This window comes from Arachis hypogaea, chromosome 17 (assembly GCF_003086295.3).
Source record: "Arachis hypogaea cultivar Tifrunner chromosome 17, arahy.Tifrunner.gnm2.J5K5, whole genome shotgun sequence".
NCBI lineage: Eukaryota > Viridiplantae > Streptophyta > Magnoliopsida > Fabales > Fabaceae > Arachis > Arachis hypogaea.
Genome location: NC_092052.1, coordinates 73,354,542 through 73,426,630, shown reverse-complemented (window position 1 = coordinate 73,426,630; position 72,089 = coordinate 73,354,542). Strand labels below are relative to the sequence as shown.

Below are 72,089 nucleotides of genomic sequence, written 5' to 3'. Positions count from 1 at the left end.
TCTTCGACAACCAACATAAAAATATAGTCGAACCCCCATGACATGAATCAAAGGCATTAAAGAGAAATAAAAGAACAAAAGTGCATCAACATAAAAGTAAAGGATTACAAAAATTAAATGTAAAACTAGAGAGAGGAGAAGTAGAAGAAGAAGAATTGATAAAGGAAAAGTAAATCTAAGCATGAAATTAACCTAGATCTAAGAATTCCTAATCTAGATCTAACCTACTCCTAATTCTAGAGAGAAGAGAGAGCTTCTCTCTCTAGAAACTAACTAAAGCATGATAAAACTAAAATAAAACTCACTAACTAACTAGATGCCTCATCCCTCCTCAATCCTTGGGTTAAATAGCATCAGAAATGAGTTGGATTGGGACCAAAATGCCTTAGAATTCGCTGGCCATGAGTTGCATTAAGTGAATCATGTGCAACCATTAGTGTGTATGCGTACCATGCACGTGTGTGCCCCTATGCGTGGTGAAACTATGGCAAATCTTATATCATTTCGAAGCCCGGATGTTAGCTTTCCAACGCAACTAGAACCGCATCATTTGGACCTCTGTAGCTCAAGTTATGGTCGATTAAGTGCGAAGAGGTCGGCTTGACAGCTTTTGGGATTCCTTCATTTCTTCATGAGTTCTCCATTTTTACATGCTTTTCCTTCATTCCCTTGATCCAATCTTTGCCTCCTAAACCTGAAATTACTTAACAAACATATCAAGGCATCTAATGGAATCAAGGTTAATTAAATTTAGCTATTCTAAGTCCTAAAAAGCATGTTTTCACTCTTAAGCACAATTAAAGGAGAAGTTATAAAACCATGCTATTTTATTGAATAAATGTGGAGAAAGATGATAAAACTCTCTAAATTTAACACAAGATAAACCCAACAAATGGGGTTTATCACTGCTCCATGTCGTCAACAAGTAATTGAAAACTTCACCCTCCTGAACACAAAGTTCAGCACAAATCAAGCATGTTAGACCCTTGCACATTTATATTGAACCGTAATTCGAAATTCAAAGTAAATAAATAAATGAAATGTAGTTAATCAGATACTGATAAAATCGTGATCTGGATCTGATTTTATTGAAGAAAATAAGATTGAAGTGGAGGAAGAAGACTCAGAGAAAGTGAATTTTTCATATGAACAAATACAAAACCTAAAATTGAAAGAAAAACCACAGAGTACAAGAGAGTACATATTGTTATCCACTATTTATAGCTATTAGAAAATTAACCTTACTAAAACCTAACTCATGGTAAATAAATTAACTATGGTTATGAGGTAATTACTATTGCTAGCTTTAACCTATAATCAAAGTAAACTTTTCTATCATTCTAACTAAAGAATTATTCAACCATAATCAGTTATAGCTTTATTTTGTGAGCCATTAGATACCAGCTTAATATCATCTCCAACATCCTCCCTCAAGTTGAAACTGATTGAATTAGTTGCAAGTTCAGCAACATTATTATCATCCTCCCTTGAATTAAGACTTGTTGAAACCTTTAATCTCTTATCATCCATAGAATATCCTCCCTCAAGTGGGGCGTGTAAGTCAAGCATGCCCAACTTGAAAAGTAAAGGTTCAAAGACACCCGGTGATAACGCTTTAGTAAGTAAATCAGCCATTTGATGAGCTGATTTAATAGGTAGCAATTTCAGCACCCCTGTTTGAGACTTTTCACGAACAATGTGACAATCTACTTCAATGTGCTTGGTTCTTTCGTGAAAGACCGGATTAGCTATAATATACAGCGTAGATTGATTGTCACAATAGAGATTGATTGGCTGAGGATGAGATAGATGGCAGTCATTAAGAAGTTAAAGAAGCCATTGACCTTCCCAAGTTGCTTGTGCCATGGCACGATATTCAGCTTTTGAGGAAGAACATGCTACAGTTGTTTGCTTCTTACTCTTCCAAGACACTAATGAAGAACCTAGAAAAAAACAATACCCAGTTATTGATCGACGAGTATCGGAACAAGTTGCCCAATCCGAATCAACATAACCAGTCAATTTGAGATCATTATTTGAAGAGAAGAAAAGACCCTTAGAAGGAGATTTCTTGATGTATCGAAGAACATGTAGTGCTGCCTTGTAATGGTCATCAGTTGCACAATCTAAAAATTGGCTGAGCTTTCCAACTGCAAAAATAATGTCTGGACGAGTATTGGTGAGATATAGGAGTCATCCGAGCAGTCTTCTATATTATAATGGATCTGGTAATCTTGTGCCACTCTCCTTAGAAAGTTTCCCATTATACAGCATAGGAACTAAAGCAGGTTTAGCTTCCAACATACTATATTCCTCAAGCAAATCAAGAGTGTACTTACGTTGATACAAGGTAATTCCTTTGGAACTACGAGCAACTTCCATTCCAAGAAAGTATTTCAACCGGCCTAAGTCCTTAATACTAAATTCAGTATCAAGAGCCCTTTTAATAGCTTCGATTTTAAATAAATTATCTCCAGATAAAACAAGATCATCAACATAAACAATAATAATAGCCAAGCCAAGCTTAGTGTGCTTGATGAACAAAGAATGATCATGAGGAGACTTGATAAAACCATGTTGTTGAAGAAAACCACTTAATCTTAACTTCCCTTGACAGCTTGCCTGTTTCAAGCCATATAAAGAACGATTCAACTTACAAATAGCACCATTTGGAACATCAAGACCTTGGGGAGGTTGCATATAAACCTCTTCTTGCAACTCACCATGCAAGAATGCTGAAGAACGATTCAACTTACAAACAGCACCATTTGGAACATCAAGACCTTGGGGAAGTTGCATATAGACCTCTTCTTGCAACTCACCATGCAAGAATGCTGTATTAACATCTAATTGGTGAAGTTTCCAGCCATGGACAGCAGCAAGAGTAAGAATCAGTCGTAAAGTGGTGATTTTTACAATTGGACTGAATGTATCAAAGTAATCATAGCCAACTCGTTGACGAAAATCTTGAGCCACCAGACGTGCTTTGTGGCGTTCAACACTACCATCTGGATTAAACTTCACTTTAAAAACCCACTTGCATCTAATGATGCGCTTTCCAATAGGCAAAGAAGTAATAGACCAAGTCTTATTCTTCTCAAGAGCGAGCAATTCCGCACTAATTGCATTTCTCCAGTATTCGTGCCGCACAGCTTGTTCATAAGTCTTTGGCTCAACTGTTGTGGTTATTGCTAAGGAAAAGGCTCTATGGACAGGGGACAGCTTCCTATAATCCACCATATGAGATAGACTGTACCGCTTGGAACATGATTGGTTACTAGAGCTTCCTATTCTAAGTAACATACAATGATAATCTTGAAGATAAGAAGGTGGTTTATGTGTACGAGTTGATCGTCTAAGATCCTGATTATGCATGTTATCATTTGAATGGGAATTAGATGATGCACTATTTGGTGGACTAGTAGAAGCTACATGTGAATCAGTGAGTGATGTATGGTCACTAGGCTCATGAAAAGAATCAGTAGTTGCATGAGATTGATGAAATGCATTTAAGGAATCATAAGTAAAAAGATCAAATCCATTAAAATTAGAATCAGCAATAGGTAGAGAAGAGGCATTTATGGATTCTATAAGCATGTCATCATGAAAAGATTTATAAGGAAAATAGTGTTCATAAAAATCCACATTTTGAGACAAAAATAGTTCTCTAGTGTGAATATCAAACAGAATATATCCTTTTGTGCCAGCTGGGTAGCCAAGAAAAATACTCTTTCTTGCTCGTTTATCAAATTTTTTTCTTCCATGAGTTAACGTTGAAGCAAAAGCCAAGCATCCAAACACTTTAAGGTGACTAATGTCCGCATCCTTACCAAATAAGGTAGCATAAGGGGTTTTATTTTTTAAAACTGGAGTTGGAAGTTTATTAATTAAATGAACAGCTAAACCAATAGCGAAATTCCAAAAAGTTTTTGGCAAGGATGATTGAAACATTAATACTCTTGCAATGTTAAGAATATGTTGGTGTTTCCGCTCAACAATACCATTTTGTTGAGGTGTCTCAACACATGATGTTTGATGCACTATACCATGTGAATTATAAAAAATATCAAGTTTAAACTCAGGACCATTGTCAGTTCGAATAATCTTTACTTGAGAATTAAAATGTGTTTTCACATAGGCAACAAAATTTTGGACCAAACTGCTGGCTTCTGACTTTAATTTCATGAAATAAATCCATACAAATCTGGTTTTATCATCTACTACAGTTAAAAAATATTTATAACCTTGTAGAGAAATGAGTGACATTGGCCCCCATATATCAAAATGTATTGAATCAAAACTGTTTAAACTTGTTATTTCACTAAGGGTATATGGTAACCGTTTTTACTTCGCATAATGGCAAAATCACATGGTAAGTAGATACAGGAAACTGCACACAAGGATATATTTGTTTGAAAATTGATGAGCGAATAATTTATACGCTTTTTGGCATTGTTTTTAGGTAGTTTTTAGTATGTTTTAGTTACTTTTTATTATATTTTTATTAGTTTTTAAATAAAAATCACATTTCTAGACTTTACTATGAGTTTGTGTATTTTTCTGTGATTTCAGGTATTTTCTGGCTGAAATTGAGGGACCTGAGCAAAAATCTGATTCAGAGGCTGAAAAAGGACTGCAGATGCTGTTGGATTCTGTCCTTCCTGCACTCAAAATGGATTTTCTGGAGCTACAGAAGCCCAATTGGCACGCTCTCAATTGCGTTGGAAAGTAGATATCCTGGGCTTTCCAGAAATATATAATAGTCCATACTTTGCCCGAGTTTTGATAACACAAACTGGCGTTTAAACGCCAACTTTCTACCCTATTCTGGTATTAAACGCCAGAACTGGCATAAAAGCTGGAGTTAAACGCCCAAACTGGCACCAAAGCTGGCGTTTAACTCCAAGAAAAGTCTCTACATGTGAAAGCTTCAATGCTCAGCCCAAGCACACACCAAGTGGGCCCGGAAGTGGATTTCTACATCATTTACTCATTTCTGTAAATCCTAGGTTACTAGTTCATTATAAATAGGACCTTTTACTATTGTATTTTCATCTTGGTTATTCTGGTTCTCCCTCTGGGGCCAAAGCCAATGACCACCATTATCACTTATGTATTTTCAACGGTGGAGTTTCTACACCCCATAGATTAAGATGTGGAGCTCTGCTGTTCTTCATGAATCAATGTAAAGTACTACTATTTTTCTATTCAATTCATGCTTATTCTTATTCTAAGATATTCATTCGCACACAAGAACATGATGAATGTGATGATTATGTGACACTCATCACTATTCTCACTTATGAACGCGTGCCTGACAACCACTTCTGTTCTACATGATAATAAGCTTGAATGTGTATCTCTTGGGTTTCTAATCTAATATTAAAACCTTCGTGGTATAGGCTAGAATTATTGGCGGCCATTCTTGAGATCTGGAAAGTCTAAACCTTGTCTGTGGTATTCCGAGTAGGATCTGGGATGGGATGACTGTGACGAGTTTCAAACTCGCGAGTGTTGGGCATAGTGACAGATGCAAAAGGATCAATAGATCCTATTCCAACATGAGTGAGAACTGACAGATGATTAGCCATGCGATGACAGTGCATTTGGACCATTTTCACTGAGAGGACGGCCGGTAGCCATTGACAACGGTGATCCCCAACATATAGCTTGCCATGGAAAGGAGTATGAATGATTGAATGAAGACAGTAGGAAAGCAGAGATTCAGAAGCAACAAGCATCTCCATATGCTTATCTGAAATCCCACCAATGAATTACATAAGTATTTCTATCTTATTTTATATTTTATTTATATTTTAATTCTCAAAACCTCATAACCATTTGAATATGCTTGACTGAGATTTACAAGATGACCATAGCTTGCTTCAAGCCGACAATCTCCGTGGGATCGACCCTTACTCACGTAAGCTTTATTACTTGGACGACCCAGTGCACTTGCTGGTTAGTTGTGCGAAGTTGTGAAAAAAGAAGTGAGATTACAATTGTGCATACCAAGTTGTTGGCGCCATTGAGATCACAATTTCGTGCACCAAGTTTTTGGCGCCGTTGTCGGGGATTGTTCGAGTTTGGACAACTGATGGTTCATCTTGTTGCTCAGATTAGGTAATTTTATTTTATTTTTAAAGCTTTTTTATTTTCAAAAAATTTTCAAAAAAAAATATAAATTATTCTATGTTCTTCAGAATTTTTAAGAACGAATTCTAGAGTTTCATGATGATCTGTTGAAGTCTGGCTGGTTGTGAAGCCATGTCTAATCTTTTGGACCGAGGTTTCAACTTATCATCACAAGAGCTTGTTGATTTCTATCAATCTTGCTGTTGAATGTAATGATCTGCTAAAGCTTGGTTGGCCATTGGTCCTGTCTATTGTCTAGTGTTTTGGACCGAAGCTTTCATTGAAAGCTTGGGTGGCTAGTAAGCCATGTCTAATTCCTGGACCGGAGTTTTAGACTAACATTGCATGATTCCTGGAATTCTCATTAAGAATTTTGAATTCCTTATTTTCTTTTTCCAATTAATTTTTGAAAAATACAAAAAAAAATTTATAAAACCATAAAATCAAAAAAAATAATTTGTGTTTCTGGTTTGAATCTAGTGTCACATTTTAAGTTTGGTGTCTTACATATTTTTATTCTCTTGCATTTTTTGAATATATGCATTATGTTCTTCATTAATCTTCAAGTTGTTCTTGATGATTTACTTGGGTCTGATCTTTAAATTCTCTTGTTTTGTGTCTTTTGTTGTTTCTCATGTGTATTCTCAAGTCGTTAGTGTCTCTAATATGAAAATTTTCTAAGTTTGGTGTCTTGCATGCATTGTTTATCTGATCTTAGTTTTCCATGATTAGTTTCATTTTGTTATTTTTCATCATTAAAAATTCAAAAAAAATTTCAAAATTTTGTCTTTTCAAGTCAATAATACAGAGAATTGAAGATTCAGAACACTCAGCAGAGGAATTACAGAGAAAAGCTGGGCATTCAAAACGCCCAGTGATGAAGGAAAACTGGCGTTTAAACGCCAGCCAGGGTACCTGGCTGGGCGTTAAACGCCCAAAGGGTAGTATTTTGGGCGTTAAACGCCAGAATGGATACCATTCTAGGCATTTAACGCCAGGATAACACAAGGGAGGTAGTTAGTTTTTAATTCAAATCTTTTCCAAATCATGTTTTTTCTATCATATCTTTTTCAAAATCAAATCCTTTCCATTTTTCTCTCACTATTTTCAAAAATCCTTGCTACCAATTAATGATTTGATTCAAAAATTTTAAGTTTGTTACTTCATTGTTAAGAAAGGTTCAATATTTGAATTTTAGAATCATATCTTTTAAATTTCTTGTTAGCCAAGTTATTAATTTTAAAAAAAATCAAATCTTTTTAAATTATTTTTCAATCATATCCTCTCAATCATATATTCTCAATCACCTCTTTTTCAAAATAATTTTCAATCATATCTTTTTTATTGCCAATTTCAAAATCTTTTTCAAAATCACTTAACCACTTTCTCACTTCTAATTTTCGAAAACCATCAACCACTTTTTCAAAATTTTTTTTAATTATTTTAAAAATTTTTAGTTTTATTTAAAAATTTGTTTTCGAATATTTTTCCCCCTTCTCACTATTTTCTACTTAAGAGTAACACTTCTCCTCTATAGCAATTCGAACACTCCCTCTCTATAAGTTCAAATTCTCCTCTCTACCTTATTCTTCTATTCTTCTTTTCCTCTGACACATTAAGGAATCTCTATACTGTGACATAGAGGATTCCATACTTTCTTGTTCTCTTCTCTTTCATATGAGTAGGAACAAGGATAAAGGCATTCTTGTTAAAGCTGATCCTGAACCTGAAAGGACCTTGAAGAGAAAAGCTAAGAGAAGCTAAAGCACAACTCTCTGGAGAGGACCTAACAGAAATTTTTGAAAAGGAAGCAGACAAAACAAAAATGGCCGAACCCAACAACAATGGTGGAGATGCAAGGAAGATGCTTGGTGACTTTATTGCACCCTCTTCTGACTTCTGTGGAAGGAGCATCTCAATTCCTGCAATTGGAGCAAACAACTTTGAGCTTAAGCCTCAATTAGTTTCTCTAATGCAGTAGAATTGCAAGTATCATGGACTTCCATTGGAAGATCCTCATCAGTTTTTAGCTGAGTTCTTCCAAATCTGTGATACTGTTAAGACTCATGGGGTTGACCCTGAGGTCTATAAACTTATGCTTTTCTCTTTTGCTGTAAGAGACAGAGCTAGGATATGGTTGGACTCACAACCTAAGGATAGCCTGAACTCTTGGGAAAAGCTGGTCAATGCCTTCTTGGCAAAGTTCTTTCCACCTCAAAAATTGAGTATGCTTAGAGTGGAAGTCCAAACCTTCGGACAGAAGAAAGGCAAATCCCTCTATGAAGCTTGGGAAAGATATAAGCAATTGATCAGAAGATGTCCTTCTGGCATGCTTTCAGAATGGAGCATCATATGTATATTCTATGTTGGTCTGTCTGAACTGTCCAAGATGTCATTGGACAACTCTACAGGTGGATCTCTTCATCTGAAGAAGATGCCTGAAGAAGCTCAGGAACTCATTAAAATGGTTGCAAATAACCAGTTCATGTACACTTCTGAAAGGAATCCTATGAATAATGGGACAACTCAGAAGAAAGGAGTTCTTGAGATTGACACTCTGAATGCCATATTGGCTCAGAACAAAATATTGACTCAGCAAGTCAATATGATTTCTTAGAGTCTGAATGGATTGCAAGTTGCATCCAACAGTACTAAAGAAGCATCTTCTGAAGAAGAAGCTTATGATCCTGAGAACTCTGTAATGGCAGAGGTGAATTATATGGGAAAACCCTATGGAAACACCTATAATCCTTCATAGAGGAATCATCCTAATCTCTCATGGAAGGATCAACATAAGCCTAATCAAGGCTTCAATAATAACAATGGTGGAAGAAACAGGTTTGGCAATAGCAAACCTTTTCCATCATCTTCTTAGCAACAGACAGAGAATTCTGAACAGAGCCATTCTGGCCTGGCAACCATAGTCTCTGATCTATCCAAGACCACACTAAGTTTCATGAATGAAACAAGGTCCTCCATTAGAAATTTGGAGGCACAGGTGGGTCAGCTGAGTAAGAAGATTACTGAAACTCCTCCCAGTACTCTCCCAAGCAATACAGAAGAAAATCTCAAGAGAGAGTGCAAGGCCAAAACCATGACCAACATGGTCAAACCTGGAGAGAGTGAGGAGGACGTGAGTCCCAGTGAGAAAAGCCTCATGGGACGTCCTCTGGACAGAAAGGAGTTTTCCTTTGAAGAACCAAAGGAATCTGATGCTCATACAGAGACCATAGAGATTCCATTGAACTTCCTTCTGCCATTCATGAGCTCTGATGAATATTCTTCCTCTGAAGAGGATAAAGACATCACTGAAGAGTAAGTTGCTAAATATCGAGGAGCAATCATGAAGCTGAATGCTAAGTTATTTAGTACTGAGACTTGGGAGGATGAACCCCCCTTGTTCACCAATGAACTGAATGCATTAATGAGGAAGACATTACATCAGAAGAAATCGGATCTCGGAAAATTTTTTATACCTTCTACCATAGGCACCATGACCTTTGAGAAGGCTCTATGTGACCTGGGGTTAGGGATAAACTTTATGCCACTCTCTGTAATGGAGAAATTGGGAATCTTTGACGTACAAGCTGCAAGAATCTCACTAGAGATGGCAGACAAATCAATGAAATAGGCTTATGGACTAGTAGAGGACATGCTAGTGAAGGTTGAAGGCCTTTACACCCCTGTTGATTTCATAATCCTAGACACTGGAAAGGATGAGGATGAATCCATCATCCTTGGCAGACCCTTCCTAGCCACAGCAAAAGCTGTGATTGATGTTGACAGAGGAGAGTTAGTCCTTAAGTTGAATAATGACTACCTTGTATTCAAGACTCAAGGTTCTTCTTCTGTAACCATGGAGAGGAAGCATGAAAAGCTTCTCTCAATACATAGTCAAACAAAACCTCCACATTCAAACTCTAAGTTTGGTGTTTGGAGGCCACAACCAAACTCTAAGTTTGGTGTTGAGAGGCCACAACCAAACTCTATGTTTGGTGTTGAGAGGCCCCAACCCTGCTCTGATTATCTATGAGGCTCTATGAGAGCTTACTGTCAAGCTATTGACATTAAAGAAGCACTTATTGAGAGGCAACCCAATATTATTTAATTATATCTAATTATTTTCCATTGTTATTTTATGTTTTCTTTAGGTTGATGATCATGTGAAGTCACAAAAATAACTGAAAAATCAAAAACAGAATGAAAAACAACATTAAAATCAGCTCACCCTGGAGGAAGAGCTTACTGGCGTTTAAACCCAGTAAGAGTAGCAGAATGGGCGTTAAACGCCCAATCTGGCACCATTTTGGGCGTTTAACGCCATAAATGGGCACCAGACTGGCGTTTAACGCCAGAAATAGGCACCAGACTGGCGTTTAACGCCAGAACAGGGCACCAAGTTGGCGTTAAACACCAAGAAAGGGAGAAAAGCTGGTGTTAAACGCTAGAAACAAGCAGCAATCTGGCGTTTAATGCCAGAATTGTACTCTAAGGGCGTCTTGCATGCCTAAATGGAACAGGGATGTTAAAGTCCTTGACCCCTCAGGATCTGTGGACCCACAGGATCCCCACCTACCCCACCTCTTCTTCTCTCCTCTTCACACCTTTCCATAACACTTCCCCAAATACCCTTCACCTATCAAATCCTACCCTCTCTCCCATATACCCCTCATCACTCCTTCAATTTCACACATCCCAAACACCTTATACCCCCTTGGCCGAACTCACCCTCACCCTCCATCTCCTCCATTTTCTTCTTCTTCTCCTTCATTCTTTCTTCTTTGCTCGAGGACGAGCAAACACTTTAAGTTTGGTGTGGTAAAAGTATTTCTTTTTGTTTTTCCATAACCATTTATGGCACCTAAGGCCGGAGAAACCTCTAGAAAGAGGAAAGAGAAGGCAAAAGCTTCCACCTCCGAGTCATGGGAGATGGAGAAATTCATCTCAAAGGTCCATCAAGACCATTTCTATGAAGTTGTGGCCAAGAAGAAGGTGATCCCTGAGGTCCCTTTCAAGCTCAAAAGGAGTGACTATCCAGAGATCCTCCATGAGATTAGAGAAGATCAAAGAGCTATGAGGGAGGAGAAATAAAGGGGAAGGAAGAGACATAGAGGAGCTCAAGCACTCCATAAGATCTTCAAGAGGAAGAACTAGCTGCCATCACTAAGGTGGACCCGTTCTTTAATTCCTTGTTCTTTATTTTCTATTTTTTGTTTCCTATGCTTTATGTTCTATCTATGTTTGTGTCTTTATTACATGATCATTAGTGTCTAGTGTCTATACCTTAAAGTTATGAATGTCCTATGAATCCATCACCTTTCTTAAATGAAAAATGTTTTAATTACAAAAGAACAAGAAGTACATGGTTTTGAATTCTATCTTGAAATTAGTTTAATTATTTTGATGTGGTGACAATACCTTTTGTTTTCTGAATGAATGCGTGAACAGTGCATATTTTTGAATTTATTGTTTATGAATGTTAAAAGTGTTGGCTCTTGAAAGAGTGATGAAAAAGGAGAAATGTTATTTGATAATCTGAAGAATCATATAATTGATTCTTGAAGCAAGAAAAAGCAGTGAAAATCTTGTAGAAAAAAATGCAAAAAAAAGAAAAAAAAAAGAGAAAGAAAGAAAAAAAAGCAAGCAGAAAAAGCCAATAGCCCTTTAAACCAAAAGGCAAGGGTAAAATAAAAAGGATCCAAGGCTTTGAGCATTAATGGATAGGAGGGCCCAACGGAATAAAATCCTGGCCTAAACGGCTAAACCAAGTTGTCCCTAACCATGTGCTTATGGCGGGAAGGTGTCAAGTGAAAAGCTTGAGACTGAGCGGTTAAAGTCGTGATCCAAAGCAAAAAGAGTGTGCTTAAGAACCCTGGACACCTCTAATTAGGGACTCTAGCAAAGCTGAGTCACAATCTGAAAAGGTTCACCCAGTTATGTGTCTGTGTCATTTATGTATCTGATGGAAATACTGGAAAACAAAGTGCTTAAGGCCACGGCCAAGACTCATAAAGTAGCTGTGTTCAAGAATCAACATACTAAACTAGGAGAATCAATAAAACTATCTAAATTCTGAGTTCCTATAGATACCAATCATTCTGAACTTCAAAGGATAAAGTGAGATGCAAAAACTGTTCAGAGGCAAAAAGCTATTAGTCCCGCTCATCTAATTGGAGCTAAGTTTCATTGATATTTTGGAATTTATAGTACATTCTCTTCTTTTTATCCTATTTGATTTTCAGTTGCTTGGGGATAAGCAACAATATAAGTTTGGTGTTGTGATGAGCGGATAATTTATACGCTTTTTGGCATTATTTTTAGGTAGTTTTTAGTATGTTTTAGTTACTTTTTATTATATTTTTATTAGTTTTTAAATAAAAATTACATTTCTGGACTTTACTATAAGTTTGTGTGTTTTTCTATGATTTCAGGTATTTTCTGGCTGAAATTGAGGGACCTGAGCAAAAATCTGATTCAGAGGCTGAAAAAGGACTGTAGATGCTGTTGGATTCTGACCTCTCTGTACTCGAAATGGATTTTCTAGAGCTACAGAAGCCCAATTGGCGCGCTCTCAATCGCTTTGGAAAGTAAAGATCCTGGGCTTTCCAGCAATATATAATAGTCCATACTTTTCCCGAGTTTCGCAAACTGGTGTTTAAACGCCAACTTTCTACCATATTCTGGCGTTAAACGCCAGAACTGGCATAAAAGCTGGAGTTAAACGCCCAAACTGGCACCAAAGATGGTGTTTAACTCCAAGAAAAGTCTCTACATATGAAAGCTTCAATGCTCAGCCCAAGCACACACCAAGTGGGCCCAGAAGTGGATTTCTGCATCATTTACTCATTTCTGTAAACCCTAGGTTACTAGTTCATTATAAATAGGACCTTTTACTATTGTATTTTCATCTTGGTTATTCTGGTTCCCCCTCTGGGGCCGAAGCCAATGACCACCATTATCACTTATGTATTTTCAACGGTGAAGTTTCTACACCCCATAGATTAAGGTGTGGAACTCTGCTGTTCTTCATGAATCAATACAAAGTAGTACTATTTTTCTATTCAATTCATGCTTATTCTTATTCTAAGATATTCATTCTCACACAAGAACATGATGAATGTGATGATTATGTGACACTCATTACCATTCTCACTTATGAACGCGTCCCTGACAACCACTTCTGTTCTACATGAAAATAAGCTTGTATGTGTATCTCTTAGGTTTCCAATCTAAGATTAAAACCTTCGTGGTATAGACTAGAATTATTGGCAGCCATTCCTGAGATCCGGAAAGTCTAAACCTTGTCTGTGATATTCCGAGTAGGATTTGGGATGGGATGACTGTGACGAGCTTCAAACTCGCGAGTGTTGGGCGTAGTGACAGACGCAAAAGGATCAATGGATCCTATTCCAATATGAGTGAGAACCGACAGATGATTAGTCGTGCGGTGAGCGCATTTGGACCATTTTCACTGAGAGAATGGACGGTAGCCATTGACAAACGTGATCCCCTAACATATAGCTTGCCATGGAAAGGAGTGTGAATGATTAAATGAAGATAGTAGGAAAGCAGATATTCAGAAGCAACAAGCATCTCCATACGCTTATCTGAAATCCCACCAATGAATTACATAAGTATTTCTATCTTATTTTATATTTTTTTATATTTTAATTCTCAAAACCTCATAACCATTTGAATCTACTTGACTGAGATTTACAAGATAACCATAGCTTGCTTCAAGCCGACAATCTCCGTGGGATCGAACCTTACTCACGTAAGGTTTATTACTTGGATAACCCAGTGCACTTGCTGGTTAGTTGTGCGAGGTTGTGAAAAAAGAAGTGAGATTACAATTGTGCGTACCAAGTTGTTGGCGCCATTGAGATCACAATTTCGTGCACCAATAATGTCAAATTTGCTTTGAGGTACATGACCCAATCTAAAATGCCATAAATTCTCAATAGAAAAGTTTGAAGTTTGTGTAACTAAATTTGCTGTCCTAATATTAGAAGGAAGTAAAATCTTGTCAATATAATTTTGCATGTCTAGAATCCTAGTACTCCTATTATATGTTGTATTTTCTATGTTGTCTTTTTGTGCTAACTCTAATGCAAGAAAATCTAGCATGTATAATCCATGTTTTGCTCTAGCTGTGCCAATCATCTTCAAAGAGGTCCGATTCTGTATCTCACAAATTTTGTCAGTAAAAACACATTTGCAATGCAGGCCTTCTGTATGTTTGGAAATAGATAAAAGATTGAAGTTAAAACTTAGTATGTACAGCACATCCGTGAGATAGAATGTAGCTGAAAATACCACAATTTCACTTATAGTTGCAGCTGTGTGTGTTCCATCTGGTAATTTACCAGAATTGGTCTAATATGTCTAAAATGTGTAAAAAATGCAATGAGTGTGATACATGATCAGTAGCTCCTGTATCAAGCAGCCAAGAATTTGAGAAAAAACTTTTTACTGACAAAAATCATGCAATATGAGAGCTCTTGCAAAGTTTATAAGTCTCTAAAGGTATACCTCCACTCCCTGCATTTGATTGACTGACATCTCTCATGTTTGCTCCTTGAAAAAATTGTGCACACTCCTGCCGAAGAAAGGTAAGCAGTGCATCTCTCAAACTCTGATTGAATTGGGATTGACCATCAGGTTCCTTGTCCTGCTTGACATTGTGGGTGCTGCTCTTTTCAATTCCAACAGCAATATGATTAGCCATAACTCCGTTGCTAGTCTCTCGTGGCCATTTCCGCCTTTGTAGATGGGTTGGAAATCCATGTTTGTGGTAACAAGTATCCACAAGATGCGCTGCCTTGTGACAATAAGAACAGGTCTTAGATGCTGAATTTCTTCCACCTCTACTTCCATGAGTTCCTCGTCCTCTTTCTCTAGAAATATTGCTTGGATTATTGTTGAAATTATGAACTGAATTTCCCAAACCTGGGTGTAGGAAGTAAACACTTGCTGGATCTGCAAGTAAATTGGTACTCGATTGTGGCTGCAAACTCGATAGTTGGCTTATAATGCGAGCTAGATTTCGAAGCTGAAAGCTCTCATGTGAGCCGTTCCTCAACATTAGGTCAGAAGGAGTGTTGGCTATTGATGCTAATTCAATGCTCTATTTGTATCCAAAAGCTTCACCTCTTTCACGATCCTCCACGCTCACCGCACCATGATAAAATCGTGATCTGGATCTGATTTTATTGAAGAAAATAAGATTGAAGTGGAGGAAGAAGACTCAGAGAAAGTGAATTTTTCATATGAACAAATACAAAACCTAAAATTGAAAGAAAAACCACAGAGTACAAGAGAGTACATATTGTTATCCACTATTTATAGCTATTAGAAAATTAACCTTACTAAAACCTAACTCATGGTAAATAAATTAACTATGGTTATAAGGTAATTACTATTGCTAGCTTTAACCTCTAATCAAATCAAACTTTTCTATCATTCTAACTAAAGAATTATTCAACCATAATCAGTTACAGCTTGCTTTTGTGAGCCATTAGATACCAGCTTAATATCATCTCCAACAGATACAAAAATGGCAGTTATAATTATTGATAAGGAATAATATACTACCAGCTTAGGTTACTCAATAACCTCGACGGATCATAATTTGCAATAAAGACAGTTCTCTCTTCTTATTTTCATACATGTAACTAGTTTCTTGAACTTTGGTGCCTGAACTTGAAACTGTTATCCCCCTTAACCTAATAGCTACTTGTATGTGGAACTGCTGCTGCATACTGAGTGTCTATAACATCAATCACCCTGTTGGCTATAGCGCTGGCATAGACTGAAGAACCTTCTATTATCTGCCTCAGTGAAACAGGCCATAGTTAAATACAGAAGTATAACAATGTGATTCAAAAGATTTATGATTGCCCTTGTTAGTTTCATGTCAAAAAGAAATATCAACCTTGCTATTGAACAAGAAACTGTAATATTCACCAACATGTCCACCTTAAATAATATAAAAAGAGAACATGGAAACTCTTTTCATTAATATTTAGTTATCATATTCCCTTCAAGATAATATAATTCTATTAGAGTTCAATCCAACAACAAAGCCGCATTTTCATCCACAACTTAAGATATAGTTTTAGGATGTCAGTTTGGTGAATACTTAATATTATATCTAAAGTTTACATCCATCTTGCAGTTGAATTATTTGACAACTGAAATGACAGAAAAAAACGGTTTAAGAGAAAACTCACCTGAAGTTGTAAAATTAGTAGAACCTTTTTTGTCCCCTTCGTGATTATCTTTAGTACTTTTCCCAGATGCAGAAGATTTGCGACCTACATCTTTAGCTGGTTGAGAACCAGATGACGTGTCCACGCCTTCACGTTTCTGCCTGGCTTGCTCGGCCATAGGTTGCCACTTTGAGAGCATGTCGTCTCCCCCAACAGCAGCACTAGCAGCAACATTTGCTACATTTGTCCTCATCTTGTCATCCTCTTCCTTGTTCACCTGCAGCTTACTAAATATTAATGAAAAGAGTTTCCATGTAGATAATGGAAAAATATAAGAATGGGATAATAAAAACCTTTGATGATTTATTACGACCCTCATCATTGTCCATGTCACCATCAGCTCATGCATTACCATCCATCTATATTTTAAAATGGACTGAAATTAAGAAATAGGCACAAGTATCAAATGCCAATAAGTGCAAAATACCCACGTCATTTGTTTTTGAAGCTTCTCTGCTTCTGCCTGTCTGTTCCGAGGGTTACCTGAAACTGAAGGTCGATCTCGGAGGAGATCTGCTGTTGTGGTTGGAGCTGTTTGCGTCTGACTTGCTGATCCTTGAGATGTTGCTGATCCTTGATCACCAGAGGGTGGTGGTACCTGCAAGAGACTCCAATGCTTAAGTTAGCACGGGCTTTGAGTAGGTTTTCTGTGTAGAATCGGAGTATGAGTTATACATAGGTGCTCTAGTGTATTTATAGTAGTGTGGAGTGACCTCCCTTGAGATAAGTTTGTTATCTTATCTTATCTTTTGTGGGTGAGTCCCCTTATCTTTAACCAGCCGCCTTTTAAGTGGGCTGTTATCTTCTACTTTGGGCCTATTTGGGCCCTTATAGCAATTTGGTCGAGCTCTTTAGGAAGAGGTCGGTGTCGACCAACCTTTATAAGAGGTCGGTCGTTTTTGTCTTCGTTCAAACCGGTTCGCCTAGCTCAACCTAGGGTATGAACAGTGCCCCTGCTTGAGCTCGATCTTCCCCTTGAGGTTGTGTTTTCAAAACTTTGACCCCTTTGAGGAAGTCGTGCTCGAGCATCTTTTGACTTTGGTTGATATTGAGTAGTTTCTCCTCGTGCGAGTCTGGTATCACCTTTTTGAATGCAAGGCGTTTTCAACTTCTTTTAATTGCGGCGTGCCTCGTGCGTTTTAATTTTCCTTGGGAACGCGCGATTGTTTTTAAAGCTCATTGATTAGGTTTTTAACCCTTTTACCGTTTCATTTTCCCTCTTTGTTTCGAAAAGAGAAGAATTTAAATTTAGCCGTTTTCTCCTACCCCTTTCTGTTTTGATTTGTTCTTCGCCCTTGCCTTCCAACCTGCTTTTTTCGTGCATTTCTTTTGTTCAGTAAAGAAGAGCTTCTTTTCCTCAAGGTTGCTCCTTTCTTGGATTTTTGAAGCTTTGTTGGTGAAGATTGCTCGTGGCTTACTGCTTGTTTTAGCTTCTTCCTCAGGTTAGTATTTTACTTTATACCTTTCTTTTTTACATGCTTTATTTGTCGTCGTTCTCATCGCTTTTACCCTTGCATGCTTTTCCTTCGTACAAAGTTTTGATCTTTGTTGAACTTCTCTTGAAAAAGGTTGAAACATGCAAACGTGATTCTCGTGTGCTCTTATTTTTTTTATAGTTACAGTCTTTTTATCTTTGCTGTTTGTATGAAGAAATGCTGGTACTTAGGTTAAAACTCCTTGTATTCTCTTTCTGTTTGAGAGGGTTAGGGCTCTGACTTTTTGCATCATTTTCTTTTCTGAGTTTTGCTCTGTTGTTGCCTCCAAAGGGTGCCCCTGGGCTTTTGGTGTTGATCCTCTATTTTTTGCGAGTCCTGGGGTTCCCTTTTGCTGCCATATCTAACACTTGTTGATTGTTTCTTTATCGTTCTCTTATTGTCCCAGTTGTTTGGTAGTGACCTTTTTTCTTTTTTCTTACTGTAGGTGTAGTTGCTATATGTCTACCCGTAGGAATATTGTCGAGATGTCCACCAAAATCCTTGCTGGCATGGCTGACTCGCTAGACTCTATAGTCCTGATGTGTGTTACTGTGGCCGATCCGGAGTACTGTGTGAGGCTTAGGAGGTTCCATAGGATCTATAGCAATAGGGATAATGAAAAGAATTATGAACTGTTGTCGCCCGATCCTGAGGAGAGGGTTAGTTTCCCTCCCTTAACTCAGGGAGAACGCCCCTTCTTTTATGCTTATGACTATTTCTTTAGTCAGCTGAATATCACCATCCCTTTTACTGCTTTTGAGACCGACCTCTTATGGACTTGTAATATGGCCCCTTCCCAGCTTCATCTGAACTCTTGGGCCTTCATTAAGATTTTTCAGCTGTTGTGTCAAGAATTAGGTGTCTGACCTACCATATCACTTTTTCTTTACCTTTTTGTATTGACAAAACCTGGAGTGGCCAAAAAGAAAGCTTCTTGGATTTCCTTCCGAGCTACCCAGGGGAGGAAATTATTTTCAATGTTTGACGAGTCCTTTTGGGATTTTAAAAACTATTACTTCAAGGTCCGAGCTGTTGAGGATGCTCGCCCTTTCTTTTTGGATGAGAATGATGATCCCACCTTCCCTTTATGGTGGTAAAAAGATATAGTAGCTCCCAAATATTCCTGGGAGAGTCTAGATGAAGTAGAACAAGCTTTTGTGGGTGTTCCAGAGGAGCACTGGGGGGAACCTCCTCATCTGGACACAAAGAGGTTTTTGGGAGATCCTTCCCTCCTTCGTGCTGAGCTAGGTAGTGTCCGACTTCTTTCTTTGTAGAAATGCTTTTCTGTTTGCTATTCGTGGTTTGTCTTTCGAATTCTACTATATAACTATTTTCTTGGCTTCTTTTTTAGAAATGGTGAAATATTCAGACTCCATGAGGGCTTTCCGAAAGGCCAAGAAGGCGACAGCTGCCCAAAACTTAACGGCGAAGACATTGGGGGAAGGATCTTCTCAGGTGCCCCCGAAGAAGCCGACTTCTGACTCTCAAGGCCTGAGAAAGATCATCCCAACCCCTAGAGTTCGAACAATTCCATCTGATCTATTTCAGGCGACTTCTGGTCCTGCCTCCTCTCCTAATGCTGCTAGCCTACCTCCCAAGTGCCAAAAGACTGTTGGGACTTATAATCTTGATGACAAAGAATTTGATGGTGTGGCCTTTGCCACAGAATTGACTGCTCCACATGGTAAAGTCCCTCTGGACGACGTCTCGATCCTTCATCACCTTGACTTCATAACGAGCAATAGTATTCAGATGGCCAATGTTGGCGCGGCCTTGTCTCGGGTTGTTAAGGAGTCCCCTGTCCGTGCTACCAAGGCCTTTCTAGAGGATGCCCGGGCTGAATTTGATAGGGTGAAAGGTCTAAAGGATGAGCTCGATGCCAGGGTTGCCAAGTTGGAAATTGATGTGGAGAAAGAGAAGGAGCGTGCTACTAGGGCGGAGGCAGCTGCTAACTTGACTGAAGAGGCTGCAAAAAAGTATAAGGAGAGCTATACTCGGACCTACGGCGAGTTGCTAGAGACTAAGGAGAGGCTTCAATCTGCCCAATATGATTATGCCGAGCTTCAAGGTCATATGGTGAGTAGTATGACTGACATATATGAGATTTTGAAGGCTTAGGTCCGAGTTCTTGCTCACGAGGCCGATCTCTCCTTGTTTAGTATGGATAACATGGTGGAGGATGGCAAGATTTTACCTGCCCCTGATGATGAGGATGAGGGTCCTCTTCCTGCGCCACCAGCCAAAGCTTCGGCAGCTTCAGCTTCTTCCATTCCTTCAGAGGTTGACCCTCCTGAGCCTGACGTGGAGATTCTAAACGGGCCGGATGGAGTTGTCAATGCTACTCCGATCTCGACCATGCCTCCTTCTCCTCCTGCCAAGGATGTTGCCACTAGGGCAAATTTGGATCCCCTATAACTTTTTATGCTTGTGTACTGTAATAGTCCGACTTGTGGACTTTGAACTTGTTTATGTTTTTGTAACTCTCTTATAGTTGACTCTTCTGACATTTGGTTGCTTCTTAGCAACCTTTGTTTAGTTTAAACAAACACTTTAAACTCTTGGGCTTCCATTTAGGTGGATGATAAACCACTATTTTATGGTTTATCTTGTGCTCAATTGAGTAGTTTTTATCAACTCTTTACCCACTTATTCATACTATTTGTATGGTTTTACATTTGCCTTCCTAATTATGTGCTTTGATTGAAAACATGCTTCTTTGGCCTTAAGTTCCCTATGTTTAATCCTCTCTTATTACCATTAGATGCCTTGATATGTGTGTTAAGTGATTTTAGAGATTACAGGACAGGAATGGCTCAGAGGATGGAAAGGAAGCATGCAAAAGTGGAAGGAATACAAGAAGTTGGAGAAATTGTTAAGCTGTCCAGACTGACCTCTTCGCACTCAAACGGCTATAACATTAGCTACAGAGATTCAAATGACGCGGTTTCAGTTGCGTCGGAAAGCTAACGTCCAGGGCTTCGATTTGATATATAATATGCCATAGTTTCCTTGACTCTAGGCAACGCGAACGCGTGCTCCACACGGATACATCGCAGTGACGAAAATCAGCGTGACAGATTTCTTCTCCAGCGATTTCTGGGCTGTTTTCGACCCAGTTTTCGGCCCAGAAAACACAGATTAGAGGCTATAAAATGGAAGAACACATTCATTTATAATCATCAGCTAATAATTCATAGTTTTAGGTTTTAGATGTAGTTCTTAGAGAGAGAGGTTCTCTCCTCTCTCTTAGGATTAGGATTTAGGATTTCTTTGCTTTTAGGATTGTTTCTTTTTATCAGCTTCAATTTTTCTTTTATTTATTTTCCCAATTTAATTTATGAATATCCATGTTAGATTTGATTTCCTTTATTAATGCAATTTGAGGTATTTTCAGATTTAATTTTGCTTTGCTTTATTTTTATGGATGCTGTTAATTTAATTTAGAATTTTCCCTTTTGGCTTTGGTTGAGTCATTGGAGACACTTGAGTTATCAAACTCATTGTTGATTGAAAATTGGAATTCTTCAAGAATTAATTCGAGTTCCAATAACTCTAGCCTTTCCCAAGGAAAGACTAGGACCTGAGGAATCAAAATTAATTCATCCACTTAACTTACTTTCATAGTTAGAGGTTAACAAAGTGGGAGAAAAATCCAATTCTCATCACAATTGATAAGGATAATTAGGATAGGACTTCCAGTTCTTATACCTTGCCAAGAGTTTTATTTTATAGTTATTTATTTATTTTACTTGTCATACTGCTTCCTTACTTTCAAAACCCCCAATTTACAAGACTCATAACCAATAATAAGAACACCTCCCTGCAGTTCCTTGAGAAGATGACCCGAGGTTAAATACTTCAGTTATCAATTTCAAAGGGGTTTGTTACTTGTGACAATCAAAATGTTTGTATGAAAGAACTTTTGTTGGTTTAGAAGCTATACCTGCAATGAGGCTTTATCTGCGAATTTCTAGACGACGCAAAAGTTCTCTCTTCAAAATGGCGCCGTTGCCAGGGAATTGTAAACGTGTACCTTATTATTGGTTATTGTAAATATTTAAAAAAAATTTATCTTATCTTATCTTAGTTTTAAATTTCAAAAATCAAAAAAATTTTTTTTTTCAAAAATCATATCTTTTTCACAATATTTTCTTTTTATTAGTTTTTGTTTTTATTTTCTCCTACTACTATGAACTCTCACCCCTTTGGCTATGAGTCTGGTTACAATTATGTTGTAGGAAGAGGAGATTATAATGACAACATGCACCATGGTTGGAACAATCAAAGATGGGAGGAGCCACAAGGATTTGATCAACCCTCATGGCAACAACTACCTCCAATGTACTATCAACAACCATTCTGTGATGCATATCAAGGCAATGGCTATGGTGAGCAATCTTTTGATTATCAACAACCACCACCATATGCCTATGAACCCCCTCCTCAACATGACTTTGGACCACTATACTCACAAGCCCCTTTCCACCATTCACCTCCATATGACCCTAACTCGTATCCACCACACCAACCACCTTATGAGACATATGAACCATATATAGAACCACCCCAATTCCAACCCAATTACTCCTAAGAACCACCACCTTAATATTTGCCATCTCCATATCCATCAATCCAAGAGCACTATGATCCTACTTATGATAGCCGAGCGCAATAAGAATCAAGGGATCGTCTCACGGAAACAGTAAAAAAATTTCACGCAACCCTTCACCAATTGAATCAAGCAATAAATCAATTATCCTCTCGACGTTCGGACACTCAAGGAACCCCCATGGCTTCATGTGGACAATCTAATGTAGAACATAGCATGAAGGAGATACTAAAAACTCCAGTGGACAGTACGGAGTATGACTTTGTACCGGAACAAGTGGAGGAAGCTGTAATTATTGAAGAGGAAGAAGTGGTTGAAGACTTAGGAGATGCTGAACCCCCATGGGAAAGTCAAGTTATAAAGCCTCTTTCAAAGATGTTTGAAATTGATGTTGAGGAGGGTGTACAATCTCCAAGGCACACCCTGGTTGAAGACTTAGAAGAGGTTGATCAAGAGATGGAGATTCAAGAAAAGAAGGCACAACCTCCCATGCCCTTGGTGAGTAATGAAGAAGAGATTAAATTGGAAGAAAGCTACCAAGAGGAAGAGGTTGAAATTGAAGAAGCTTACAAGGAGGTGAAAGCTATTAGAGAAGAGCACAAGGGAGTGGAGCTTGCAAGTTCATTAGAAACACCTCTCCCAATGCCATTACCGTCCAACACAACGTTCAAGTGGGTGAAATTTCTATCCTTGACCTTTACTTTCCCACTTGAATATGGGATACTAGAGACGGATGGTCAACTTAGAGCTCTTTGTGGCATTAAGAGTAAGAGGAAGATGGTCAGTGGTAAGAATTGTCCTGCAAGGTTCATTATGGTTGGAAGCTTTAAGTTTAAACACAAAGGTTGGTGTAGAGCTCAATTGAATGGGTCTGGGAAGTTGTTTGGACGCTTCAGTGAGAATTTTAAGGCTGAGCCACCCAGATGGAATCATGATAATCAACTTGAAGACGGGTGTAGAAACAAGATTTGGGATTCAGGAATATATGAGGATCAACTTTGGGAGCTCAAAGCTTGTGAAGAACCCCATCAAGGCTTGAGGAATTCACTTAGTATTGATAGAGCTTATTGAAAGTCCAAGCATTGGTGGAAGTTTCAGGATGAGTTCAAGCACAAGCCGCCATGACAAGGAGCTCACCAAATGTCCAACTTAAGGACTTTAACTAAAAGTGTTAGGTGGGAGACAACCCACCATGGTATGATCGTTTCTTTTTCAGTTTTAATTCTAGTCTGTTTTGTTTGTTTTTATTTTATTTTATTGAACCTGAAATTATAAATAACTTTTGCATCAGCATCTGCATATTGCATTCTGCATTTTGCATAAAAAAAGGGGCACGCGACGCGACAGCGTAGCCAATGCGTCCGTGTCATATGTGCGTTGGGAAGAAAACAAGATTGAACAGAGAGTCATGCGAGAGCGTGGCTGGAGGCGTGCCTTTGGCACAAATTGATCCACGCGACCGCGTCGCTGACGCGTTCGCGTCATTTGCGAAAAATGCCTCCCATGCGTCCACGTCACCCACGCGAACGCGTGGCTCTGTAAAATCGACGTAAAGAGGTGTATGACAGTATGTTGGGCTGGAATGAGGCTGGAACCATGCTAGAAGAACAAGCCCTACCACCCGAACGCGTGCCCTATGCGTCTGCGTCATTTTTAAAAGACAGACCATCCACGCGATCACGTCAACCACGCGACCGCGTCACCAAAAAATTTGGCAAAAAGAGTTTCGAACAGAGAGTTGCACAAACGCGAGGCTGCACTCGCGCCAATCGCACAAATCAGGTCACGCGATCACGTGACCCACGCATCCGCGTCACCTGACCTTATCGCGCACCACGCGATCGCATCACTCACGCGTCCGCGTCGCCTGCGTCGCACAACTTATCCAAATCAGCGCCAATTATCCTATCTTTTCTTTTCTAACCCTAATTTCTTCTATCTTTTCTTTTTTTTCCTCTTTCTTTCTTACTTTATCTCTTTCACTTCTCATTCTTTTTCACCTTCATTCTATTTTACTTCATTTATTTGCATACTTTCATTCATTGTATTTTAATTTTGTGCATATTTTTACTTTTTTTTCTAAATTTATTACTTTTCTATTGGTGTTGAATTTTCTTATTTAACTGTTGCATCTTCTCTTGTATTATTTTGAGTGCTTAGTGACTTGTTTTATTCTGGTTAGATAATATTATCAATGCCAATCTTTTATACCTGTATTTCTTTTGCATTGACATGAATTTATATTATCTCTCCTTACCCACACTCTCTTCCCTATTGTTGCAAATTTTTGCACTCTTGATTTGCCAGGTACTTCTACTGTTTTCTCACTTGCATGTTGTAGCTACCATGTAATTGAGACCCTCATTTGGCATTAACCCAACCAAATTTTATTTGTCTTCTTATCTTTATTTCTGGGTTACTGTTATTATTTTTCTCTTCTTTCAGGCTGGCCACCGAAGATGGAAAAAGGGAGAAACTTCTAAAAGGGGAGACAAACAAGTCCATCTGCACAATCCTTGAAGAAAAGCATCAGTTGGAACAACCCATCCACCTGCACATCTCAGCATGCACCGAGGACGGTGCAATCTTTAAGTGTGGAGAGGTCGATACCGATCTCCGTGGGTTAGTACCTTCCTGTCTCAACACCAATGTTTAAATTATCTTTGTTAAATTAGTTGTTGTATTTGCATGTTTAATTGCATGTTTGTTTGATTTTATGCATTTAGTCACTACTTGGTTAAAGTAATAAATTTCTTTTTAGGACTCTATTTTTGAAAAATTTTACTAATTTAAATTGAAAAATTTTTTTAAATGTTAAAACTTGTTTGAAGTTGTATTTGGAACATGGTTTTTGAGCCAAAGAACACACAACCTGTGAGATTTTGAGCTTATTTACATGGTTACATTATTTAACCATAAATTTTTATTCTTGTGTGTTTTCTTCTCTATAATTGCAATCTTTGCTTTGTTCCATTCTATATGTCCATTATTTAGTGTATTTACATGCTTGCATATGATTGAGGCCATTATTTGTTATTAGTTCACTTATCTCAAATAAGCCTATCTTTTATATCACACTTGTTAGCCACTTTGAACTTTTTAACCCCCTTCTAATTCATAACCACATTACTAGCCTTAAGCAGAAAAACAAAATAAAAATCCCAAGTTGAATCCTTGGTTAGTTTAAGATAGATATTGTGTATAATTTAAGTATGGGGAATTTTATAGGAACATGGGATGGTATGAAAAAGTAGGGAATTAAATTGAATAAGTTATTTGAAAATTTGGGAAGCATGCTCATATGAAATCAAAATAATTAAATTACCATGTGCATTGAAAAAAAATATTAAGTAATTAAATAAGGGGATACAAAAAAAAGAGAAGAAAAGAAAAGAGAAGAAAAATAATATTACCCCAAATGCAAAATAAATCAATGCACATGGGACAAAATTCAAAAATAAGTTTGATACTTAAGCATGAAATGCAAAAGTGAAAAAAAAATTTTGGGTAGCCAGGTAAAGTATTTTAAATTATATAAAGTATGTATATGTTAGGTGAGATCTTAGACTAATCAAGGATTCACTTTATAAAGCTCACTTAGCTATATATATACCCTCACCCTTACCTTAGCCCCATTACAACCTTGAAAAGACCTCATGATGTTTGCATTGGTACACTAAATATTTGTTGATTGGTTAGATGAAGAACAAGGTTGAGAAAGCATGACTAGAGAAGAGTAGAGTGAATTACCCTATACAATTGAGAGACTAGAGTGACATACACTACCAGTGAGGGTTCAATGCTTGATTCTATGTTCCTTGCTTTCATGAGCTATCTTCTCACAAGTTTACTTGTCTTTTATTATATGATTTGAATTAATGAAATTTGATTTATGTTTGTCTTGAAGAGCTTATTTACTTTTAACCAAGTAGGTAGAAATATTTTGCATGTAGTTGCATTCATACAGATAGGTTGCATTTCATACATTCTATCATTCCTCTTCACTCCTTTATAGCTTCTCTTGAGTTTAGCATGAGGACATGCTAATGTTTAAGTGTGGGGAGGTTGATAAACCACTATTTTATGGTTTATCTTGTGCTCAATTGAGTGATTTTTATCAACTCTTTACCCACTTATTCATACTATTTGCATGGTTTTACATTTGCCTTCCTAATTATGTGCTTTGATTGAAAACATGCTTCTTTGGCCTTAAGTTCCCTATGTTTAATACTCTCTTATTAACATTAGATGCCTTGATATGTGTGTTAAGTGATTTCAGAGATTACAGGGCAGGAATGACTCAGAGGATAGAAAGGAAGCATGCAAAAGTGGAAGGAATATAAGAAGTTGGAGAAATTGCTAAGCTGTCCAGCCTGACCTCTTCTCACTCAAACGGCTATAACTTTAGCTACAGAGATCCAAATGACGCGGTTCTAGTTGCGTTGGAAAGCTAACTTCCGGGGCTTCGATTTGATATATAACATGCCATAGTTTCCTTGATGCTAGATGATGCGAACGCGCGCTCCATGCGGACGCATCGCAGTGACAAAAATCAGCGTGGCAGATTTCTTCTCCAGCAATTTCTGGGCTGTTTTCGACCCAGTTTTCGGCCCAGAAAACATAGATTAGAGGCTATAAAGTGGGAGAACACATTTATTCATAATCATCAGCTAATAATTCACAGTTTTAGGTTTTAGATGTAGTTCTTAGAGAGAGAGGTTCTCTCCTCTCTCTTAGGATTAGGATTTAGGATTTCTTTGCTTTTAGGATTGTTTCTTTTTATCAGGTTCAATTTTTCTTTTATTTATTTTTCCAATTTAATTTATGAATATCCATGTTAGATTTGATTTCCTTTATTAATGCAATTTGAGGTATTTTCAGATTTAATTTTGCTTTGCTTTATTTATATGGATGCTGTTAATTTAATTTAGAATTTTCTCTTTTGGCTTTGGTTGAGTCATTGGAGACACTTGAGTTATCAAACTCATTGTTGATTGAAAATTGGAATTCTTCAAGAATTAATTCGAGTTCCAATAACTCTAGCCTTTCCCAAGGAAAGACTAGGACCTGAGGAATCAAAATTAATTCATCCACTTAACATACCTTCATAGTTAGAGGTTAACAAAGTGGGAGAAAAATCCAATTCTCATCACAATTGATAAGGATAACTAGGATAGGACTTCCAGTTCTTATACCTTGCCAAGAGTTTTATTCTATAGTTATTTATTTATTTTACTTGTCATACTGCTTCCTTACTTTCAAAACCCCCAATTTACAAGACTCATAACCAATAATAAGAACACCTCTCTGTAGTTCCTTGAGAAGACGACCCGAGGTTAAATACTTCGGTTATCAATTTCAAAGGGGTTTATTACTTGTGACAACCAAAACGTTTGTATGAAAGGACTTTTGTTGGTTTAGAAGCTATACCTGCAACGAGGCTTTATTTGCGAATTTCTAGACCACGCAAAAGTTCTCTCTTCAGTGGACTTTGAGTTTTTAATATTTTACTTTGATGGACGCGTTTTGCTGAACGTGTGGAAGTTTACTTTTTGCAACCCTTTGCGAATTAGGTATTTCCCAGTCCGACCTCCTTTGAGTGGGTTTTCTACCCTTGCCTTTAGGATCATGCCTTGCTTTGAGTTGGTACTTGTCAACCCTTTGCTTTTGGCAAAATTATCCTTACGGCATGGTGTCCGGGCTTTTAGTGACTTGTCCGATAATTATTTAGTGTTCTTTATATAGAACCTTTTTTGTTTCGGATGACTTTTGTAGCCATGAGATCCATCCTTCTTTGAGCGGAGTTGTATCCCTTTTGGCTAAGCACTTTTGAGCCTCAAGTTGTTTCTCAACCTTTTGGCTTTTTCTTTTTCGAGATCGTACTTGCGCCACTTCTTAGCTAACGTCGACCTGTACGACTTTGCTACCCGGGCTTTTTAGTCACATTCCAAGAACTTTTTAGGTAGTGTTCTGATAAGGAACCTTTTCTTTATAGTTTGTCTGGATGACTTTTTAGCGCCGTTTCAACTTGTGCCTTTGCCTTTTATGTAGTGTCCTTTTTGCAAGACTTGTACTTTTATAGCTAGGCACTTCTGTCTTGGCTTTTTAGCATTTCTTTTGCCTTTGTGAGATGTCTTTGTCCCTTTTTAGTGATCTTTTCATTGGTCTAACTTCTCTGTCAGACCTTCTTAAGTTATTTTTAGTAATCCATTTTTAGTCAGACCTCGCCAGGTCGCTTTCTATGGGTTACTTTTTATAACTTCTTGCATTAACTTGCTTCTATCACTTCACCTTGCCGACCTCTTTGTAATCGGGCGATGAACTTTGCGCTTTATAAGCTTAGATTAATGCGTCTTGGTAGGAAACTTTTTAGGGAATTGACGACTTTAATTCAAATAATAATGAGATAAAAACATGAATAAGAATGTACATGAGAGTGCTTACCCTGCTAGGTCGGGCAGTTTCTTAGATCTCGGCCTGGCGCCTCATTAAAAAACCTTTTTAGGGAAAAGAGTGCGCCTTGACTTGAGATCTTTACTATTTTTTAGCTATAGTACCTTCTGAGGTTACAGGCATGCCATGACCTTGGTAGCTCTCGCCCTTCAAGGTCGGACACCTTGTAGTAACCTTTCCTTAGTACTTCTGCAATTCGGTATGGTCCTTTCCAGTTGGCTGCTAGCTTCCTTTCTCCTGATCGACCTGCTCCGATATCATTTCGGATTAAAATGAGGTCGTTGGTGGCGAAGCTTTGTTGGACTACCTTCTGATTGTCCCTTAAAGCCATTCGACGCTTTAGTGCTTCCTCTCTAATCTGAGCTCTTTCTCGGACTTCTGGAAGTAGGTCGAGCTCTTCCCTTTGAGTTTGGGAGTTGGTTTCTTTATTGTAGAGGATCATTCTGGGAGATCCTTCTTCTATTTCCATGGGAATCATTCCCTCTATTCCATAAGCAAGTCGAAAGGGTGATTCTCCAGTGGTGGAATGTGGTGTTGTCCGATATGCCCATAGGACTTGTGGGAGCTCATCAGCCTAAGCTCCCTTTGCGTCCTGTAACCTTCGCTTTAACCCGGCCAATATGACTTTGTTGGTGGCTTTTGCCTGTCCGTTGGCCTGTGGGTGTTCTACAGAAGTGAATTGGTGCTTTATTTTCAGGTCAGCTACCAAGTTCCTAAAACCAGTGTCAGTAAACTGGGTGCCATTATCTGTGGTGATGGAGTAAGGAACCCCAAACCTTGTTATAATGTTTTTATATAGAAATTTCCAACTTCTTTGGGCGGTGGTAGTGGCCAATGGCTCTGCTTCAATCCATTTTGTGAAATAGTCTATGCCTACAATGAGAAACTTAACTTGCCCTGATCCTTGGGGGAAGGGTCCGACGAGGTCGAGCCCCCATTTTGCAAATGGCCAAGGTAAAGTAACACAAATGAGCTCTTCGGGTGGAGCTATGTGGAAGTTGGCATGTTTCTGGTATGGTGGGCATGTTTTGACAAACTCTGTTGCTTCCTTTTACAAGGTCAGCCAGTAAAAACCAGCTCGGAGTACCTTTTTGGCAAGAGCTCTTGCCCCAAGGTGGATGCCAGACATGCTTCCGTGGACTTCCTCCAGGACGTCCCTTGTAGCAGAGGTCGGGATACATTTAAGGAGGGGTGTTGAGATCCCTCTCCTATATAGGAGGTCGTTCACTATGGTGTAGTATTGTGCTTCGCGTACTAACCTTTTCGCCTCTTTTTTGTCTGTGGGGAGCATTTTAGACTTGAGATAGTTGATTATGGGGGTCATCCATCCTTGATCTTATCTTGATATGGCTAAGATCTTCTTTTCCTCCAAGATTGATGGACTTTGCAGTATTTCTTGGATGAGACTTCTATTATTGCCCCCTGGTTTGGTGCTGGCTAGTTTCGAAAGTGCATGAGCTCGGGCATTTTGTTCTTTGGGTATATGTCGGATCTCATATCCCATGAATTGTCTGAGCTATTTTCTGGTCTTGTCTAAGTATTTCCTCGTAGTGGGATCCTTGGACTGGTAGCTCCCTTCTATTTGTGATGTGACTACCTATGAATTGTTGAAAATGGTAAGCTTCTGAGCTCCTACCTCCCTAGCCAGCTTCAAACCGGCCCGTAGGACTTCGTATTCAGCTTGGTTATTTGAAGCGGAAAATTTGAACTATAATGAGAGCTCAATTTGGGTTCCTTGATCACTCTCTAAAATGACGCCTACGCCACTCCCGATTTTGTATAAGGAGCCATCCACATAAAGACTCCACTCTGTGGAGGTGCCCAGGGTGTCAGTGTATTCTGCGATGAAGTCGGCCAGGTACTGAGATTTGATAGCTGTCCGGGCTTCATACTTGAGGTCGAATTCGGATAACTCGACTGCCCATTGTAGGATTCTTCCAGCTAAGTCTGTTTTCTGTAAAATACCTTTTATGGGCTGGTTAGTCCGTACCCTGATGGTGTGAGCTTGGAAGTATGGGCAGAGTCGTCGAGAAGTGAGTATGAGGGCGTAGGCAAACTTTTTTATTTTTTGATAGTTTAGTTCAGCCCCTTGTAGAGCCTTACTGATGAAGTAGATGGGTTGTTGCCTACTTTCGTCTTCTCTGACTAGTGCTGAAGCTATTGCCCGACTTCCTACGGTGAGGTATAGTATAAGTTCTTCGCCTTCCCGAAATCAAGGATGGGTGGTTGCCCCAGAAATGTTTTGAAATCTTAGAAGGCTTGTTCGCATTCTGGAGTCCACTCAAACCTCTTTCCCTTCCTTAATGTTGCATAGAAGGGGAGATATCTTAAGGCTGATCCAGCTAGGAACCTAGACAGAGCCGCTAGCCTTCCATTGAGCTGCTGGACCTCTTTGACACAAGTTGGACTTTTCATGCGAAGTATGGCCTGGCACTTATTTGGGTTTGCTTCGATTCTTCTTTAGGTGAGCATGAAGCCCAAGAATTTTCCAGCTTCTACTGCAAAAGTGTATTTTGCAGGATTAAGTCTCATCCCATGCTTTCTTATGGTATTGAACACTTCAGTGAGGTCGGATAGAAACGTTTCCTCGCTTTGTGTCTTTACCAACATGTCATCGACATAAACTTCCATTAGCTTCCCAATGTGATTGGTGAAGACTTTGTTCATTAGTCTTTGGTAGGTAGCCCCTGCGTTCTTGAGTCCGAAGGGCATGACTATATAGCAGTAGTTTGCTTTTGGGTTAAGAATGATGTTTTCTCCTGGTCGGGTTGATACATTGGGATTTGATTATATCCTGAGTAAGCGTCCATGAAGGAGAGGTACTGATAGCCTGACGAAGCGTTGACTGGTGTGTCTATATTCAGGAGTGGGTAAGAATCTTTTGGGCAGGCTTTGTTGAGGTCAGTGTAGTCAGTGCACATCCGCCATTTCCCATTTGACTTTTTGACCAATACTACATTGGCTAGCCACAATGGATATTTTACCTTCCTTATGAATCCTACCTCCAGCAAGGCCTGTACCTACTCCTCTACAGCTTGCGACCTTTATGGGCCGAGTTTCCTACGTTTCTGCTGTACTGGCCGAGACCCTGGATATACGGCTAACTTATGGCACATTAGTCCGGGATCAATACCGGGCATGTCGGCGGCCTTCCATGCAAAGAGGTCGGAGTTATCCTTTAGGAGCTTTATTAGCAGTTCCTTTAGGTCTTCTTTCAGATTCACCCCTATACTTGTTGTTTTGTCTTGAGTGTCTCCAATTTGAACTTCTTTGGTTTTACCTTCTGGCTGAGGGCGGAGTTCTTCGCGAGTTTGAATTCTCCCGAGTTCTATAGTATTGGTTTCCTTTCCTCCGGGGTCACCTTTAAGGTTCAGACTCTCGTTATAACAGCGTCGCATGAGTTTTTGGTCTCCCTTTATGGTAGCGATCCCTTCCAAAGTTGGGAACTTCATGCATAGGTGTGGAGTGGAGACCACAGCGGCGAGCTGATTCAGTATTGTCCAACCTATTAGAGCATTGTAGGCTGAGCTCAGGTCGACTACAATGTAGTCTATGCTTAATGTCCTAGACCGAGTTCCTTTCCCAAAGGTTGTGTGTAGTGGGATGTACCCTAATGGCTGAATTGGGGCATCTCGTAGCCCGAATAGGCTATTTGGATATACTCTAAGTTCTTTTTCTTGTAAACCGAGCTTATCGAAGGCGGATTTGAACAGTATATCCGCAGAGCTTCCTTGGTCGACTGATGTTCGGTAGAGGTTGGCATTGGCAAGTATTTTGGTAACAACCACGGGGTTATCATGCCCCGGGAAGATGCCCGCAGCGTCTTATTTAGTGAAGGTAATAGTGGGGACGTCAACCGACTTGTCCTCTCCTCCAACATGGTACACCTCCTTAAGGTGTCTTTTGCGCGACGACTTAGAAATCCCTCCTCCTGCGAATCCTCCATTTATCATGTGAACATGCCTCTCAGGGGTGTGAGGGGGACGTTCAGCTCGTCCGATCTCTTCATCCCTTCTTCTCTTCTTCGGCTCATCTGTTTTGTTGGCCAGGAACCTATCTAGTCTTCCTTCCTGGGCTAGCTTTTCTATAACGTTCTTTAGGTCGTAGCACTCGTTGGTAGGGTGCCTGTAGACTCGGTGGTATTCGCAATACTTTGCCCAACTTCCTCCTCTTTAATTGGACGAAGGGGCGAGATCTTCTCAATGTTGTATATCTCAAGGTAGATGGTATGCGAAATTGTTACTCTAAGGTTGTAAAATTTGTTGTTCGTTCTCTCCCTGGCAATGGCGCCAATAACTGGTGCACAATACCATGGTCCAAATATAACTTCACAACTTCGCACACCTAACCAGCAAGGGCACTGGGTCGTCCAAGTAATAAAACCTTACGTGAGTAAGGGTCGATCCCACGGAGATTGTTGGTACGAAGTAAGCTATGGTCACCTTGTAAATCTCAGTCAGGCGGATATCAAATGGTTATGGAGTTTTCGAATAATAATAATAATAAATAAATAGAAAATAAAGATAGAAATACTTATGTAATTCATTGGTGAGAATTTCAAATAAGCGTATAGAGATGCTTTCATTCCTCTGAATCTCTGCTTTCCCGCTGTCTTCATCCAATCAGTCTTACTCCTTTTCATGGCAAGCTTTTTGTAAGGCATCATCGTTATCAATGGCTACATCCCATCCTCTCTTATGAAAAAGGTCCAAATGCTCTGTCACGGCATGGCTAATCATCTGGAGGTTCTCGATCATACTGGAATAGGGTTCACCCTCCTTTTGCGTCTGTCACTACGCCCAGCACTCGCGAGTTTGAAGCTCGTCACAGCCATCCCTTCCCAGATCCTACTCGGAATACCACAGACAAGGTTTAGACTTTCCGGATCTCAGGAATGGCCATCCATGGGTTCTAACTTACACCACGAAGACACTAATAACTCGGACTCGGTCCCCTGTATTAGATATCCAAGAGATATTCATTCTAGCTTGTTTGCATGTAGAACGGAAGTGTTTATCAGACACGCGTTCATAAGTGAGAATGATGATGAGCGTCACATAATCATCACATTCATCATGTTCTTGGGAGTGAATGGATATCTTATAAGCGGAATAAGTTGAATTGAATAGAAAACAGTAGTACTTTGCATTAAATCATGAGGAACAGCAGAGCTCCACACCTTAATCTATGGAGTGCAGAAACTCTACCGTTGAAAATACATAAGTGATGAAGATCCAGGCATGGCCGAATGGCCAGCCCCCAAACGTGATCAATATGATCCAAAGATGAACTAAAATCATAAGATGTCTAATACAATAGTAAAAAGTCCTATTTATACTAAACTAGTTACTAGGGTTTACAGAAGTAAGTAATTGATGCATAAATCCACTTCCGGGGCCCACTTGTTGTGTGCTTGGGCTGAGCTTGAAGTTTACACGTGGAGAGGTCATTCTTGGAGTTGAACGCCAGTTTGTAATGTGTTTCTGGCGTTCAACTCTGGTTTGTGACGTGTTTCTGGTGTTTAACTCCAGACTGTAGCGTAGAACTGGCGTTCAATGCCCTTTTGCATCATCTAAACTCAACCAAAGTATGGACTATTAAATATTGCTGGAAAGCCCTGGATGTCTACTTTTCAACGCAATTGAAAGCGTGCCGTTTTGAGTTCTGTAGCTCCAAAAAATCTACTTTGAGTGCAGGGAGGTCAGAATCCAACAGCATCAGCAGTCCTTCTTCTACCTCTGAATCTGATTTTTGCTCAAGTCCCTCAATTTCAGCCAGAAAATACCTGAAATCACAGAAAAATACACAAACTCATAGTAAAGTCCAGAAATGTAAATTTAGCATAAAAACTAATGAAAACATCCCTAAAAGTAACTAGATCCTACTAAAAACATACTAAAAACAATGCCAAAAAGCGTATAAATTATCCGCTCATCACAACACCAAACTTAAATTGTTGCTTGTCCCCAAGAAACTGAAAATAAAATAGGATAAAAAGAAGAGAATATACTATAAATTCCAAACTATCAATGAAACATAGCTCCAATCAGATGAGCGGGACTTGTAGCTTTTTGCCTCTTGAATAGTTTTGGCATCTCACTTTATCCATTGAGGTTCAGAATGATTGGCATCTATAGGAACTCAGAGTTCAGATAGTGTTATTGATTCTCCTAGTTCAGTATGTTGATTCTTGAACACAGCTACTTTATGAGTCTTGGCCGTGGCCCTAAGCACTTTGTTTTCCACTATTACCACCGGATACATAAATGCCACAAACACATAATTGGGTGAACCTTTTCAGATTGTGACTCAGCTTTGCTAAAGTCCCCAATTAGAGGTGTCCAGGGTTCTTAAGCACACTCTTCTTTTGCTTTGGACCTTTACTTTAACTGCTCAGTCTCAAGTTTTCACTTGACACCTTCACGCCACAAGCACATGGTTAGGGACAGCTTGGTTTAGCCGCTTAGGCCAGGATTTTATTCCTTTAGGCCCTCCTATCCACTGATGCTCAAAGCCTTTGGATCCTTTTTATTTACCCTTGCCTTTTGGTTTTAAGGGTTATTGGCTTTTTGCTCTTGCCTTTTGGTTTTAAGAGCTTTTGGCATTTTCTGCTTGCTTTTCTTTATCTTTCTATTTTTTTTTGCTATTTTTTTTCTGCAAGCTTTGTATTCACTGCTTTTTCTTGCTTCAAGAATCATTTTTATGATTTTTCAGATTATCAAATAACATGTCTCCTTGTCGTCATTCTTTCAAGAGCCAAGATATTTAACATTCTAAAACATCAACTTCAAAAGACATATACACTGTTCAAGCATTCATTTAGAAAATAAAAAGTATTGTCTCCACATCAAAATAATTAAACTAAGTTCAAGGATAAATTCGAAACTCATGTACTTCTTGTTCTTTTGTAATTAAAATATTTTTCCATTTAAGAGAGGTGATGGATTCATATTCACTACTTTAAGGCATAGACACTTAGACACTAATGATCATGTAATAAAGACACAAACATAGATAAACATTTAACATAAGAAAACGAAAAATAGAAAGTTTAAGAACAAGGAATGAGTCCACCTTAATGATGGTGGCGTTTTCTCCTTAAGGAACCAATGATGTCCTTGAGCTCTTCTATGTCTCTTCCTTGTCTTTGTTGCTCCTCCCTCATAGCTCTTTGATCTTTTCTAATTTTATGGAGGATGATGGAGTGCTCTTGATGTTCCACCCTTAATTGTCCCATGTTGGAACTTAATTCTCCTAGGGAGGTGTTGATTTGCTCCCAAAAATTATGTGGAGAAAAGTGTATCCCCTGAGGTATCTCAGGGATCTCTTGATTTGCAGTCAAATGTTCTACCACTGAGCTATAGACCCTTGAGATGAATCTTTCCATCTCCCATGACTCGGAGGTGGAAGCTTTTGTCTTCCCTTTCCTCTTTCTAGAGGTTTCTCTGACCTTAGGTGCCATCAATGGTTATGGAAAAACAAAAAAACTTATGCTTTTACCACACCAAACTTAGAATTTTGCTCACCCTCGAGCAAGAGAAGAAAGAATAGATGAAGAAGAAGATGTGGAAGAAACTAGGATTATGAGGAGGGAAGGTGGGGATCCTGTGGGATCCACAGATCCTGAGATGATCCTGTGAGGTCCACAGATCTTGAGATGTCAAGGATTTACATCCCTGCACCAATTAGGCATGTAAAATGCCTTTGCATGCAATTCTGGCGTTTAAACGCCGAACTGATGCTTGTTCTGGGTGTTCAACGCCCAGATGCAGCATGTTTCTGGCGTTGAACGCCAGTTCTATGCTTGTTTCTGGCATTCAGCGCCAGATCCATGCTCTGTTCTGGTGTTGAACGCCAGCCAGATGCTCCTTACTGGCGTTTAAACGCCAGTAATCCCTTCCTCCAGGGTGTGATTTTTCTTCTGCTGTTTTTGATTTTGTTTTTAATTTTTCTATTTATTTTGTGACTCCACATGATCATGAACCTAATAAAACATGAAAGAACAACAAGAATGAAAATAAATTAGATAAAAAAAATTGGGTTGCCTCCCAACAAGCGCTTCTTTAATGTCAATAGCTTGACAGTGGGCTCTCATGGAGCCACACAGGTGATCAGGTCAATTTTATAGACTCCCAACACCAAACTTAGAGTTTGGGTATGGGAGTTCAACACCAAACTTAGAGTTTGGCTGAGGCCTCCCAACACCAAACTTAGAGTTTGACTGTGGGGACTTTAGTTGACTCTGTATTGAGAGAAGCTTACTGTGCCTCTTTTCCATGTTTACAGAAGGATGTCCTTGAGTTTTAAACACAAGGGAGTCCTCATTCAATTGAGGGACTAGTTCACCTCTGTTAACATCAATTACAGCTCTTGTTGTGGCTAGGAAGGATCTTCCAAGGATGATGGATTCATCCTCATCCTTCCCAGTATCCAGGATTATGAAATCAGCAGGGATGTAAAGGCCTTCAACCTTTACTAACACGTCCTCTACTTCTCTATAAGCCTCTTTTCTTGAGTTGTCTGCCATCTCTAATAAGATTTTAGCAGCTTGCACCTCAAAGATTCCCAGTTTCTCCATTACAGAGAGTGGCATGAGGTTTATTCCTGACCCAAGGTCACATAGAGCCTTCTCAAAGGTCATGGTGCCTATGGTACAAGGTATTAGGAACTTTCCAGGATCCTGTTTCTTTTGAGGCAATCTCAGTTGATCCAATGCATTTAGTTCATTGGTGAACAGGGGATGTTCATCTCCCCAAGTCTCTTTACCAAATAAATTGGCATTCAGCTTTATGATTGCACCAAGGAACTTGGCAACTTGCTCTTCAGTAACTTCCTCATTCTCTTCAGAAGAAGAATACTCTTCAGAGCTCATGAGGGGCGTAAGGAGGTTTAATGGAATCTCTATGGTCTCTAGATGAGCCTCAGAGTCCTTTGGTTCCTCAAAGGGAAACTCCTTATTGATCACTGGACGTCCCAGGAGGTCTTCCTCCTTGGGATTCACGTCCTCCCCTTCCTCCTTAGATTCGGCCAAGATGGTTATATCAACGGCCTTGCACTCTCTCTTTGGATTTTCTTCTGTATTGCTTGGGAGAGTACTAGGAGGGATTTCAGTGATCCTTTTACTCAGCTGGCCCACTTGTCCCTCCAAATTTCTAATGGAGAACCTTGTTTCATTCATGAAACTCAGAGTGGCCTTAGATAAATCAGAGACTAAATTTGCTAAGCTAGATGGATTCTGCTCATAATTCTCTATCTGTTGCTGAGTGGATGATGGAAAAGGTTTACTATTGTTAAACCTGTTTCTTCCACCATTATTAAAGCCTTGTTGAGGCTTTTGTTGATCCTTCCATGAGAGATTTGGGTGATTTCTCCATGAGGAATTATAGGTGTTTCCATATGGTTCACCCATGTAATTCACCTCTGCTATTGCAGGGTTTTCAGGATCATAAGCTTCTTCTTCAGAAGATGCCTCTTGAGTACTGTTGGATGCAGCTTGCATTCCATTCAGACTCTGAGAAATCATATTGACCTGTTGAGTCAATAGTTTGTTCTGAGCCAATATGGCATTCAGAGTATCAATTTCAAGAACTCTCTTCTTCTGAGGCGTCCCATTACTCACAGGATTCCTCTAAGAAGTGTACATGAACTGGTTATTAGCAACCATGTCAATGAGTTCTTGAGCTTCTGTAGGCGTTTTCTTTAGGTGAATGGATCCACCTGCAGAAGTATCCAATGACATCTTAGCTAATTCAGATAGACCATCATAGAATATATCCAGGATGGTCCATTCTGAAAGCATGTCAGAAGGACACTTTTTGGTTAGTTCCTTGTATCTCTCCCAAGCTTCATAGAGGGATTCACCTTCTTTCTGTCTGAAGGTTTGAACATCCACTCTAAGCTTACTCAGCTTTTGAGGAGGAAAGAACTTGGCTAAGAAAGCCTTGACCAGCTTATCCCAAGAGTTCAGGCTATCTTTAGATTGAGAATCCAACCATATTCTAGCTCTGTCTCTCACAGCAAAAGGGAAAAGCATGAGCCTGTAGACTTCAAGATCTACTCCATTAGTCTTAACAGTATCACAGATCTGCAAGAATTCAGTTAAGAACTGAAAAGGATCTTCAGATGGAAGTCCATGAAACTTGTAGTTTTGTTGCATCAGAGAAACTAATTGAGGTTTTAGCTCAAAATTGTTTGCTCCAATGGTAGGGATGGAGATGCTTCTTCCATGTAAATTGGAATTAGGTGCAGTAAAGTCACCAAGCATCCTTCTTGCATTATTATTATTTTTGGCTGCCATCTCCTCTTCCTGTTCGAAAATTTCAATAAGGTTATCTCTGGATTCTTGTATTTTAGCTTCTCTTAGTTTTCTCTTCAGAGTCCTTTCAGGTTCAGGATCTGCTTCAACAAAAATGTTCTTGTCCTTGCTCCTTCTCATATGAAAAAGAAGGGAACAGAAAATAATAATAGGGATCCTTTTTACCACAGTATAGAGGTTCCCTTGTGTGAGTAGAAGAAAAGAAGATTAATAATGAAGAAGAGGAGAATTCGAACTCAGAAGAGAAGAAGGGGTTCGAATTTTGGGTGAAGAGAAGTGTTAGTAGATGAATAAATAAATAGAAGGAGATGAGGGAGAGGAAATTTCGAAAATTAAAAATTAAAATTTAAAGTTAAATTTTGAAAAATAGTTTTTGAAAAAGGTTAGTAATTTTTGAAAATTAGGAATGAAATAAAATTAAAATTAAAAATTGAAAACAACTAATTAATTAAAAAGAATTTTTGAAAAAGAGGGAGGTATTTTCGAAAATTAGAGAGGGGAAGTTAGTTAGGTACTTTTGAAAGAGATAAGAAACAAACAAAAAGTTAATTAGTTAGTTGAAAAAGATTTGAAAATCAATTTTGAAAAGATAAGAAGATAAGAAGTTAGAAAAGATATTTGAAAAAGATAGGATAAAAAAGATATTTTTGAAAAGATATGATTGAAATTAGTTTTGAAAAAGATTTGATTTTAAAAATCAAAATTAATAACTTGACTCACAAGTAATCACAAGATATGATTCTAGAACTTAAAGTTTGAATCTTTCTTAACAAGCAAGTAACAAACTTAAAATTTTTGAATCAAAATATTAATTTTTGATGATATTTTCGAAAATTATGAAATAAAATTAAGAAAAAGATTTTTAAAAAATATTTTTAAAATTTTCGAAAATAAATAAGAAAAATGAAAAAGATTTGATTTTTGAAAAATATTTTGAAAAAGATAGGATTTTCAATTTGAAAATTTGATTTGACTCATAAGAAATAACTAGATTTTAAAAATTTTTGAAAAAGTCAATCCAAATTTTCGAAATTTATGAGAGAAAAAGGGAAAGATATTTTTTTGATTTTTGAATTTTTAATGAAGAAAGAGAAAAATAAAAAAATGATTCAATGCATGAGAATTTTTAGATCAAAACAATTAATGCATGCAAGAACACTATAAATGTCAAGATGAACACCAAGAATACTTTGAATGTCAAGATGAACATCAAGAACATATTTTTGAAAAATTTTCAAGAAAAGAAAACATGCAAGACGCCAAACTTAGAAATTTTTCATGTATAGACACTATGAATGCAAGAATGCATATGAAAAACACCATACAACACAAAACAATATGATATGAAGATCAATCAAGAAGGTTTATCAAGAACAACTTGAAGATCCTGATGAATGCAATGCATGAATGCAATTTTCAGAAAAAATTAATGCAAAAATTTTAAAAACATGCAATCGACACCAAACTTAAAAATTGACTCAAGACTCAAACAAGAAACACAAAACATTTTTGGTTTTTATGATTTTATGAATTTTTTGTATTTTCTTTTAATTTTTTTTGAAAAACATATGGAAAAAGAAAATAAGAAATCCAAAATCTTTAAGAAGAATTCTAGGAATCTTTCAATATTAGCCCAAAGCTCCAATCAAAGGGTTGGACATGGCTTAATAGCCAGTCAGCTTTAGGATGGAATTACATGCATTGTGGTGATTAGTTGAAGACCAATCCCAAAGTAGTTTGGATATGGCTTGACAGCCACATAGGATTCAACATGTTAACATGAAACTCTAGAATTCATTCTTGAAAGTTTTGAAGCCATAGAATAATTTAAAAAATTTTTTTTGAATATTAAATGGGAAAAACGAAAAAGAAGGAAATATTTTTGAAAAATTTTTGAAAACTTTTTGAAAATAAAATAAGAAGAAAATTACCTAATCTGAGCAACAGGATGAACCGTCAGTTGTCCAAACTCGAACAATCCCCGGCAATGGCGCCAAAAACTTGGTATGCGAAATTGTTACTCTGAGGTTGTAAAATTTGTTGTTCGTTCTCTCCCTGGCAATGGCGCCAATAACTGGTGCACAATACCATGGTCCAAATATAACTTCACAACTTCGCACAACTAACCAGCAAGTGCACTGGGTCGTCCAAGTAATAAAACCTTACGTGAGTAAGGGTCGATCCCGCGGAGATTGTTGGTATGAAGCAAGCTATGGTCACCTTGTAAATCTAAGTCAGGCGGATATGAAATGGTTATGGAGTTTTCGAATAATAATAATAAATAAATAGAAAATAAAGATAGAAATACTTATGTAATTCATTGGTGAGAATTTCAGATAAGCGTATAGACATGCTTTCGTTCCTCTGAATCTCTGCTTTCCCGCTGTCTTCATCCAATCAGTCTTACTCCTTTCCATGGCAAACTTTCTTTAAGGCATCACCGTTGTCAATGGCTACATCTCATCCTCTCTTGTGAAAAAGGTCCAAATACTCTGTCACGGCATGGCTAATCATCTGGAGGTTCTCGATCATACTGGAATAGGGTTCACCCTCCTTTTGCGTCTGTCACTACGCCTAGCACTCGCGAGTTTGAAGCTCGTCACAGCCATCCCTTCCCAGATCCTACTCAGAATACCACAGACAATGTTTAGACTTTCCGGATCTTAGGAATGGCCATCCATGGGTTCTAACTTATACCACGAAGACACTAATAACTCGGACTCGGTCCCCTGTATTAGATATCCAAGAGATATTCATTCTAGCTTGTTTGCATGTAGAACGGAAGTGTTTGTCAGGCACGCGTTCATAAGTGAGAATGATGATGAGCGTCACATGATCATCACATTCATCATGTTCTTGGGTGTGAATAGATATCTTAGAAGCGGAATAAGTTGAATTGAATAGAAAACAGTAGTACTTTGCATTAAATCATGAGGAACAGCAGAGCTCCACACCTTAATCTATGGAGTGCAGAAACTCTACCGTTGAAAATACATAAGTGATGAAGGTCCAGGCATGGCCGAATGGCCAGCCCCCAAATGTGATCAATATGATCCAAAGATGAACTAAAATCATAAGATGTCTAATACAATAGTAAAAAGTCCTATTTATACTAAACTAGTTACTAGGGTTTACAAAAGTAAGTAATTGATGCATACATCCACTTCCGGGGCCCACTTGGTGTGTGCTTGGGCTGAGCTTGAATTTTACACGTGGAGAGGTCATTCTTGGAGTTAAACGCCAGTTTGTAACGTGTTTCTGGCGTTCAACTCTGTTTTGTGACGTGTTTCTGGCGTTTAACTCCAGACTGCAGCGTAGAACTGGCGTTCAATGCCCTTTTGCGTCATCTAAACTCGGCCAAAGTATGGACTATTATATATTGCTGGAAAGCCATGGATATCTACTTTCTAACGCAATTGGAAGCGCACCATTTTGAGTTCTGTAACTCCAGAAAATCCACTTTGAGTGTAGCGAGGTCAGAATCCAACAGCATCAGCAGTCCTTCTTCTACCTCTGAATCTGATTTTTGCTCAAGTCCCTCAATTTCAGCCAGAAAATACCTGAAATCACAGGAAAACACACAAACTCATAGAAAAGTCCAGAAATGTAAATTTAACATAAAAACTAATGAAAACATCCCAAAAAGTAACTAGATCCTACTAAAAACATACTAAAAATAATGCCAAAAAGCGTATAAATTATCCGCTCATCACAACACCAAACTTAAATTGTTGCTTGTCCCCAAGCAACTGAAAATAAAATAGGATAAAAAGAAGAGAATATACTATAAATTCCAAACTATCAATGAAACATAGCTCCAATCAGATGAGCGGGACTTGTAGCTTTTTGCCTCTTGAATAGTTTTGGCATCTCACTTTATCCATTAAGGTTCAGAATGATTGGCATCTATAGGAACTCAGAGTTCAGATAGTGTTATTGATTCTCCTAGTTCAGTATGTTGATTCTTGAACACAGCTACTTTATGAGTCTTGGCCGTGGCCCTAAGCACTTTGTTTTCCAGTATTACCACCGGATACATAAATGCCACAGACACATAATTGGGTGAACCTTTTCAGATTGTGACCCAGCTTTGCTAAAGTCCCCAATTAGAGGTGTCCAGGGTTCTTAAGCACACTCTTTTGCTTTGGACCTTGACTTTAACTGCTCAGTCTCAAGTTTTCACTTGACACCTTCACGCACAAGCACATGGTTAGGGACAGCTTGGTTTAGCCGCTTAGGCCAGGATTTTATTCCTTTAGGCCCTCCTATCCACTGATGCTCAAAGCCTTGGGATCCTTTTTATTTACCCTTGCCTTTTGGTTTTAAGGGTTATTGGCTTTTTGCTCTTGCTTTTTGGTTTTAAGAGCTTTTGGCTTTTTCTGCTTGCTTTTCTTTTTCTTTCTATTTTTTTTTCGCTATTTTTTTTCTGCAAGCTTTGTATTCACTGCTTTTTCTTGCTTCAAGAATCATTTTTATGATTTTTCAGATTATCAAATAACATGTCTCCTTGTCGTCATTCTTTCAAGAGCCAACATATTTAACATTCTAAAACATCAACTTCAAAAGACATATGCACTGTTCAAGCATTCATTCAGAAAACAAAAAGTATTATCTCCACATCAAAATAATTAAACTAAGTTCAAGGATAAATTCGAAACTCATGTACTTCTTGTTCTTTTGTAATTAAAACATTTTTCCATTTAAGAGAGGTGACGGATTCATATTCACTACTTTAAGGCATAGACACTTAGACACTAATGATCATGTAATAAAGACACAAACATAGATAAACATTTAACATAAGAAAACGAAAAACAGAAAGTTTAAGAACAAGGAATGAGTCCACCTTAGTGATGGTGGCGTTTTCTCCTTGAGGAACTAATGATGTCCTTGAGCTCTTCTATGTCTCTTCCTTGTCTTTGTTGCTCCTCCCTCATAGCTCTTTGATCTTCTCTAATTTCATGGAGGATGATGGAGTGCTCTTGATGTTCCACCCTTAATTGTCCCATGTTGGAACTTAATTCTCCTAGGGAGGTGTTGATTTGCTCCCAAAAATTCTGTGGAGGAAAGTGCATCCCCTGAGGTATCTCAGGGATCTCTTAATTTACAGTCAAATGTTCTACCACTGAGCTATAGACCCTTGAGATGAATCTTTCTATCTCCCATGACTCGGAGGTGGAAGCTTTTGTCTTCCCTTTCCTCTTTCTAGAGGTTTCTCTGGCCTTAGGTGCCATCAATGGTTATGGAAAAACAAAAAAACTTATGCTTTTACCACACCAAACTTAGAATTTTACTCACCCTCGAGCAAGAGAAGAAAGAATAGATGAAGAAGAAGATGTGGAAGAAACTAGGATTATGAGGAGGGAAGGTGGGGATCCTGTGGGATCCACAGATCCTGAGATGATCCTGTGAGGTCCACAGATCTTGAGGTGTCAAGGATTTACATCCATACACCAATTAGGCATGTAAAATGCCTTTGCATGCAATTCTGGCGTTTAAACGCCGAACTGATACTTGTTCTGGGCGTTCAACGCCTAGATGCAGCATGTGTCTGGCGTTGAACGCCAGCCAGATGCTCCTTACTGGCGTTTAAACGCCAGTAAGCCCTTCTTCCAGGGTGTGATTTTTCTTCTACTGTTTCTGATTCTGTTTTTAATTTTTCTATTTATTTTGTGACTCCACATGATCATAAACCTAATAAAACATGAAAGAACAACAAGAATGAAAATAAATTAGATAAATAAAAATTGGGTTGCCTCCCAACAAGCGCTTCTTTAATGTCAATAGCTTCACAGTGGATTCTCATAGAGCTACACAGGTGATCAGGTCAATTTTATAGACTCCCAACACCAAACTTAGAGTTTGGGTATGGGAGTTCAACATCAAACTTAGAGTTTGGCTGAGGCCTCCCAACACCAAACTTAGAGTTTGACTGTGGGGGCTTTAGTTGACTCTATACTGAGAGAAGCTTACTGTGCCTCTTTTCCATGTTTACAGAAGGATGTCCTTGAGTATTAAACACAAGGGAGTCCTCATTCAATTGAGGGACTAGTTCACCTCTGTCAACATCAATTACAGCTCTTGCTGTGGCTAGGAAGGGTCTTCCAAGGATGATGGATTCATCCTCATCCTTCCCAGTATCCAGGATTATAAAATCAGCAGGGATGTAAAGGCCTTCAACCTTTACTAACACGTCCTCTACTTGTCCATAAGCCTCTTTTCTTGAGTTGTCTGCCATCTCTAATGAGATTTTAGCAGCTTGCACCTCAAAGATTCCCAGTTTCTCCATTATAGAGAGTGGCATGAGGTTTATTCCTGACCCAAGGTCACATAAAGCCTTCTCAAAGGTCATGGTGCCTATGGTACAAGGTATTAGGAACTTTCCAGGATCCTGTTTCTTCTGAGGCAATCTCAGTTGATCCAATGCATTTAGTTCATTGGTGAATAGGGGAGGTTCATCTCCCCAAGTCTCTTTACCAAATAAATTGGCATTCAGCTTCATGATTGCACCAAGGAACTTGGCAACTTGCTCTTCAGTAACATCCTCATTCTCTTCAGAAGAAGAATACTCATCAGAGCTCATGAGGGGCGTAAGGAGGTTTAATGGAATCTCTATGGTCTCTAGATGAGCCTCAGAGTCCTTTGGTTCCTCAAAGGGAAACTCCTTATTGATCACTGGACGTCCCAGGAGGTCTTCCTTCTTGGGATTCACGTCCTCCCCTTCCTCCTTGGATTCGGCCATGATGGTTATATCAACGGCCTTGCACTCTCTCTTTGGATTTTCTTCTGTATTGCTTGGGAGAGTACTAGGAGGGATTTCAGTGATCCTTTTACTCAGCTGGCCCACTTGTCCCTCCAAATTTCTAATGGAGGACCTTGTTTCATTCATGAAACTCAGAGTGGCCTTAGATAAATCAGAGACTAAATTTACTAAGCTAGATGGATTCTGGTTAGAATTCTCTATCTGTTGCTGAGTGGATGATGGAAAAGGTTTACTATTGTTAAACCTGTTTCTTCCACCATTATTAAAGCCTTGTTGAGGCTTTTGTTGATCCTTCCATGAGAGATTTGGGTGATTTCTCCATGAGGGATTATAGGTGTTTTCATATGGTTCACCCATGTAATTCACCTCTGCTATTGCAGGGTTTTCAGGATCATAAGCTTCTTCTTCAGAAGATGCCTCTTGAGTACTGTTGGATGCAGCTTGCATTCCATTGAGACTCTGAGAAATCATATTGACCTGTTGAGTCAATAGTTTGTTCTGAGCCAATATGGCATTCAGAGTATCAATTTCAAGAACTCCCTTCTTCAGAGGCGTCTCATTACTCACAGGATTCCTCTCAGAAGTGTACATGAACTGGTTATTAGCAACCATGTCAATGAGTTCTTGAGCTTCTGCAGGTATTTTCTTTAGGTGAATGGATCCACCTGCAGAAGTATCCAATGACATCTTAGCTAATTCAGATAGACCATCATAGAATATATCCAGGATGGTCCATTCTGAAAGCATGTCAGAAGGACACTTTTTGGTCAGTTCCTTGTATCTCTCCCAAGCTTCATAGAAGGATTCACCTTCTTTCTGTCTGAAGGTTTGAACATCCACTCTAAGCTTACTCAGCTTTTGAGGAGGAAAGAACTTGGCTAAGAAAGCCTTGACCAGCTTATCCCAAGAGTTCAGGCTATCTTTAGATTGAGAATCCAACTATATTCTAGCTCTGTCTCTCACAGCAAAAGGGAAAAGCATGAGCCTGTAAACTTCAGGATCTACTCCATTAGTCTTAACAGTATCACAGATCTGCAAGAATTCAGTTAAGAACTGAAAAGGATCTTCAGATGGAAGTCCATGAAACTTGCAGTTTTGTTGCATCAGAGAAAATAATTGAGGTTTCAGCTCAAAATTTTTTGCTCCAATGGTAGGGATGGAGATGCTTCTTCCATGTAAATTGGAATTAGGTGCAGTAAAGTCACCAAGCATCCTCCTTGCATTATTATTATTTTCGGCTGCCATCTCCTCTGTCTGTTCGAAAATTTCAGTAAGGTTGTCTCTAGATTGTTGTATTTTATCTTCTCTTAGTTTTCTCTTCAGAGTCCTTTCAGGTTCAGGATCTGCTTCAACAAGAATGTTCTTGTCCTTGCTCCTTCTCATATGAAAAAGAAGGGAACAGAAAATAATAATAGGGATCCTTTTTACCACAGTATAGAGGTTCCCCTTGTGTGAGTAGAAGAAAAGAAGATTAATAATGAAGAAGAGGAGAATTCGAACTCAGAGGAGAAGAAGGGGTTCGAATTTTTGGGTGAAGAGAAGTGTTAGTAGATGAATAAATAAATAGAAGGAGATGAGGGAGAGGGAATTTCGAAAATTAAAAATTAAAATTTAAAGTTAAATTTTGAAAAATAGTTTTTGAAAAAGGTTAGTAATTTTCGAAAATTAGGAATGAAATAAAATTAAAATTAAAAATTGAAAACAATTAATTAATTAAAAAGAATTTTTGAAAAAGAGGGAGGTATTTTCGAAAATTAGAGAGGGGAAGTTAGTTAGGTAGTTTTGAAAGAGATAAGAAACAAACAAAAAGTTAATTAGTTAGTTGAAAAAGATTTGAAAATCAATTTTGAAAAGATAAGAAGATAAGAAGTTAGAAAAGATATTTGAAAAAGATAGGATAAAAAAGATATTTTTGAAAAGATATGATTGAAACTAGTTTTGAAAAAGATTTGATTTTAAAAATCAAAATTAATGACTTGACTCACAAGTAATCACAAGATATGATTCTAGAACTTAAAGTTTGAATCTTTCTTAACAAGCAAGTAACAAACTTGAAATTTTTGAATCAAAACATTAATTTTTGATGATATTTTCGAAAATTATGAAATAAAATTAAGAAAAAGATTTTTAAAAAATATTTTTAAAATTTTCGAAAATAAATAAGAAAAATGAAAAAGATTTGATTTTTGAAAAAGATTTTGAAAAAGATAGGATTTTCAATTTGAAAATTTGATTTGACTCATAAGAAACAACTAGATTTTAAAAATTTTTGAAAAAGTCAATCCAAATTTTCGAAATTTATGAGAGAAAAAGGGAAAGATATTTTTTTAATTTTTGAATTTTTAATGAAGAAAGAGAAAAACAAAAAAAAATGATTCAATGCATGAGAATTTTTAGATCAAAATAATGAATACATGCAAGAACACTATGAATGTTAAGATGAACACCAAGAACACTTTGAATGTCAAGATGAACAACAAGAACATATTTTTGAAAAATTTTCATGAAAAGAAAACATGCAAGAAACCAAACTTAGAAATTTTTCATGTATAGACACTATGAATGCAAGAATGCATATGAAAAACACCATACAACACAAAACAATATGATATGAAGATCAATCAAGAAGGTTTATCAAGAACAACTTGAAGATCCTGATGAATGCAATGCATGAATGCAATTTTCGGAAAAAATTAATGCATAAATTTTAAAAACATGCAATCGATACCAAACTTAAAAATTGACTCAAGACTCAAACAAGAAACACAAAACAATTTTGGTTTTTATGATTTTATGAATTTTTTGTATTTTCTTTTAATTTTTTTCGAAAAACATATGGAAAAAGAAAATAAGAAATCCAAAATCTTTAAGAAGAATTTCAGGAATCTTTCAATATTAGCCCAAAGCTCCAATCAAAGGGTTGGACATGGCTTAATAGCCAGTCAGCTTTAGGATGGAATTACATGCATTGTGGTGATTAGTTGAAGATCAATCCCAAAGCAGTTTGGATATGGCTTGACAGCCAGATAGGATTCAACATGTTAACATGAAACTCTAGAATTCATTCTTGAAAGTTTTGAAGCCATAGAATAATTTAAAATTTTTTTTTTGAATATTAAATGGGAAAAACGAAAAAGAAGGAAATATTTTTGAAAAATTTTTGAAAACTTTTTGAAAATAAAATAAGAAAAAAATTACCTAATCTGAGCAACAGGATGAACCGTCAGTTGTTCAAACTCGAACAATCCCCAGCAACGGCGCCAAAAACTTGGTATGCGAAATTGTTACTCTGAGGTTGTAAAATTTGTTGTTCGTTCTCTCCCTGGCAATGGCGCCAATAACTGGTGCACAATACCATGGTCCAAATATAATTTCACAACTTCGCACAACTAAGCAGCAAGTGCACTGGGTCGTCCAAGTAATAAAACCTTACGTGAGTAAGGGTCGATCCCACGGAGATTGTTGGTATGAAGCAAGCTATGGTCACCTTGTAAATCTCAGTCAGGCGGATATCAAATGGTTATAGAGTTTTCGAATAATAATAATAAATAAATAGAAAATAAAGATAGAAATACTTATGTAATTCATTGGTGAGAATTTCAGATAAGCGTATAGACATGCTTTCGTTCCTCTGAATCTCTGCTTTCCCGCTGTCTTCATCCAATCAGTCTTACTCTTTTCCATGGCAAGCTTTCTGTAAGGCATCACCGTTGTCAATGGCTACATCCCATCCTCTCTTGTGAAAAAGGTCCAAATGCTCTGTCACGGCATGGCTAATCATCTGGAGGTTCTCGATCATACTGGAATAGGGTTCACCCTCCTTTTGCGTCTGTCACTACGCCCAGCACTCGCGAGTTTGAAGCTCGTCACAGCCACCCCTTCCCAGATCCTACTCAGAATACCACAGACAAGGTTTAGACTTTTTGGATCTCAGGAATGGCCATTCATGGGTTCTAACTTATACCACGAAGACACTAATAACTCGGACTCGGTCCCCTGTATTAGATATCCAAGAGATATTCATTCTAGCTTGTTTGCATGTAGAACGGAAGTGTTTGTCAGGCACGCGTTCATAAGTGAGAATGATGATGAGCGTCACATAATCATCACATTCATCATGTTCTTGGGTGCGAATGGATATCTTAGAAGCGGAATAAGTTGAATTGAATAGAAAACAGTAGTATTTTGTATTAAATCATGAGGAACAGCAGAGCTCCACACCTTAATCTATGGAGTGCAAAAACTCTACTGTTGAAAATACATAAGTGATGAAGGTCCAGGCTTGGCCGAAATTCCAGCCCCCAAACGTGATAAATATGATCCAAAGATGAACTAAAATCATAAGATGTCTAATACAATAGTAAAAAGTCCTATTTATACTAAACTAGTTACTAGGGTTTACAGAAGTAAGTAATTGATGCATAAATCTACTTCCGGGGCCCACTTGGTGTGTGCTTGGGCTGAGCTTGAAGTTTACACGTGGAGAGGTCATTCTTGGAGTTGAACGCCAGTTTGTAACGTGTTTCTGGCGTTCAACTCTGGTTTGTGACGTGTTTCTGGCGTTTAACTCCAGACTGCAGCGTAGAACTGGCGTTCAACGCCCTTTTGCGTCATCTAAACTCGGCCAAAGTATGGACTATTATATATTGTTGGAAAGCTCTGGATGTCTAATTTCCAACGCAATTAAAAGCGCGCCATTTTGAGCTTTGTAGCTCCAGAAAATCCACTTTGAGTACAGGGATGTCAGAATCCAACAACATCAGCAGTCCTTCTTCTACCTCTGAATCTGATTTTTGCTCAAGTCCCTCAATTTTAGCCAGAAAATACCTGAAATCACAGAAAAACACACAAACTCATAGTAAAGTCCAAAAATGTGAATTTAACATAAAAACTAATGAAAACATCCCTAAAAGTAACTAGATCCTACTAAAAACATACTAAATACAATGCCAAAAAGCGTATAAATTATCCGCTCATCAGTAGACGTCTACAAGAGACACCCGAAGAGGGGTGTAGTTGTGGTATTTTCTGGGTTTTTCAGTGGGTTGGTCTTCCTTTTTTCTGAAATCTTTATCCTTGTCCCAAGATGAGTAGGAGAATCCAGTCTTTAAGTTTTCTCCCTATCGGGAGTTCTCATCCATATTGATGTATTTTTTCGCCCGTTCTTGTACCTCATTCAGAGATGTTGGGTGTTTTTTGGATATGGAGTGGCTAAAGGGTCCTTCTCGCAGACCATTGATAAGTCCCATAATTGCTGCTTCTGTTGGGAGATTTTGTATGTCCAGGCATGCTTTGTTGAATCTCTCCATGTAACTGCGGAGACTTTCCCGATCTTCTTGTTTAATCCCCAATAGGCATGGAGCATGCTTGGATTTATCCTTCTGGATGGAGAACCTAGCCAGGAATTTCTTGGTGAGGTCATTGAAGCTTGCAATCGATCTTGGCGGCAAGCTATCGTACCACTTTATTGCTGTTTTGGTCAAGGTAGTCGGGAAGGCTTTACAACGAATTGCATTTGAGGCATCCGTAAGATACATCCGACTTCTAAAGTTGCTGAGATGATGACTTGGGTCGGACGTACCATCGTAGGGAGTCATGTCTAGGCTTTGAAGTCTTTTGGGACTTTAACTTTCATGATTTCCTTTGCAAATGGATCTTGGTCCTTGCGGGGGCTATCTTTGCGATTGGACCGAGTAGCTTTTGTTTTGAAGTCGACCTCGAGTTTGAAGAGCTTATCTTCCAGCTCTCGTCGCCTCCTGGTTTCTCTTCATAGCTCTCGCTTAGCCTTCCGCTGTCACTTGGCTTCTTGTTCTAGCTGTTTAAGGCAATTCTGTTGTTCATGGATGGCCTCTAAAATTTCTGTATTTGGGGGTTGTTTGTCTCCCTTATTTTGAGGTGTATCCTTTGGTGTGGTATCCGTATTCTTATGCGGCATTTTATACTCCAAGCCAGAGTTGTGATCGTCGTCAAGGTTGTCCTCCATGATGATGGGATGACTTCCAGGTTCCCCGGCAATGGCGCCAATGTTCCGAGGGTTACCTGAAACTGAAGGTCAATCTCGGACGAGATCTGCTGTTGTGGTCGGAGCTGTTTGCGTCTGACTTACTGATCCTTGAGTTGTTGCTGATCCTTGATCACCGGAGGGTGGTGGTACCTACAAGAGACTCTGAGTATACCTGGGTAGAATCAGAGTATGATTTATACCTGGGTGCTCCAGTATATTTATAGTAGTGTGGAGTGACCTCCCTTGAGATAAGTTAGTTATCTTATCTTATCTTTTGTGGGTGAGTCCCCTTATCTTTGACCAGCCGCCTTTTAGGTGGGTTGTTATCTTCTGCTTTGGGCCTATTTGGGCCCTTATAGCAATTTGGCCGAGCTCTTTAGGAAGAGGTCGGTATCAACGAACCTTTATAAGAGGTCGGTCGTTTTTGTCTTTGCTCAAACCGGTTCACCTAGCTCGACCTAGAGTATGAACACTGTCTTTTCTCCCACTCCTCTCTTACTTTCCTATTTATTGTCATGATTTGCGGCTGAACATCTAAGGTGACAACAGTCCGATGTCTTGTCTTCTCAAAATCAACCCGCTAGTAGGAAAATTCTTGAAAGTAAGAAATTTTATTAAGTTATAAGAGAATATTCCTGCAAGCAGGTAGAGAACAACTAACCTGTTTTGATATTCTAATCAGGTTACTTATCAGTCCACGCATTCTTTCCTCCACACACTGAAAACTCAGTTTGAATAAGTAAGATTACATGCAAACCTACTATTATGAAAATCGAAATCTTAGTTGAATCTCACCAGTGACAAGCATCTCATCTCTCCACATCATTGCTCACACCCTTCAAGCCATACTTAAACATTGATAGTAATAACAAAAACAATTGTCTATAAGGCCTGGTATGGCTAGTTTGTATCCAGATAAACTCAAAAGGAAAAATTAAAATAGATGGAGATAACAGATGAAAAGGACACTTACTAATCTCAAACAATTTTTTCTAGAGTGGAATTTTCTGCAAAATCAGCCTTTCCTCTTCTTGCACAGCTCTTCGAGTTACTTCTGAAACCCAACTGTCCTCTTTGGGACCTGAAAATAACTGCTCTTAATTCATTGAAGCGATTCATCAAACATGTGCTATGCAAATCAGTAAAGCACCAACCGAGAGCATATCTACAAATCAAAACCGTGAAGCGAAAGTAAATTTGTATACATGCATGTAAGAAAAAATTTGAAGGAATTTATGAAGACCTTACCCCCAATTTCTGCTAACAAAATATATCATTAAAGAAATAAAAGTAGTAACAATTAGCAAATACAAAATATGAGTAATTAAAAGAAGAGAATGTGGATTTGTATATAAACTTAGTTCAACAAAGATGGAGAATGAGAAGCTTCACAGAGCACAGCACGGTGGAGCAGGAAACTATAATGGAGGAGATCGCAGCTGGAAGAAAAGCGTTGATGGAGGAGATTGCCGCCAGAAGAAAGCGTCGTGGATGAGATCGCAGATCTCACGCTGCGATGGAGTTTTTTCTTGATTCTCACATTGTGATGGAATTTCGGTAGATTGAAGCATAGCATTTATTAGTAAAATATAAGAGTTAGGTTTTTAACTTTTTATATTAGTGAAGCAGATAATGAGATACTACCGTTTAAAACCGCCAAATTCACTAAAAAACCGCCATTCCACAAGTAAATTATGGCGGCCACACAAACCGCCTCACTTTATGAATATAACGGCAATATTTTAAAATTGTCATTATATTAATGCCATTTTATACCAGTTATTTTTGTAGTATAGGAAGTATTTCTAAATTAAATTTATTTAATTGTCTTCACTTTGTTGCTTTAGTTTTTTTAGTTTACTTCTTTAATTTTATTATTAAGTTGACCTTTAAATTCATTTTTTTTTCCTCAAAATCTCCAATCTTTTATTTTCATAATCAATTTATATGTTCTTCTTATAAGAGATAATTCAAACCTTAAAATTCTCAGCTATACATTTTTAAAAGTTTAAAAATCTTTCACTTTTTTTAATTGATCATAAAAATTTGATATTTAGAGTGTACTACAATAATATGAAATCAATTTAAAGATTTAAATTTCGAATGACAAATTTTTGCACATCATATATGTTCTGTAAGAATTTAAAGTGAGCTTCTTATTTGAACACGCTAATATTTCAAAAAATAATAATTATGGATATGGCCTATTTTATGATAGTAAAAATATTTAAATTTTTTGTATTTTGATCTGAATTTGATTTTGTTTTTACCTTTATCCTTTTTATCTTTATTTTTTATTTTTTTAATTATTAATTTTCACTTTTTTATTTAAGAGGCCACTTTTGACAAGGTATATAGTCACTTTACTATTAAAAATAGAATCAATAAGAGATATACAAAATGTCTTTCAAAAATCTAATAGAATATTTAGCAATCACATTTTTTTAAACCTTATCTTCTAACTTGATTTCTATGTTTTATAACTGATCTAGAACCCATTAAAATTCATTCAAATGGTATAATATTAGTGACTGTTTTTTTTATCTCAAATTCATCAAGTATAATTTGTTGTTCTTGTATCTCTCATTGTTCATTTATTTTTTATCGTGTTTTTATATAGTAAATATGGATAAATATAAATTTTTGACATGGTAATTAGTGTCATTTAAGTTTATGATTCCATTAGTATTATTTTCTTTTCCATTTTTTGAGCAAGTTATAACCAATTATCTAAAAATAAGCTTTAATACTAAATAATGAAAATAAAACACATAATTTTCTATTTGTAAGAATAAGTGAAGTAATAATACTCGCTCAGCAATGAACACATACTAATTCATTGAAAAAAGTTGTATAAAACACTAGAAAAGAGAGAAAAAAAAGACCCAGATTTTTATTATAATTTTTTTTTAATATGAGAGATAAAAATTATGAATCACTAAAATTAAAAAAATAGCTTTATTATGATTAAAATAGAATATAGAAGAGTCACAAACTACTGAACAAAATGTACATTGAACAAACCAATCAATCCAAGCATTAAAATTTATAATAAATACCAACATTTGAATATATTTTTTTATGTAAGAAAAGACCTTAAAACCCAACACAAAGACATTAACAAAACAATATGAAAGTCACGATAACTTACAATTTAAAGAATACAATAGTGAGCAAAAATGATAGAAAAAAGCTCTACTAGGGTTTCCACGCAGGAGGACGATCTAGTACAGAGAAGCACCAAAAAGGTCAAAACTCGGGGGGAAGTGGATCTTAATCAACCATCGGAGAACATGGAAATTGTCCAACATGAAGAACCTAGGGCGGAACCAGGAAAAGGATCCTATAAGGATACACTGTTGACTAGCCCTGGACTTGAAGAAGATCATAGCGCCTCGCTAGACATGGATGATGATGATCCTAACCCTGAGGATAAGTGGTATAGAAACGACGATGATCGAGAAGATGATGGGAAACCTTTCAACCCGTGTCCCAAAATTCCGGTATCTAAGGAGGAATTTGAAGAGTGGTGCAAACCTTGGAAGAATGCCCTCATAGTCAAAGTGTTGGGGAAACGTGTCACGTTTGCATTCATGGAACAACGTCTCCGCAGAGACTGGGAAAAAAAAGGTAAGATTCACGTTATTGACATGAATCGTGACTATTTTTTGGTTCATTTTGCAGATGAGGAGGACTACGCGCATGCGCTTATGGAAGGTCCCTGGATGATTGCTGGCCATTACCTTATCGTTCAAAGATGGAGGCCTTTCTTCCTAACCGAAACCACCGAAGTTCGAAAGATCGCCGCCTGGATTCGCATCCCAAATCTACCGATCGAACTGTATAACCACCGATTTCTCTGGAGGGTTGGCTCAGCCATCGGACATATGCTCAAGATCGATCGTACTACCTCAATTCACTCGAGGGGGAAGTTCGCCTGGATATGTGTTGAGATCGACCTGGCAAAACAACTAGTGCCACGTATATCCGTTCTTGGTTGTGAGTTGAACCTGGAATATGAAGGACTGTACCAAATTTGCTTCACATGTGGTAAGTATGGTCATAGGTCAGAACAATGCATGGAAGACGGTGCTAGCAACGGCGTCCAGACGGAGGAGATCCGTACAGCCGACACTCTGCAAGGTGGGGCCCCAACTACTAATGTGGCTGACGAAAATGGAAGGCTCACTGATCAGCAGAATCTCCGTGATCCTAGCAACGGGAAGGCCAACCCTGATTTTGGGCCGTGGATGTTGGTGAAAAAATTTAATAATAGAAGGAAATCCCAATTTGGACAGAAACAATCCCACGCCAACCGCGATACGACTAATTTCCATAACACTGATGAAGGAATCTCTCATAAAGGGAATATTACCAATTTGGGATCCAGATTTGATATCTTGCAAGAAAATAATCCGGGATTGGTCCAAGGCAGCGAGAATGAGGCGGTAGTGGGCCAGGACATAATAGGGAAAACTGAGCAGCAATTTACCCAAGCCCAAAGTGAAACCGAGACAACCCAAGTGCAGAGAAGGGTCATCAAACCGGGAGCTGGTAAGAACCCGCAAACCCATAAGAAATTGGTTCCCCCCCCCAAAAACCAATGACATAACCGGGTAGGAAAGAACCAAATGGAAAAAGCAAAGCTCGAACTCTGGGGATCTCCACCACGAACCCTAAAGGGCAGGAGAGCGCAACCAAATCAGCAAAGGGGAAGGAAAAAAGCGCCGAGCTTGAAGGTATGGAGATGGTGGTTTCGGAACACATGAAAAGGATGGTGCAGGACAGATGGGAAGCGTTCAAATTTTCGAAGGGCAACCAAACAACCCTGGAAGGGCATATAGTAAGAGAGAATTTGATCTTCAATCATGAAAAGCACCTGCAACCTCCGAATTCTTGTATGGGTAGTTCAGAATACAGGGGTAATCACTTGAAATTACTCGATGTGGCTATGGCCGATGCGGGTGGTAGTGGAAAACTGGAAGCCTCATCCCCTCAGGACCAAGGGGGTCCGCTGTTAGGGTCCCGTAACCGAAGGTGAACCCAGCCGTTTTTGGTTTTTCATCCATAAGGTTACAATGATGAACATTATTAGTTGGAACTGCAGGGGAGTAGGCAGTAAAACCTTCCCTTCTCTTATCCGTGATCTGAGGCATGAATATGGTGCCAATATGTTCTTCCTCTTAGAAACTCATGTGAGTGGTGTTCGAGGTAACCAGATTAGAGACAAGATAGGTTTCGATAAATCCTTTGTGGTGGATGCAGTGGGTCATGCTGGAGGTATATGGTGTCTCTGGGATTCTTCTGTCTGGAGTGTGGATGTGATTGAGCATGACAAGCAGTATGTGCACCTAAAAGTCTCAGGTAACAATTCTATGCCATGGCTCATTACTGCTGTTTATGGAAGCCCCCAGCGTGTGACAAGAAGAACGCTGTGGCAAGCCCTTAAATCTTATGCTGATAATATCAACCTCCCCTGGTGCCTGTTGGGCGACTTCAATGCTATGCTAAACAACTATGAAAAGAGTGGAGGGGCACTGAGCAATGGCCATGGTGCTTGTAAGGAGTTCCAGGAGTGTGTCTCGACCTGTGGCTTGGTTGATTTGGGCTATGCAGGATGGGCGTACACTTGGAAGAGGGGCAATCTTGCTGAGAGGCTGGACAGGGGTTTGAGTAATCTGGATTGGCAAATTGCCTTTCCAGAGGCCCTCGTTAAACATATGCCGATGTTGAAATCAGACCATTCTCCTATTTGCCTGCAACTGTCTCCTGTTAGCATGCAGAATAGAGGAAGGAGGCCGTTTCGTTTTCTTGCGGCTTGGATTACTCACCCTGACTTTGGGAATGCGGTTGATGCTTCTTGGAATGTCCAGGGCTCCTGGGCAGAGGGCGTTCTTAACTTCAAAGAGAGGATTAAAGAGTGGAATAATTCAGTCTTTGGGGATATCTTTAGACGAAAGCACAGAATTCTTAGAAGATTCCAAGGAATTACTTCTAGTCTGGGATACGCTCATAACTACTTCCTTGATAATCTTCAAAAAGATCTGTGGGTGGAGTATGAGAAAATTCTCCTTCAGGAAGAACTGCTTTGGTTCCAAAAAGCCAGGAGTAAATGGATAAATTTCGGGGACCGCAACACCAAATTTTTCCATGGTTCTACTATGGTTAAAAGGCGAAAAAATAAAATGGCTTCCCTCCAGAATGATACCGGTGATTGGATAACTGACAAGGCTACTCTTGAATATATGGCTACCTCCTTCTTCTCAAATCTGTATAAAGATAACGAAAACCATATTCTCTTTATCCTGGAAAACATGTTTCCTGATATGAGCAGCTCTGACTTCAACAGTATAGGCAGGAATGTGTCCGATGAGGAAATCAAGGATGCAATGTTCAGCATTGGGAGTTGGAAGGCCCCTGACAGAGATGGTCTTCAAGCTATCTTTTACCAAAGTCAGTGGAACAAAATAGGCAGCGACGTATGCAATCTGACTAAAAATATTTTCCAGAATCCAGATAAGGTAAAAGAGGTAAACGAGACGCTTATCACTCTTATCCCAAAAATAGAACCTGTGGAACATCTTAAGCAATTGAGACCCATCAGCCTGTGCAATGTTTCATATAAGGTGATTACTAAAATCCTGGCCAATAGGTTGAGAAGTGTCATGAATAATTTGGTTATGCCTAACCAGTGCAGTTTTGTTCCTGGTAGGCAGAGTTCTGACAACATCATCATTACACAAGAAGTCATTCACTCTATGAGAAATAAAAAAGGTAAAAAAGGTTGGATGACCATCAAGATTGACCTGGAGAAAGCTTACGACAGACTCAATTGGAACTTTATAAAGGAAACACTCATGGACATTGGTTTTCCCCAGAACTTCATTAACTTAACCCTATCCTGTATCTCCACTGCCAGAATGAGAGTGTTTTGGAATGGGGAAGAGCTGGAAGAGTTCTCTCCCACCAGAGGTATAAGACAAGGAGACCCCATCTCCCCGTATATTTTTGTACTCTGCATTGAAAAACTGTCTCAACTTATTAGTGCTGCAGTGGAACATGATTTTTGGAAGCCTATTCGTCTAAAGAAGGATGGTCCGCCTATCTCCCACTTGTGCTTTGCAGACGATATCATTCTCTTTGCAGAAGCCAACGTTGACCAAGCCAATATTATTAATAAGTGTCTTGAAGCCTTCTGCAAAAGCTCTGGTCAAAAAGTTAGCAAAGATAAAACTAGAGTCTTTTTCTCCAGAAATGTGGGTCACAATGTGAGAACAGAGATTAGTAATGTCATGCAATTTACCAGAACAGATGATTTGAGAAAGTACTTAGGTGTCCCTATTCTCCATTCAAAAGTAACAAAGCACACCTTTGAGGGTATCATCAACAAACTCCATGTCAGACTAAACTCTTGGAAAGCCTCATCTCTCTCCTTGGCCGGAAGAACAACTCTGGTGAAATCCGTCCTTTCTTCTATGCCTATATATAATATGCATTCTGCCTTATTACCTACTGCTACTTGTAATTCTATTGATCGCATTTGCAGGAATTTTATTTGGGGTGATACAGACCAAAATAAAAAGGTTCATCTTCTTAACTGGAAGAAGATATGTGAGCCAAAGCAATCTGGTGGACTGGGCATTAGACATGCAGGACAAATGAATCAAGCCTTTATGATGAAGGCTGGTTGGGGGCTTATAGCTAGAAAGGATGATCTTTGGGCCAGAATCCTTCGTTCTAAATATGGCTGTGGAAACGACACTATTCCTAAAGTAGCTAAAAGGAGAAATAACTCAAATCTTTGGAAGGGCATTTGTGCCTCTTGGGACAACGTGGAACGCAACTGTATCTGGAGAGTTGGCGATGGTTCCCAGATCCGCTTTTGGGACCATTACTGGGTCCCCGGAGTAGGCCGGCTAAGAGATTCCGCAATTCAGGTAAGCAATAGTGTTAACTTATCTGAGATGTTGATGGACTTTCTGGATGTTTCAGGGCTTTGGGACGTGGGGAAGCTACAAAGGATGCTGCCAGAGGAGATCATTAAGAAGATCGTAGCTATCTCTCCCCCCTCCCCTTGGAAGGAAGCGGACCACCTGGCCTGGGGGCTCTCCTCGGATGGATCTTTCAGCACAAAGTCAGCCTACCAGTTGAACATGGAGAACCAACATGCACCGAACAAGAACTTCCGATTGGTGTGGAATTGGCAGGGGCCGGAGCGCATCAGAACCTTTCTTTGGCTGGTAACACATAATGCTATTCTTACGAACTCAGAGAAAAGACGAAGGCACCTGACTAATGATGACACCTGCCCAAGATGCCGAAGCCATGAAGAATCAACCATACATGTACTTAGGGACTGCCCCTATGCTATGAGCATCTGGAACAGACTTATCCCCCCTAACGGGAGGAGCTCCTTCTTCAATACCGAGCTCAATGAGTGGTTATACCAAAACTTGACAACCAATAAAAACTGGAACTGCCTTTTTGGTGTTGCGTTGTCGTCCATATGGTACCTCCGAAATAAACTTGTCTTCAATGGAGAATCGGCCCATGTCAACACGGCCGTCAACCAGATTAAAGCGCGATCGGAGGAGTTCCTCAGCCTTACCAGAAGCAGTTTAAAGCCGCAGAAGTCCCAAGCTGCTGGTGAATCTCTCATTAGATGGTCTTGTCCGGAGGAGGGGTGTGTTAAAGTTAACGTTGACGGGTCCTGGTTTGGTCACACAAGGAATGCAGCCTGTGGCGGTGTTTTTAGAAACTCAGATGGGAGATTTCTACAAGGATTCTCCTGCAACTTGGGGAACTGTTCGATTATGCACGCAGAATTATGGGCAGTTATCCATGGACTGAGTATTGCTACTACTAAGGGCTACCAGTGTCTTTTTGTTGAATCTGATTCCGCTGAGGCCATCAACTTCATCAACCGCGGATGCAGCCCCACTCACCCCTGTGCTCCTCTAGTCCAGGACATTCGTGGCTTGGCAGCTAGAATCCAGAAAATCACCTGGTTACACTCCCTCCGTGAAGCAAATTCTGTGGCGGATCTACTTGCTAAGAAGGGACAAGAACTCCCTATAGGGCTGCACCTGTTTGATAAAGCCCCCCCCTTTATTAACTATGCTATTCTGTGTGACTGTTTCGAGACCCTTAGGCTAAGGGGGTCTTGAGTCTTTTATTTTTGCTTGCTGTTTGTTTCTGTTCCCTTTCCTTGGGTCCTTGACCCCCTAGTTCACCAAAAAAAAGACATTAACAAAACTCAAATTTTACGTTTTAAAATCTCATAATTTAATGTCAAATTTAAGTTTTCAATGTCGAGTCTATACGACACACAAATAACATTCCTTATATTTTAGACTAACAAAATTGCTTCACATGTAGTGGAGTTTTTTTTAAATAAAATAAAAAAATTATTATTTTCAAAAAAAAGAAAAAAGATTTATTATTTATGAACATCTAATTTTTTTTTTTTGGGTCTTTCACTCAGCTTGCCTATAGGTTCAGCAAACCGTTTTTTTTTTAATTGAGTTCGCATATGTGATCGATAAAATGTCTATCTACTTAATTCGTTTTTAGGTTAAACGAACTCATCATTTTGTCGTTCTATAAAAAGTAGTTTCCTTATCTCTCAATTGTGCTTTTTACCATAGAATTTTAACATCTTCTCACTCTCCTCTTTATCCTTCAATTGTACTTTTTACCACAGAATTTTAACATCTCACTCTCCTCATTACGGATAAAACTCTTCTAAATAAGTTTTTTTCCTTTTTTTTTATTTTGTTACTTATATCATGTATAAGTATTATAGAAATAAATATTTAGATAAAATTAGATTAGATAATAATTATATAGAAAGGGCATTAATTTAGATAATATTATATTGAATAATATTAGATATTATTATATTTAAAGAGTATTTAGATTAATATGTTATTTGAATTTATTGTGTAAGCTTAATATGTTCTAATTATTTATTTTTTATTTTTAATTTAGGATTAATTAATATGTTATAATTATTTTATCCCATTTTGACATGTTATAATTATATTTATTTTAGTTTAATTATTATTTATTATGTTAGTTTAATTATTCTTTATTATTGTTATTATTTAATTATGTTAGTGTATTTATTATTATTATTATTATTATTATTATTATTATTATTATTATTATTATTATTATTTTAGTTAAATTGTATTCATAATAATTTTTAATTATTTTATATTAGATTAACTTAATAGAACAAAAGTTACTAGGCTATGAAAAAAGATAAATAGAGTGAGATTGAATATAATTTTTAATGTAATTACTGTCTCACATTTATAAAAATTTGTAGATTATATTTTTATTATTGGTGGAGCTATATTACCGTTGGAATGGACAAACTGAGCAAAAGCAAAGCAAATCGCTCATAGCTTGGACGAACAGTATAAACATTAAGTCAATTTATCTTTGGCATAGGCAAACTGCTTTAAAAAAAATTAGTTCACTTTAAAGAAATTAATTCATCTCTCCTTTGCACGAATTTCATGATATTGAGATTACTTCATCTGTTCCTTAGACGAACTGCAACAAAAAAAAAAATACTTGTATATAATTTTTTTTAAGTTTTGTTATTAAAAATAATAATATTTATTAATTTATTTAAGAAAAGATTCTATGTATTGTTGTTCGTTAATACTGTTGTATATTGATTATATATTAGCTACAATGATAACTCTACTACATAGTAAGTCCCAACCACCTTTGCACATACATCAAATTTAAAAGTAGAATGATCAAGACTTGAACCGGACCCAATATAAATTTTGTCAAATTTGGATTTGTCATTTTTATCCTAAATTATTTTCGAGTTGGGTTTATATTATACTTCGGTCACTCAGTTCGAAGTCATTTTTTATAATAAAAAATATATTTTAGAATAAAATCAGTAATATTAAAATATATTTTTATACTTCAATTAATATTTTTTATATTATACGATATTATTTTTATTTTAAAATAATTTATATTGGTATAAATATGATATAATTTTTGTTAAATTTAATTTTTAAAAATAAAATTTATTATTTTAGTATATAAAATTTACAAATTTATATATACTAATTGTTATCAAATCGATCCAGTTTAACCCGGTTTATTTCAGATCACCTTCGAATTGAATCAAGTAGACATGATACTGATACGGAAAAAAAATAAACAAAATAACATGAAATGAAATTGAATAAGAAAGATACATTAAAATTGAAATAGAAAATAAAAGGAATAGAATGAAATTGGATACAAAAAGAATCACTCTAGTTTTTTATTCAATTTTTTGATGTAACAAGAAAGGGACTCCTCAACTTCACTTGTTCACACTATAGTTTGAGAATTAAATCGAATGAACTCATCAACCTTCTATCTAATTCCCCATGCAACAAGAGAGGAACTCACTCAACCTCACTTGTCTACACCATGGTTTCATCACAAGCCAAAAAGTGCTTTGGCACCGCTAATCACTCAATGCTACGACTACAATTGCTAAGGAGGTATTTATAACCTCTTATTAGGTTAAAACAAAGAAAACCCTAAAGTCCACAAACATAAAGTCTAATCTAATAACTAAATAAGCAAAAATCAAAATATATAAAAAAAATAAACTAATAACGTTTAAATAATATTTGATATCTTCATATTACGAACATTTGAAGTACGTATAATTCTCTCCATCTTCAAAAAAAATTCGTCATGAAATTTTGCAGCTGAAAAAATAGTATATGAAAAGAGACAATATAAAGAAGATCATTTCTTTTTTTTGCACTGTAAGTCTTTTTATTTTTTTAAATATAAAAAATTAACAAGATGACAAGATAATAATGAAATATAAACAAGAAAGACAAGAACATAAAGAAAAACGTAAAAGATACTGTACACTTTTTTTATTTTTTGAATACAAGAAGAACAGATATAGATTAATAAAGATTAATCTAATACTTGAATTCTGATACCAAATGATATGAAAAAAAAAAGATAAACAAAATGATATGTGTAACACTCTACCATACAGAGCCTTACGCTTAAGTCGTAAAACAGAGGTGGTGAGGTATTACGACCTCTAAGAATAAAATATATATGTAGATATAGTTGAAGAAATTTGTAACTAGGAGCCTTGAAGAAAGGTTTAAGCAAAATCGTAAAAAGAAAAGCGCATTACACTCGTAAACGTAAAATCGGAGAAAAGATAAGGGTAAGACGTGAGTATATACAAAGAGTTGAATACCAAAATACAGAATATTAAGCTTCGGATGCAACCTGCGAAACTAAGGCTGACCGGAATATAAATACATATATAAGCATAAGTATATATCCCAAGATAAACCCAACATGCAAAAAGAAAATACTTAGTTCTCCAAAAAGCCTCTAAGAGGTTTTTACATCATTTATCTATATATACACATAGGAGAATCTATGAACAGAAAATACATAACAGACAATTCCAAAATATAATATCCCAATTTCGCTTGCCAGAGAAGCCTCTAGATGCTCACCGAGACACATCTCGACCTGCATCTAAAAACAAGAACATAGATGTGGAATGAGAATCGGAGGTTCTCAGCATGGTAATGGTGTCCACATACATAATATATAATGTCTTGGAAAAGCCAGAGGCGATCCTAGAACTTCGACACTTAGATTTAAATCTTAAAGTTTATAAATGGAAAACGTTAAACATGGTAGGTTATCTAAGGTTCTTATTTCTAATTCCTTTCTAACTTAAGCCCTAACTTTCGCCTTCCTCCAATCCTCCAAAACTCTGGTGCATAAACAAGCAATACAAACAAAGCAAATACAAGTAGGATGTAGATACAGCAGGTAGCAAATATAGCAGGTAAGCATAGTAATCACATAAGCAAGCCCAATTATTGCACAATCAAACAAAACACACATATGCATATGATGTATGCCTGCCCTATGGCTGATGAGTCTCATCTATCAGTTATACAGCCAACCCGACATGTCCAGTAGTTAACCCGGACATCATCCTCTTGAAAACTGGTAAGTGGTATAGTACCACGATCCTCACCTAGTGGGCGGTAAACCACCTCGATCTCCACCATCTGTGGGTGGTAAACCACCTCGATCTCCACAGATATTTTCAATTGGAAAACAACACACACATGGGCGGTAAATAACCACGATCCCCACAAAATAATTTTTTATCAAATCTGGTGGGCGGTAAATAACCACGATCCCCACAAAAAATTTCATATCAAATTCATCCTCTTCATCATTCAATTCATTCAATAATTATCATCATCACACCTCCCATTCCGTTCATCAATAATTTATACTCAAAACATAATTCTCTTCTTAACTAAGTAAAACTCAAAACAAAATACTTTTCTTAATAAATCATGTTCCAAAACATAATGCATTTCCTTTCTTTATAAATCAAAGTCAAATAATATAATTCTTTTATCCATACTTGTCTAAATAATAATTCAAAGTAAATCTCTAATTTTTATAAAAATTTCGGCAGCATCTCCTTTAAAATTTGGACTTTTCCACCCTTCTCAGGTCCCAACCAACCCACATTTCAAACCCTTTTCAAATCATTTCCAATAAGCCAAACCAATTCCAATATCAAAATCATTTCTAACTCTCAATTCATTCATTATTCAACAAACACACACACACACACACACACACACACACACACACACACACACACACATATATATATATACACACAAACATAACTCAACCAATTCTGAATCTTTCATTATCAATACTCACATTCATCAATAATCATTCATCAACTCCCATCAACAACTTTAATTAATACAGTTTCTACAACTAATTCAACAAAATCATCATTCATCAACTCGTTCACAATATAATTTCACATTTCCATCAAGGTTACTAGCATTAACATATTCCCACATTTCCAACATCCTATGGTCAGTTAGCCTATGTTTTCACAAAATATTATATATTATCTACGAGAAAACAAAACCATACCTTGGCCGATTCCTCCCTAAACTTGAAACACCTCAAAAACCTCTCATTTCACAAGCTCTAAACATCCAAACATCAATTCCTCAAGCTTAATCACCCGAATTTTATTCCAAACCGCCCAATTGAACTCTAAATCAATAAGAACACAATCTAATTCATACAATATCACTATAATCGATATAGAATTCACTAAATTTGAATTTCACCAAAGAAATAAGAGTTCCTTACCTTACCCACAGCTCAAATGAACAAAACCTAATAGTTTCCTCAAGCTAACTCAAGCTTAAAACATCAAAATCACATAATCTATCAAACTCAAAATCTTAAATTTTGAAATTAGGGAAGAGTGACAGAGTAAGAAAAATTCTAGATTCTTATGAAATTGATATATGGGTTTTGTAGAGAATTTTGAGATGAACGCATTGTCACTAACAGCTTGTCAATCGGAGCTCCGGATTGAAAGTTACGGACAATGGAATTTCAGAGACGTTAAGGGTTTCAGTTATGCTCTTTCTCTTCTCTTCTTTCAGCGTATCGAAGTGAAAAATGAAGGAGAAAGCTTCGGTTGGAAGCTTATATAGGTTGGGACTTGGCTGATTTAGGCCTAGTTCAACCAGTTCGCCCTGTTGGCCCGGTTTTGGGCCAAAATCTTTAAAATTAGTGTGAAAATTTGTATTTTTAATATTTCTACTTCTCTAAACTATAAAATTTAATTTCCTAATATCTTTGAATAATAATTAATTTATTGGATAATTATTTATTAATTTTACGAGGTTTAGATCCTACCCACCTAATTAAGAATTTTGTCGCAAAAATTCTGATTCAGTTACCTGATAATAGGTGCGGGAGTCACTTCCCATTCCGAATTTCAAGCTCTCAAGTGTGTTCCTCGATTCCAGCTCGACTCCAAGAATCCTTTACTAATGGTACTACTCTTCAGCGTAGTCGCTCAACACTGGTATTGTTCATTCTAACCAAAAGTACTTGAAGTGTTAAATCTTCTTCTAATTTAATTGATATGGTAGTAAAACTATTTGATACATTTCCGGCCACCAATCCGTCTTAATACTTCAAACGGCTCGATACACCTCGATTTCATCCCCTTAATCTTGATTGCCCCTCAATTCTAGTCTATTGAAGCAATCTCAAAGAATGTGTAACTTCTTTCTTTAAACTATCTAGGGTTTCTCTCCCGGTCCGCATAACTTTCCTATCTGCTTTGCTCAGTCAAAATCTCAACTTGAATTTGCTTGGTTTTTCTCTGTTGTCTTGGCTTTCGATTTGGGACCTAGGACGCCTGAGCTTCCAAGAAATAGTCTTCTCTATAACCAGTTAAACGCTGAGTTATATGCACTACTACTTTATCTTTCGTGATATATTTTAGTAACTTTAAGGTGAATCAAAGGTTCGCTCATGTGTGCTTTGGACAATAGTTTACGTGTCTACTTTCGAGATTCGGCACACTAAGTCTTTTCTTATACATTTAAATTCCATTCATATTTTCCATTGATATCTTCTTGATTCCCTTGTTCAACAAGATTCGATATTCTTGGTAGCTTCTTATCCTCTTACTGCGCTCTCTGAATTTCTAGCCTCACAATTGTTTAACATTTGCAGTTGATCCAGTCTGACACCTCCATCCACTTTCTCATCTTCCAACCTAATATTCCAAACTTATTAAACGGTTTATTCTCCTTAATTGTCCTCCAAACAATACTCAGAGACTTCTTGCTCAGGGCATCCACCAATAGATCATAATATTGCATCAACACGTCTCCTAAGCCCTTTGGTAATGTATCGTAGTAAGCCTTAGCTTAAATGGTTCGTCAGGTTTAGGTAATCACGAGTACTGACATTGTAGTTAATTTATTTCTTTCAAGGTTCGAAAGCTTCATTCGCATTTAGGCATCCATACAAATGGTGTATACTTACGGTTCAATCTACGGAAATTAAACATCACAACTCCCCATGATCCTGCACATGCTCAGGCTTCATCTTCTGCGTCCACCAATCATGTTCTAAGGAACTAATGCTCCGAGGGTTATATCTAAGAATTGTGCATGATACAAAATCAAGCTCGAGTTGATTTTCAAAAAGATTCTAAGCTCAAAGGACAAACGAACAACCCAAACGGTGTTCGCAAGAAATTAGAAGGATGTCTTGTGTTCTGATTAAATAAAGTTGTAGAAAATTTTATGAAATATACAGGATAAGAATTAAGATGTATCTCACGGAGGGAAGCCAAATTAAACACTTTGATTAGAAAGAAGCAAGGCATATTGAATTAAGTCTCCATCAATTTTTGAAGAAATACAAGTTCACAAAGAAAAGCAATTCGACTGCTAGTTTTCAAAGATTCAAGAATTGCTTGGTTGTATCAAAACAAAATTAGGCTCGCCTTGGAGAGTACAAAGTTCATGCATGATTATGTGCGAGTAAGAAATAGAATTAGAGAGACAATTAAATCTTTAACAAACAAAGAATCTGAAACAAAACCTCGAGCAAGTTATAAGGGAAAAAGAATCAATCGGATCACGAAGGTCCATGGATACTCAGAGCTCAATCAATCTCTCTCCATTATAGCTCACCATCATAGAATTCAAATACTACCCCTCGCGACCATCAGCTTTTTCAGACCCTTCGGACATAAATCGAATTGTATATTCAAAGCAATTCAGCAACAAGCGGTGCATTGATAACCAGTCCAATCCTATCAGTGGTAAGCAAGAAGGAACCTCGAGTCTAAGTATTATAAGTTGAGAAGTTGGTATAAGCACGCTAGAATCACAACTAAGTCTTAACACTTTCAGCTCTAAATCTTCACATACGTTATACACTATGTCTAAACACGGCATTCCCAATATTATATAATGCAATTAGAATTCTATTAACATTTTTCAGTATTACTCCCACCTTGTGGTCACGATTGATCAGCGTCCTGAGCCTTTCTACGAGAGTAATTTCTGGAGATATGACCCGGTGCCCCGCACCTATAACACAGACTTAAACCCTTTCAGCATGGCCTATTTGGATGAAAACTTTTGCACCTTTGGCACCTCACATCCTCTGGGTAAGGCGTCACTTGCTTCCCTTTATCAATCCCCTGGACACTACCACTCCTCTTGAACTCTTGGCCCCTCGGTGCAAAATTCTGGTTGTGGTCCCTTCGGCGGAACTCTTGGCTTTCAACCCCTGCCACAGTAGCCTTCTTTAAACATTCTTCCATGACCCTGCTCTTGTTTACCAAGCCTGAGAAAACTTTGATTTCCATCGGGCCCACAGAACTCAATATATCACTTCGAAGTCCTCCTTCATATTTGATGCACTTCCACTCCTTAAAGTCTCCTGGAGTTTCCTGACAAATCCTAGAGAATCGGCACAATTCCTCAAACTTGTTCGTGTATTCAGCGACCGACATCTGACCCTGTTTGAATTGCAGCAATTCAAGCTCCTTAGCTGTTCTGACCGAGTTGAGGAATATTTCTTGTAAAACTCAGTTCAGAATGCATCCTAGGGTATAGCAGTATCACCCTGTTGCAAAAGGCATTGCGTCCCTTGCCACCAATAGGGGGCTTCACCCACTAACTGATAAGTTGCAAACTCAACATGTTGATCTTCAAGGACTTGTTGTGCTTGTAAAGCTTGCTCGATTGCTTGAAACCAGTTGTCGGCCTCAGTGAGGTTCGTGGTTCCTCCGAAGATCGGTGGATGTATCTTCAGAAAAGTTGCAACCGTCATTGGCCTGTTATCCCCATTAGCGCCGTTCCCATTTCCAGCTTGATTCCCTAGCGCTTCAGCTGTCGCCTGCATAGCCACAGCCATATTTTTCAAGGCAGCCATAAAGTTCACAGCGTCATTTCTCGTTGTTTCAAGATCCGCAGTACCTATTCTACCTCTGCCTTGCCTGCGACCGCATCCACGAGTCGCCATCTGGTTTCTGTTCACACCAAACAAGTGATATCAATGTGATTAGTCTCAATATCACAAGTCTAGTGCTTCAAAGTCCCAAATGCATGCTCATGAACATTCATACCATATTTATCAGTTAGATAACCTAGTTTAGCATGTAAAAAAACCTAGAGTATGTCCAGAAGCATAGTCAGTTCGTCCTTCAGGCTCTACAAGAACGAACTGCTCTGATACCGTAATGTAACACCCTACCACATAGAGCCTTACACTTAAGTTATAAAATAGAGGTGGTGAGGTATTATAACCTCTAAGAATAAAATATATATGTAGATATAGTTGAAGAAATTTGTAACTAGGAGCCTTGAAGAAAGGTTTAAGCAAAATCGCGAAAAGAAAAGCGCATTACACTGTAAACGTGAAATTGGAGAAAATATAAGGGTAAGACATGAGTATATACAAAGATTTGAATACCAAAATACAGAATATCAAGCTCCGAATGTAACCTGTGAAGCTAAGTCTGGCTGGAGTATAAATACATATATAAGCATAAGTATATATCCCAAGATAACCCAACATGCACAAAGAAAACACCTAGTTCTCCAAAAAGCCTCTAAGAGGTGTTTACATCATTTATTTATATATACACATAGGAGAATCTATAAACAGAAAATACATAACAGATAATTCCAAAATATAACTTTCCAACTTCGCTTGCCAAAGAAGACTCGAGATGCTTACCGAGGCACATCTCGACCTGCATCTGAAAACAAAAACATAGATGTGGAATGAAAACCGGAGGTTCTCAGCATGGTAATGGTGCCCACATACATAATATATAAGGTCCTGGGAAAGCCAGAGGCGATCCTATAACTTCGACACTCAGATTTAAATCTTAAAGTTTATAAATGGAAAACCTTAAACATGGTAGGCTATCTAAGGTTCTTATTTCTAATTCCTTTCTAACTTAGGCCCTAACTTCCTCCTTCCTCCAATCCTCTAAAACTCTGGTGCACAGACAGGCAATACAGACAAAGCAAACACAAGTAGGATACAAAAACAGTAGGTAGCAAATATAGCAAGTAAGCATAGTAATCACATAGGCAAGCCTAATTAATGCACAATCAAACAAAAGACACATATGCATATGATGTATGCCTACCCTATGGCTGATGAGTCTTATCTGTCGGTTATATGATAGATGACGTTTGCTCGATGGTCTAGATTTTCTTCTTATAGAAAAGAATTACTTCGTTGTAAGCATAGCTCCAAACCAACAAACAACTCTCGCATTAAAAAAATGTTGAGTTGTCACATGTACAAACCCCAAATAAGAATTAACCGAAGTATTTAGACTCTGAGTCGTCTCACGAGGATAGCAATGAAGTGGTCAATTATTAGCTATGAGGAGTAAAAGGGGTTTGGTTGATGAAATGGGCAATAAAGTAAATGGCAAGGAAAGTAAATCGAACAAGAAATTAAGGAAGCAAGATAAAACACTCTTGGCTAAGACTTAGGTAAATGAGATCACTATCCTTGTCAATAATCCAAATATTAATAATCATGTGGAACCGAGCTCATTAGGTCTACTCACTAAAGCCTTAAGCACGTAATGTCTACTCCTAGGCTTGGAGTACGTCAAATGGCTTGATCAACATCAATCCATAAGTCCCAACCTAGCTACTAATTAACTTAGTAGTGGGCTAGAGTCAATGGTTATCAAATTGATCCACAAGGGTTCTAAAATTACCAATTCAACAAAACCCAAGGACTCAAGATCACTCAATCCCCTTTAGCCTAGGCCAAGGGTCAAGAGAACTACTAAAAAATTATAGGAAATATTTTATCAAACACCTAGTAGGCAAGAAAAGTAAACATCACAAATTGCTAAAATTAAGGAGAACCATGAATATCATAAGCAAGAAATTAACAGTACCAAGCAAGATCAATCATGCAAGAAACATCAACATCAAATTGCATTAATTGCAAACCAAATCCAACATGAGTTCATCATCACAAACAAGATAACAAAATGAGAAATTAACATTACAACTAAGAAAATCAAGACGTAGACATGAGAGATTATAAAAGAAACAAGATGAAAGCAAGGAATTAAACATGGATCCATAACAATCTACCCTAATCCTAACCTAATTCTAG

The 72,089-nt window shown here is 37.9% G+C and overlaps 2 non-coding genes and 1 pseudogene across 2 annotated transcripts; 2 read left to right on the top strand and 1 right to left on the bottom strand.

Moving 5' to 3' along the window:
* Positions 1–15,860: 15,860 nt before the first annotated feature.
* Positions 15,861–52,882, bottom strand: LOC112763421 (transcription initiation factor TFIID subunit 4b-like; annotated as a pseudogene).
* Positions 38,737–38,844, top strand: LOC112768130 (small nucleolar RNA R71). Its single transcript, XR_003185568.1, has one exon. It is a non-coding gene; the product is annotated as a small nucleolar RNA R71 (small nucleolar RNA).
* On the top strand, positions 46,763–46,870 carry LOC112767567 (small nucleolar RNA R71). The gene has a single exon (XR_003185008.1). It is a non-coding gene; the product is annotated as a small nucleolar RNA R71 (small nucleolar RNA).
* Positions 52,883–72,089: the final 19,207 nt, after the last annotated feature.